The following is a 72,089-nucleotide window of genomic DNA, read 5'->3' as shown; positions in this document are numbered from 1 at the left end:
GCAGGAATGCACAGGAATGCAGTTCTGGCTGGCTTGGTGTCAGGGGGTGTGGCCTAATATACAAATGAGTTCGTACTGAGCTTTTTTCCTACAAAAAAAAAAAAGCCCTGAGTATTTTCATTTAAAAAGTCAATTCAAAATGCTTGCTTTGGTGTTAAAATGTCTTCAACATGGCAGGACTCTAGCACCTCTGGACGCTGTTAACTCCCTGTACTTGCTCTAACTACAAACTCCTTGTTCATTTAAGGTAAAACAAGGATACTACTTTTCCTCTCCCAAGTACTGAATATTATACTGATCCTGGCCTCCCAGGCCAAATGACTAACATTTGCCTTTAACTTCCTGTTTCAGCTTTTAGTGCATAATGTCTAGATGCAATTTACACCCACTCCATCCGGCCACAGACATCCTTGGCAGGAGAGAGACTGGCAGACAGCCCAACAGTTTCTGTTCCCCTACTGAAGACGTTAGCAGAAGCCACTGGCTTGGTAGCAGGATTCAGCAGCTGTTGCTGGTCTTTTCTGTGCTTCGTTAACTCCTCTTCCCTAGTTACACAATCAAATGGAACGATGTTGGCGAATTTTTTGCAGCATTAAAACTTTCCCTCACTGCTTTCAGTGCATACATGGATGCTGGTGACAAGTGCCTGTGCAGGACCTCACAAAAGAACATGAAGTCCTGGAAGTGCTCATTTGTAAGGATGTGTACCCCAAAATTCTTGAATCAAAAATATACACAAAAAGTCTTTCTGGTCACTACCATGATTTCCAAAGCAGTAAACATAAATCTGGAATGCTTAGACATTACAAAAATACACCCCAAAACACCTGTGTTGTTTTTCATGACTGGGTGCTTGCTATCTTCATCATCATTATATATGTATGGTTTTTCTTTGATTCTCCTGATTTCCCAGGCAATAATATCCCTCTTGGATCCTTGCAAAACATCAGGAGCCCTCCCAGCCAATCACCATGGGAAACAAACTGTCATGAGCCCTGACGAGGAAGAGCTGGAAGGGTTAACAGACCTGGAAGAGTTGTCAGTCAGTTCCTCAGCTGAACAAACAGCAGCTGGCCTATCAATCACTCTCCAGGTACCAGTGTCAGCTGTTGACAATCAATCTCCTCCAAGCTCTCCTCCTCCCATCTCAAGAGTTCAAACCAGGCTCCTGAAAGAACTTTCAGAGTGAAGACATGAGGCACGCTGATGCATCAGAGCTCTCAGCCCTGAGTTCTAGCAGAGTCACTGCCACTCAGGAAGCAGGCAGATTGAAACTGCCAAATAGCTCCCAACCAGAACCTGGTAACCTTGTGGAAGCAACAAGTCTATTCTCTGGCTTACATCCATGCTCCTTCCTGATCCTGACCTGCTTGATTTTCTTGACACCCTGACCTTTTGGCTTTTGGACATTGACTTCTGATTCTGGTTTGTGATTCTGTATTGGTGACTTGGCTCCTGCTTGACTTCCTGGACTCTGACCTTTGACTGGCTTTGGATTCCTGCCTGCCTGCACCCTGAGAATGTGACACAAACTCCAGTGAAGAAGTTTTAAGAACAGCAGCTGCTGTTCTGAGCTGACATTTACAGAGGAATGAGAGACCTCTCCCACCTGTAATTCCTTAGAAAGTAGCAATTAAGGTACCCATACAGTGGACAGATAGCTTGAAGACATGTGTTTCATAGCAACTGGATGACTGATTCATCACATGCAATTGACATACATGTAGTCTTTTTTTTTGCAGGGGACGGGGGTGGGGATAAAACTATTTCCAAAGATTGCAGCGGCAGGGTAGATGTGTTTATTTTCTGTAAAGGAAACCTTCCTTGCTTTGTAAAGAAACTGGGTGCATCCAAGAATATGTAAAGAAACTGGGTGCATCCAGGAATTTTGTTTTACATGCTAGCAGCTGGCGCTTTCCTGTCCAGCCACCACCACCTTCTCCTTGTAGGAAATAGTGGAGAGAAGAGTGCCAAGGAGTACTTTGACAGTATGTAAAATCAAACCCCTACACCCATTCTGCTTGAAATATAGGAGGTCATTCAAATTAGAGGGAGGACTATGTTATGAGCTAATTTTATGCAACCCTCTTCCCACTGTGGATATGAATCCAAACCAGTACTGTCCTATCAAGAAATCAGAATAAACAATAAAAGCTCCTGGAATCCAGGATTCAAAATTGTAATGAAAGGTCATGAGTTGTCTTAGGCAGTAGGGGCTATGAGTTTAAAATAGATGTGGATCAAAATGAAATCCAAACTGGATGCTACTTTCAGTGGAATGCACATTCAAAGGAGCATTTTGATGTACATTTTGATTGTTAACCCCAGGCTATCTTATGCAAGTATTTGTGGCTTCCTCTGAATCAGGAAAATTGTCCGCACCAGCAGAACTATAGCACGTAGTTCGGAAGTAAAATCTGTCAGATTACCACAGAATCACTAACCGGAACAGTCATCACCCCCACTATCTTTGGAGTTCAAATAAATTGGTCATGTTCAAATGGTTAGCAGTAATAACTTTGTAAAACAGAGGAGAGGTACAGATAGCCCCCTCTAATCCCTCCACCACACCCCAACATTCACATATTATGGGATAGCTCCATTGTGGAAGCTTGCACATGACTACCCCTTTGATAGGCTTGGCCTCTCTTTTTGAGAAGGAAAAGTTTCAGGAATGGCCTGCCATGCATACATATGTGCATCCACATGGAGCACCTGCATCTGAGACTGCTAATGGTGAAGAACCAGAAATTTCACCTAGGGGTGAGCTGTGACCAGAGGATCTATGTGTTTAGGCTTGAGGGGGCCTGGGACTGTTGTGGTGTCTGGCTGGGGTGCCTGCTAAGCTGCCATGGGGTTATTTTGGAAAGCTTCATTCAAAAGTCTGAGGATGTCTGCCTTCCTGTCTGACCTCCAAGTACTGGCTGTGTATTGTGGCCAGGGGTAGGGTGGAGCTGGAAGCGTTGTGGGTACTCTTCTTTCCTTGTGGTATCTGGTTGGGTTGTCTGCCAAGCTGCCATGGAGTTATTTTGGGGAGCCCCCGTTGAAACTCTGGGGATACCTGGTCTGCCATCACAACCTGTCTTTTAGACTTGAGGGATGCCCCTACCAGATTCACATATGTTTCCATTTATCCTTGGAGGAGAATAATTCACCCTGATAGGTATGCTTTGGACCCAGCTGCAGAGTAGAATAATACACCTTGGTGCTGTGCACTGGTGTGTTTAAGCCTTAGAGATTGGGCCCACATTTATTATACCCTTCTATTTGCCATGGAGGTACTTTGGGGACCCTCTATTGAACGCCTGGGGATGTCTGGAGGTGATGTTATACAACTATGAGGTCAGGCATCTTATAGTTGTATGTCCTATGCCCAGCCCAACAAAACATAGGGAAGAAAGGGGAGAAAGCTACTCAATCAATTAAGCAAAGAGTAAAAAAGCATAAATACAAAGTATTTATTTGCAAAATGTACATCCTGCTTTAATGTCCTGCTTTAGTGAGGTTTACTGAGGCAAAAAAACAGGATGTACATTCTGCAAATAAAATAAATAAAAACAAAACATGATAAGGTTTAAGGTTTATTGGATTTATATCCCACCTCCCCCCCACCCACCCCCACCCCCGAAGCAGGCTCAGGGCAGCCTGATAAATGTACATTTAGTTACAAGCAAAGTTAAAGCATATGTATATTTATAAAACACAAGGATGGCAATTAAAACATAAGGGGGATGGAAAAGTCATTGAGAGAAAGAATGCCAGATGAACTAATAGGGGGCACAGCAATGATGGAAGGGGACAAATGACAATCCTTAGAGAGAGTTCCATAGTTTTGGAGCCATGACCAAGAAAGCTGCTACTCATCTAAGCAGGACCTTAGAAGATCACCATAGCAGTCAGGTAGGTTAGTATGTGAGCAGGCAATCCTTAAAGTATGCTGGTCCCCAGTTTTATAGCAGTTTAAAAGTCAACACCAGCACTTTGTGCCATTATTCCCATTGTTTCTTCCTTCTCCCCACTTTCCACCATTGCCTGTATTACCCTCATAACGTAAGCATCCATTCATTCTTACTGCTTTAAAAAAACATCTGGAGTCATAATTCTCTCTCTCACACACACACAAACACACACACCATAATCATGGGCAGTTGTTTTGCTACCGATGAGGATTATCCATTTCCTTAAAACATTTCCCTTTTAAGGAGTTATAGAGTAAAGCTGTTGTAAAACCCTCCCTGAGACTGTAGGTTACAAATAGCAGGATATAATTCATGTATTTATCAGGACTATGCAGTGAGTCTTCCTATTGATTTGATCCTATTAAATCCTGAAAATAAAAGCATTTGCCCAGTATGTGGATGGCTAATGATGATGGCAAGGAATACAGGCCTACTGTTCTGGGGGAGCTAGAATGCAACACAAATCATCAAAAAGGAAAAATGTCAGGATTACTTTGTTTGGACAGTGCCAGAGTAACTGGTGATGCTACATATACTCTGATGGACATAGGAGAGACTTTGTGTCATTTCAGACACAAGCTTTTTAGCAACCAGCTGTTAACAGATTATATTTAGCTTTTCATAAAAAGTTGCTTGTGTCCAGTTAGCAAAATGTGCTTAAGCTGTTCTTGAGGTAAACTGCTTTCTTCCATTTTCACCTCTTCTTTGCGCTTTTGAATCATTGCAGTGTGCTGTTTAAAATGTTTGCAGTGCTTCCTATACCACCACACTTCCCCCCCACACACACACACCCTTTTTCACTGTACAATCTTCTTCAAACGTTGAGATGCATCACAAAGTGCAATATTGGTCTAGCACTATAGCACTCAACAGAACATTAAAAAAAGTTTAAGGAAGATCACATGGTGAAAAAGGGGAGGGGGGGATGCAGCAGTTCTTGAAATGGCCAGATCCCTTCAGAGATGGCTTATTAATGGAATCAAATTCACTGTATAAAACCCTCATCCCTGTATCAGTTTATTTGGAATTGGGCCAACAATGGGCAACTTCCAGTTTCGAATGGTAATGTGAAAGGGCCATATTCCAGAGTCTCAAAAATCCCTGGACCCAGTCCCCATGGTGCAGCAGAGGGTTGCTTTCCTTCATGAAGGTGATTTATCAGGGCACAATGTTTCACTGAGTCTTGGAAGCTTTTCTGTTTTCAGATTCCTACTTATGGCCTCAAACAGAATCCATGGTCAACATTTCACAAGTCTCCCTCTGAAAATGTATTGGTTTATTGATTGATTTGTAACACTTGTTAGCTGTGTTCTCTAAAAAGGATGCTTAAAATGCCTTACCATGATCACTTTGGAATATTTACTCAACACACTCTTCACAAAGAATGCTCAAAAGGCTTACACTGCAAATCAATAGTCAACAAATGGTCACTAAAGCCAGTGCAAAGTTGGGAAAGAATAAAACATGCTTTTTTAAGCAACTTCATTTGAAGACCTCGTTGTTTGAAGACTTTACCCAAACATATTGAAATTAGCCCTAAAAATAACAGTGTCTAAGTATGAAATCTCAGTCTACATCCCAATTCTGAAAAAAGGGAACATCAATTTCTCATATGAGTAAAGTCACACAGGACTGTTACCATATATGGAATTAGAAATGCCAGATGTTATGGGTTCAGAAAAGATAGACACACTAGAGATTATACTGTGTAAGGAACAAATTATGCTGGAAAAGGTAACAGAAAGAAACTTGATTAATTTGATATGTGGTGTTGGAGAAAAGTTTTAGGGATACCATGGAGCACCAAAAAGACAAATAAATGGATTTTAGAACAAGTCAAGTCTGAACTCTCACTAGAAGCTAAAATGATCAAACTTGTCTGTTGGATTTTGGTCATGTTATAAGAAGACAAGGCTCAATGGAAAAGACAATAATGCTAGGAAAATTGGAAGGCAGTAAGAAAAGAGGAATAACCAACATGAGATGAACTGACTCAATCAAGGAAGCCACAGCCCTCAGTTTGCGAGCCCTGACCAAAGCTGTTAATGATAGGATGTTTTAAATATCATTAATTCATAGGTCAGAATTTACTTCACACACACACACATGCACACACACAAAATAGCTTCTAAACATTGCTTACCAAGAGACCAAGGTAGATGCTAGTTAATTAGGAAATTACGCAACAAAAAATGCAAGCTAGTGACCAATTTACTAAGAAGTATATAGAAATCAGTCCAAATGTCCAAAACATGTATATTCAAGTTCCAAAGTAGTGTGGTGACAAGCCAATCGATTAAGTACTTGTTTCTTTCCAGTCTTCATCAGACCTGGGACCAATATTGATTCAATTATATAGATTTTTTTATACAATTTTCAAAAAAGAGGGACGCAGAACATGTCCGGCAGCAATTTCACATCAGCTACAGCTCGGTATGTGGTGCAAGAAGCCACATACTGAGCTGTAGCCGATGTGAAATTGCTGCTGGAGACGCTCTGCATCCCTCTTTTTTAAAAATTGTGTAAAGAATCTATATAATTGAATCAATACTGGTCTCAGGTCTGATGAAGACTGGAAAGAAACAAGTACTTAATCGATTGGCTTGTCACCACACTACTTTGGGACTTGAATATACATGTTTTGGACATTTGGAGTGATTCCTATATACTTCTTAGTAAATTGGTCATTAGCTTGCATTTTTTATTGTGTAATCCATTATTGTGACCTCTCTGAGATTGTATTCTATTCCAGTTAATTAAGAAAAGCATGTGCTCCTTATTTCTAATACTACTTACCCATTCTCATGAAAGGCATTGCATTGCTGAAATACAGATCTGCAAATTCACTGAAATCTGTGCAGATTACCTATATATCAAAATAAAATATTAATTACTTGTTGCAGCCTTCTGTACCTAATTTAAAGTACTATAACTCCATTTGCCTTTATAATTGTTTCCTTTCCCATGTCCCACCATGATCATCAACAGCAACCAGGTGTTTACAGTACAGCATGGTCAAAGGTGAAAAAAGTGACCTTTCAGGCACTGACATGTTTCTAATTACCACAATGCATGATCCATGGCCAAGTCATAAGAGAATTCATTTTCCAATGTAGTAAGCACTATCACCTCCCATCAGTGTCCTTCTGTTGTCTACATTAACCAAACAAATCTATGCTCAAGTATGAATGGACACAAATCTGATATGAAAATATCAACATTTTCAAAAAGCCAAGGTGAGTACATTTCAGTCCTAGATACCTCAAATTCGACATTCTTTAGCAAAGGAGCATCAGAGGGAAATTCAAGCATAAAATCAAGAAACTAATGTATTAGTACATTTGATTATATTTATTTAGGGTTCCATAAAGGTCAAGGGTTTTCCATTTGACACAAGTGAGAACTTGGCAGAGCTGGAAAGATTATGTTATCAACAATTGCTGCTGTAAGCCACGGTCAGTGTGCTTATCTTATATCCACTTGAACATTGCATAAAATGTCACCAACCATCTCTCCTGCAATCATAAGCTTTTGGCCCCAGCATTTACAATGATTTCCTCTCCCCCCCCCCCCCACTGTATAGCAACTTCAGCAACTACTCAGAAACACTAATGAATTGACTGACCCCTCCCACCTTTTCAGAGGCTCTGTGAGAAATTCATTTCATTCCCCTGTTCCCTATTGACTGACAGAGGCTAAAATCCCTTGTTCCAAGCTTCAGCCTGCAAAAGAAAGAACATGCAAACATAACTGAAAACATATTACTCATGCACTGATTATCACTGGTTAAGAGAGAAAGTCAATGTGATCCAGAGATCCCTTTGCTCTCACTTCCTTGTGCAAGAATCTGTATTCATTTCAAGGGGAGGAAGCTGATTCACAGGTGCAACACATTGCATGCACAAAACACACACAGGTTCCAATGGAGATTAGTCAAGATGAGTAGCCCTGTTAGTCTGTCTGTAGCAGTGGACAAGAGCAAGAGTCCAGTAGCACCTTAAAAGACTAGCAATCTTTGTGGCAGGGAATGAGTTTTGTGAGTTACTGCTCACTTCTTCAGATACAGCTAGGCTGGGTCCAGACTGGCACTTTAAGACAACACAGGGACGGCTCACAGATGAATCGAAAAATCAAATCCAAACATGCACATCTGCCTCCAATCCTGCTCCTGTACTCACGCCTTCCTTAGGCATCTCTGCCATGACTCAAAAAGCTACCACTTCCAAAGTGGTAGCAAATTTCTGCACCACATGGCATCTGCCTCCCCAGGAGTCTGAATGCTGGTGCACACATGTGAGGTGCATTGGTAGTGTGAAACTGCCAGGCCACCCCAAGCAGCGTCCAGCTTTTTTTTTTTTTAAACCAAAACATTGCTTCCAAGTGCATAGGTGCATTGGTGCACATGCGCATGACCAATAAATGAATGGGGAGGGGGGGGGGAAGGAACTCAAACCAAACTATGGGGATGGTGCAGGACAGCCACTCTGAAGCATGTTCTGTGCAGGATACAGGTGCTTTACAGGGGAGCATGTGGATGGGCTTCTGTCGCTCAATTTTGAGCCGGCCTGATTTGGGACGCCTCCCATGTGCCCCAGGCTGCCAGTCTGGACCCTAGACTTTTCTGAATTCACATTCTAGCTGTATCTGAAAAAGTGAGCAGAAACTCACATCCTGCCACAAATTTTGTTAGACTTTAAGATGCTACAGGTTCCAATGTGTAAGAAACTTCCAAGTGGGTGAACAATTTGTGTGTGTGTGTGGAAGAGGGGCATAACTTCACTCTATTTTCACATTCTTTTCTGCTCACCCTTTGTGCAATTAACTGCAGCAGGCTTATTTATGGTGCAAACAGAAGATGTGGGAGGCTTTTCATAATTCTGAGTCACAGGGAGGACAAGAAAGGGGATGGAGGCATTTAGGAAAACAAACAAATCTACTGAAATTTGCCCCCCTGTCATTTGTGTAGCTGCTAGAGGATATTCTTTGCTACTCAAAAATGGTGGGTAATTGTCCATGCAATTCCATCCTCCAGAACAGAGATTGATAATAAACAACTAAACCACTGGTTGTGGAGAGCTATATGTAGTTAGGAAATAGTGTCTCTTTAACATCCTGCTGTGTACTCTTGTTTGGCACGAAAACAAACAATCATACAGTCCAAGAGATTGTCGTGGCGGAGGAACCCTGAAGCAGCAGTTTAGCACAAAGCAACAATGTGATTTATTTAATTTCCACATATCGGTCCTTGCTGTTTGCATTCAGCTCAATCCAGCAGTAGGGTGAGAATTAATTACACTGGATACTTGTCCCTTGACCCAGAAAAGAAGACATATTTGTTTTCTTGCCTCAAACTCTTTCTATTTTTCATTACAGGTCTTTCCCCCCCATCGCTTACAACGCAAACAAGTCAATGTAAGCATGGCTTGCAGGCTCAGATGATTATGGGATAATTTGTGCTTGCAGGACTAAACAAAATCAATCACTATTGTTTTGGGAACAAGCAACATTAAGTGGCTGCAAAAGGGTATTTCCTTGGACTTCTACAAAATAGACTTCTCAGCATGCTTAGGGAGACAGCAGACTGATCCCTTGAGCTGATGGCTGTAATTTTCAAATGTCTGTATTATGAACAATCAAAGAAGCATGGTATGTCTTTGTCTTTGTATTTTATGTTGGCTAAAAATGAGGTTGTGTGTGGGTGTCTGTCAGAGTGTGCTGTTTGCATGCTCCTTTAATGGTATTGGGAATGCAAACCACTCCTATTAAAATGGTTGCTGTACCAGCTGCCATTTTGAAAATTAAACTATGTATCAATAGAGATTTGCTCAAGTCTGTGATATATCATGCAGACTCTGGGAAGCTTTCTGTTATCGACTTCCCCCCTTTTTCATGACCAATTCATATCTCAGCAGTATCCCCATCTAAGCATCTGAACTTCTCTTGCTTTTTGAGGCACTCTCCATAGACTTTTGCATATTTCCCCCCCTTGCATAATGTACTGCTCCATTCACATAGGTTTTATGATGTTTGTGTTTAATAACAGGATTCAGTTTTCAGTCTGACTTTATGCTATGCTATAGAACAAAGATGTCACCAGTGGCTTTAGTTGATGATCTTCACGTAAATGTAGAGAAAGGCTATGCCTCTTGTTGCTCTTATTGGACATCAACAGCCTTTGATGCTGTGGACCTTGTAGAGGCATTTAGAGACAGTTGTAGGTATTAAGGGATTTGTTTTGGATTGATTTAATCATGGACCAGACTAAGAGGGTGGTGTTTGACACCAGCTGTCATGGGTGTGGAATTTTTCCTATGGGGTTTTACAAGACTCCATCTTATCCCCAATGTTATTGAACCTCTGTGTGAATCTCTTAGGAGAAGTCATTCATGGTTTTGCAGCTGACTGTCATCAGTGTGCTGATGACACCCACTTCTATTTCCTTATCCAAATTGCCTGGCAATGTCATGGAGGTCCTTGAGTCAGTGCCTAGCTTCTGTAGTTAAATGGCTAAGGGGGGAACCAGTTGAAACTGAATCCTGGGAAGAATGAGATGATACTGATTGGGACAGTTTAAGTTTTGAATGACACTGTACTCCTGTTATTTGATGGTGTTCAGATGACCTATGATGACTTTTGAGATCCAAGATGATAATATTCCTAGATAATAATCACATAACGTTATTGCTGGAGAGGTAGGTAGTTTAATGCAGCTGGGATAATATTTCCTTCCACTTTGATTTGGCTCAAAAGATCAAGCCAATCTGGCCACATGACCACATTGATCCATACTATGGTAACACCAAGACTATACTACTATAATACAGCCTACAAAAACAAAAAAGTCAGCTTGGAAACTCCAACTGGTACAGAATGCTGCAGCTCGATTCTTATCAGGAGTTAGGTAGAGCATGTATATTGTACCTGTTCTTCAGTCACTCCATTGGTTACTTCATCCAGTTCAAGATACAAGTTATCACATACAAAGCACTTTGTGGCCTTGGATCTACATCTCTTCAGGCCCATCTCTCATATGGAGACTTCTAGAAAGGTGAATGAAAATTGACCATGTAATGTGTGGGCAAGTCAAATCAATCAGATGCTAATCTCCTGTGCAGATGCCTGAAGATCAGCAGATGCAATAGGTGTGAGGGATGCGCTGATATGCCCTTGATCCCCACCATGTATAACTGAATGTGAGGTAAGGATATTGTCCTGTCTGGCTGTCTATTTTTGTGGCTTGTTAACTGCAAGCAACACTGCTTCTAGTATTGATATACTAAGATCCACCAGTCTCAGTTACTAGATAAGAAGTAGATTCAGATTGCCATTTGACCATATATATTATCACAAATTGTATTACTTTTAATACAGTGTGCTTTTTGGCAGGATTACATAGTTAGTCAAGTTATCCCAAGACCAGGATAGCTTGGCTATCTGTATGGACTCAGCATTAAAGCTCCTTATGGTGACCTTGTACTGTAATCTTTAGCATAAGGCCTTTGCATGGTGCCTAAGTCTACCATGGCATCAGCCAATGGGCTTCCTTCCCAATGTAATTTTGTCATAAAGTAAACAGCTTGTCCTGGCTTTTCTTCACTTCAGTGGGGCAAGAAGTGCTTCAGAAGAATCTGAGAGGTTTTGCCAGGAGCAGCCATTCAGAAACAGCTGCCTCCACTGTAGAAGACTGCATTGTAGGCTTGCAGCCTTCAAAAATTGTATTACGGACCCCAGCTCTCCTGGCAAGCATTCTGTTGTAGTATTCTCTGCAAAAATACACAGAGGCTTAACAGGATTGGGGCACCTTTTGTTGTGCCTTCTCCCATACAGATTAAAATAAAGGTTCCAATATGTCTGAGCCTACCCAAAAATTCAGCCTAAAACAGGGTTGCCAACCTCCAGAATTACAACTGCTCTCCAGATTACAGATATAAATTCCCATGAAGGAAATGGCAACTTTGGGCGAGGTAGACTGCATGGCATATACCTTGCTAAACTCTCTTTTCTCCCCAGATTCCCCCCTCCCAAATCTCTAAGAATTTCCCAACCCAGAGCTGGCAACCCTAGTCTAAAAAGCCCCAAATTATTCCATAAAATGAACCCTTCATCTCCCATAAATAACAGTAACTAAAGGAACTTCACACAAATTGATTCTCAGGGCCACCTAATATTTTCTTCCTCCACCCCCATTTCTTGAATATTGGCCCTTAATTTTCTGTAGCATAGTCACACCAGCAGGTTGATTGGTAATTTTGTCCAGGCAAGAACTGTGAAAGAAACACATTATGATCTTAGCTGAAAACCTTACTGTTGCCTTTTTAAAAAAAGTTTCCTTAGAAATATGCAAATTGTATGGCTAGCTTTTGTTTATGGAAAAGCATAAGTCCGCCATCTAGCCAAGCATAAAAGTATGGGAAATGGTCTGAAAAAGCAATGGGACAATATATATTATTAGTCTTGGTTGGGAACCAGAAGACAAAAACTGCTGGGTGCAGTCTAGCTTTGTTAATATCAATGGGAGTTTTATCATTGACTTTTAAAAGGATGTGTATCATGGCTATCATATCTGGTAAAGGTCTGCCTCTAAAATGGGAAGAGTTCTCTTCTACCCCCCTCGTTTTGATTTCTCATTCCTTGAACTACTTTCAGTATCATTAACCTCAATCCCTTTTTAAAAAACAATCCAAGCACATGGTGAACTTATTCATGTTCTTGATTAACATCCACCAGTCAAGAGCACTGTCGATTTGGAATGCTGATGAAATTAAGGATCAGACCCTTAGTAACGTGCACAGTTTAATTATTTATGGTAATATTTGATACTCTCATTTACTGGGTCATGTGTGACCTCTGGGGTAGCGGCTTCATCCTTCTACAGTAATAAGCTATTGTGACACAGATAATTTTGGCAATTATTCATTGCTCAGTGCCATTGAGAATATGCATTTTTTTTCCTGAGCATATAGGTTGCTTATAACACACATAAATGCTCTCTAAAGAGAATAATCTCTATACTCAAGAGCCCAATTATTGTTTCATTACTAATTTTGAATCCTACTTCCTCCATTATGGGGTCTCAGACACTGAATTAAGTGCAATAATCTCTCTCATTGACCAACAAGTTCAAAGGTGTTGTGTGCCTTCAGCTTCTTAATTAGGCCAAACATCACACAGACTTTGATGACTGAGCTGTTTGTATGTTACTTCCTCTGTAATGGCTGATGGTGATTTGTTGGCTGGGCACACTCAGTACCTAACCAGCAAGTCACCAGCAGGAAACTTAACTCTTTTTGTTCCAGTCAACACCTAAGAACAATGTGGAGGTTCAGAAAGCTTGAAATGCTTCTCCCTTAGTTTATTCAGAAAGTAATCCCATGGACCTCAATAGGATTTACAGGGAAGATGCAGGCACCAAACTGAAGACATAGCATTGATGGTTTAAAACATTATCTATTCAGTTATCATGTGAGAGCAATCCTAGTCTGGTCTACACAGTATTTTACACAGCATTATCCAATTACTCCCAAGAAAATATTCTTAGGATGGTGCTCTCTCATTTGAGGGAGCAGCTGTAGATAAAGTCAGCTAAATAGGATTTTCATATTTAGAATCAGCATAACTGATTTCCAGATTCTTTAAGCCAACCAGCTGGGAACAGCCATTCCGTTTATGCAATGCTTGTAAGCTTCAAAAGTTTCTGCCTTTGGAAAACAAAATACTGGACTGGGTGGGCCCTTGCTTTGATGGTTCCTTGTGTTTTTTAGAGTTAGTGGAATATGTAGAATGGTTTAGGAGAAAGTAGGCTCTAAATCTCACCCTCCTGTATAAAGGGTGATTTAAAGAGGTTATGCATGTTCAATGGAAGAGGCAAGTAAAATATCTCCGAATTTTCATACACCTTTGGGCTTGGTGTGGTGCTAATAGTGGCCTTGCTTGTGTAAACAGTGGTTCCAGCATTACTTCTTCCGAAATAGGGATTCTGAGAATTTTACAGCAAATGTGTACCACAGCTGAGCTTACTTTTATGACTGTCATAGTCAAAACTGTGAACTTTTTAACTATCAGGCACTCTGGGAGCTATATTTTCAAAATACATCAGACACCACCTCTTCAATTCCCATTGAAGTGTATTCAGAGAACTGTAATTCCTAGAATGCCTGTTAATGTCAGGTGTTCTAAGAACTACAATTTCCAAAATACAGAGGGAGGGCAGAAGTGGAGAAATAAAGATAGAACTGAGCTGGGAGAAGCTCACCTGTCTCTAACAACATAAAGCCTGTGAGGAAAAACCCCTTACAGAACATCGTAATCACCAACTTGGTTGCCAGAGCACCTGGAGAAGTGACTCACACTCGTCTGGCCAGAGAGTGTGAGTAAACCTATGCAGGGGCAAAAGGGACTTATGCAGTACTAGCAGCCATAATGCTACAAAGGCACTCAAGACCGGTACAAGAGTGCCTACCAGGAGAACGGACGGAGTCCCGTCGTTCTGTAGGACATCCATCCCAGCCATAAAGCGGAAGAGACTGCACCACCAGGAGCTATCCAGGCGAACGGTTTTGAAGCGCTGACCATAGAATCCACTGTGGATTACTAACACCACACGCAGCCATCTTCCTACCAGGCCTGACTCCATTCCAGCGAAGCGGACGGCTCACGTACTCGCCAGATGTCACCTGTGCCTGCAAGCAATCTACCCACCCCAGGAGTGGCTAATCATCCAACCGCCACTGTCTTTGTTTAACGGAACTCAAGACAAAGACTAGTCCCTCGTACGTCCCATCCCCTAAGGGCTCTAGAGAGTCCTTATAACCTGTGGACTAGCTACCCACAGGTGTGCTTCTAGCAGTATCCCAACTTCCGCTGCCTAGATCCATCCCCGATTCTAAGGCCAAGGTTCGGGTCCCCTCTCCCACTTCCTCGGTCGTTGCCATTGGAGCCTTCCTTGAAGACTATGATTGGTAAATATCACCCTGTTCGTCTACCCATGTGTTCCCCTATCTATCTATTTTTCCTAGAACTGTGTGTATGATTTTATGAGTATTTTGTCTTGTATGGAAGCCTATATTTTTCTTAATAAATTTTAATTGTTTTACTTAGAGTCCCTAATATTTTTAAGCATTAATTTCTGGATGTGGAATCCTGTATACACAAGTAAAAGATCCTGATTAAGCCAGGTGCCCACCTGACAATCCCCTATCCTCGTTTCGAGGGCATTTTGGCTTACAAACCAGGCAGCTGGGAGCTCCCATTATTCTCCCAAAGTCTGGCCCTGATAGCACCAATAAACTGGCACAGAACACACTGGGCTAAATTGGCACAATATCATTAACACAATTCTAAATCTATTTACCTGGGTTTTGAAACACCTTTCCATTCATCTTCATCGAGATTAACAAATATTCCTTAGAAAAAACAACAATACTGTTTTCCCTGTTACTGGGTTTGTTGAGGGTTAGAACTGAACCAAATATCTAATAAACAGTGAGATAAAGAAATATTTTCAAATAAGGGTTATCTGGAGTAATGACAGGGATTTCAGTCATTTTAGAATCTTGCCAATGTTTTAGGTGACCCATGAAAGCAAGGCAAGGAGGTTAATAAATAATCCTGCTTGAATTCCACCTGCATCCCCTGAGTTGTCTATAGTCTCTTTGACTAAAAAGCTAAGGATTAGGGTCTGTGAAATTTGGGAGAAGACACTGCCTAATTGTTGTTAATCTGTAAGGTTTATTGTTGTAGGGTAGAATTAAATAGGATTAGAAACCCTCAATGCTCTTCAAATGCTTCAGGGGTTGGGCATGGAATGGAACCAGCAAGGGAGTGTTGGTAGTTGCCTAGCAATTGCCATGACTATTCTCCCCCCTGCCCCTGCAATAAGCTTCAGGGAGGCCAGGGGGATGTAACAGAAGTGCCGGATTCTTTTGTGGGGCAGGAGAAAAAAGAGGGGGCTTGATCCTGGTGGGAGATGTGTGCAAATGGTTAGCTCACAACTGTTTACAAGACTTTTCTATTTTTAGAATTAGTTTCCTGACAAGGAGAATTCAGTGTCTGCCAAATAGTTGTATTTCCCCGATGGAAATCTGGACCGAGAATGGTGAAGATCTTCTTCCCCTTGCTATTCCCCCCAAGTGTTGCTTTGCCAGCTCAGGTTCTCATTGATATATCTCAGAAGGAAAGTTCTGGAGAAAAAATGTGAGGAATAGTTTATCTTCTCTTTTTCCTCCTGTGTGGGAATAATTGTGGCCCTGAATTTCACAGCAAGAGACCAGTTAAGAACATTTATCTTCTTTTGCTATCTGTTGGATGCGTTTATATTTAGAAGAAAAGCAGAGAAACACCTTCAGAAGTCATCACTGTCACATAAGGATGCAGATGAAATTTGCAATGCTCACATATATTACAGGTTGAGCATCAGCACCCTGAATAGTTCTATATTAGCTTACTGTGCAAAACAAGCTTCTGTAACATGAGTTGAACATGATGTTAACTCATACCTATCTGTAATCTGAATCATGGTCTCTGGCAGATCTATACAATATTTTCAAAGGTGGATGTTCAAGTCTCCATGGTACTGTGGACAAATCCATGAGTCCACTGTGGCCATATGAAACAACAAGACATTGGAATTGGTTCTGGCAGGGCATTGCTTCATTCCATCCCTCTTCACTGGTTTGCAGCTGCTCACAACTGGTTGTGCAAGTTCTGAACTTTTTTTCCAGTTAGGTGTAGTGGTTAAGTGTGTGGACTCTTATCTGGGAGAACTGGGTTTGATTCCCCACTCTTCCACTTGCTGCTGCTGGAATGGCCTTGGGTTAGCCATAGCTCTCGCAAGAGTTGTCCTTGAAAGGGCAGCCGCTGTAAGACCTCTCTCAGCCCCACCTACCTCACAGGGTGTCTGTTGTGGGGGGAGAAGATATAGGAGATTGTAAGCCACTCTGAGACTCTGATTCAGAGAGAAGGTCAGGGTATAAATCTATGGTCTTCTTCTTCCTAGCATATTCTGTCTCTTCTCCTGACTGTTGCAAACTACATCCTGGGGAATTCCTGGAGATTTGATGGTGGTACCTGTGGACTGAAGAGAGCTCAGTGATTTCACAGAATCCACTGTCGGAAGCTGCTGTTTCTTCCAGGGGAAGTGATCTCTGTAGTCTGGAGTATTCCACGCTGCACCTTGAGATTGGTAACCATACCTGTTGGTTCTTTAGAATGTGCAAGCTGTAAACTTCCTCCTTCTGGGACTTCTGAAAGGATAGGTCCAGGGTGACAAAAATTCCAGAGGCCCTGGTCACACTGAGGGCCCATGCAATTAGGAAATCATGCCATTTGTTTTCATCAGATGAGTCAGTTCAGATGATGGAAGGATGAGGAACAAAAAGAATCTTTGTATCAGAACCTGTTTTGGCCCACAGAAGTCCTCCTGACACCTTCTGGGCCCTAATCTTAGCAATCCTATTCTTCTTCTGTTGATCCGAGTATAGACCTGATTCAAGCTAGTAATTCTTTTTGTAGAATACAGCTATCAATCTTCTCTTTCCTGATAAGTGCAACAAGTAAGGTTTCTGGAAACTCTATGGTAAAACTGTTGTAATTCCAAGAGCTACCCATTGCCATTTCCAGTAAGTATACAAGGCTGTGTGTTTTGGGTTTTTTAAAAAAATTCTCTTGCTGCTGCTCCTGCTGAAATAGAGGGCAACAGACCTGGGGGAAGGGGACCCCCAAAACCCATCATCTAGACTTTTTCAGTGCCGTGGAAGGGTTCTCAATCCTCTGAGGACTGTAGCATCCTGACATAATTAAACAATCTCTTTTCTGAAAGCTTTTAGCTGACTGGGCAGAATCACTCCCGAAAAGTCTGTTTGAGTCAATTAATTAAACACACACACATTCACCAGTAATACTTAAGGCCTAATAAAGAGACACCATGACCTTATTTACCTAGGTGATGAAGAGACCCACAAGACTGCAAAGTGCAATATGTATTGTGTGTGTTAAAAGCCAATAAACCAAATCTGGCTTTAATAATAGTTAAACGGACAGACTGGAATGGCTCCCATGGTCCTGCTTTGGTCTATCTTCAACACAGGATATGTGCTGAAGTATAAATTGCTTGAGAGACTGGCTGTTAAAACTAAGTCATTAAATGGTATGTGGGGGACTATTTACCCAACATATTGCAAGCACATGCCTCCAGCAGCTGGGGAATTGAGATAAACTAGGGAAGAAGACAAAACAACAACTGTAAATTCATCGAGGATAAAGCATTTTATTATGAGGCAGCTTGTCCAATAATGCATAGTAGCTTCAAATACCAGTGCTTGGAGTTGCATTTAAAAAAAACCTGAGAGGTCTTCAGTGACCTTAGAGCAGTACTGAGGAAATAGTTATGATGCTGAGAAACTCTATGACTTTGGGCATGGATGGGTAGAAACAAATCATAGTCTACCAATAGGTCAGTGAAAGCAGGGCTTTTTTTTTTAGCAGGAACACACAGGAATGCAGTTCCAGCTGGCTTGTTGTCAGGGGGTGTGTCCTCATATGCAAATAAGTTCCTGCTGAGCTCTTTCTACAAAAAAGCCCTGTGTGAAACAATGGTGATAGCAGGGGGTGTGGCCTCATATGTAAATGAGTTCCTGCTGAGCTTTTTCTACAAAAACCGTCCTAAGTGGAAGGGTTGCTGGCACAGCACTGGCAACTGACAGGAGCTTTGGTGTGTGTGTGTGTGAGGACATGTTAATTGATGCCACACCGATGCTGTAATGTCAGTTCCAGTACCAATCCAGAAGTGACATTAATGTGTTCCACATGCAAACTTTGTTTTATGCAATAATTTACAGGCAAAAAAAATATTTTACAACATAAAAATTGCCTTGCTAGATAGGATAAAAGGTCCAACTCATTGAGCTAAAGTCCGGTTTATCATAGAATTATAGAGCTGAAAGGTACCTCCAGGGTAATCTGGTCCAACCCCCTGCACAGTGCATGAAATTCACCAGGACCTCCACCCACACACACACACTCAGTGACCCTTTGTTCTTTGCCAAGACAATGGCAAAAAATCTCTAGAATCCCTGGCCAAACTGGCCTGGAGAAAAATTGCTTCCTGACCACAACATGGCGATCAGCATTTTCCTGGGTGTGTAAAAAAGGGCCTCAAGAATTAAGCACTGATGCAACCCTTCCTGCCCTCCCTCTCATGATCTGCCTAAGTTCACAGAATCAGGTGCTTCTGGATATCAGAGATATTCTGCCTTTGAAAATAGAGGTTTCGCCTTTATTAGATATTGGAATAAATATTTTCAGAGTAGGGACTGAAGAGCATTTATTTTTAGCCCTGTGGATGATTAAAGTCAGTGATTAATGCAACCAATTAGTAGTTAATTTAAGCTTTCTTTTGTTATTGTTGCTGTTGCTATGTGCTAATATAGGTTTATGTTTATGTTATACTTCCCTGTGCTTTAATTGTACCTCTAGTCTTTTTTTGTTATGTTTTGTATATTATATGTTCTTGACATTAATATGAAAAAGGAAAACAAAGATTCGATTTTGGTCTGTTTTGAATAATGTCTATTTATAGACCAGCCCAATATTGCCTAATCTAAAATAATACAATGTTTTTGTTTGTATTTGTATCTGAATGCCATTTTTCTATCATAAATAACCTCTCCAAAGTAGCTTGCAACAAAAAAAAAAAATCTAATTGTCATTTGATTAAGTTAAAGTGAAATCCTAAGAAGAGTTACCATACCAAACCTTTAATGGCATAACAGTTGCAGATAAAAATACACAGAATATAAAAATTTAAACATTGGAGATAAAATCAAATGAAACTGAGCTTACAGATGCATTCATACGTGGTCAGATTTAAATTTAAGGATATCAGCCAAAAATTTTGCCGCAGCCTTGCTAACCTCCCCCTCAGTATCGTTCAAGAAATAATGACAGGGTGGCAGAATAGACAAATCTGGGGAGAAAGCTTGCAAAATAAATTTTTACGGAGATTATTGTAAAAGGAACAATCAAGCAATATATGCTGAATTGAGTTGGGAATATTCACTCCACAGGAACAGAGTCTGTCACCTAAAGGGACTTAATGATATCTCCCTTGTAAAACTTTGGAGGGAAACACATTTAGTCTAGCCAACATAAATGCCCTGCGATGACTTGGAATGGTTAAGTCTGACAGATAATGGGGTATTTTGCCGCAGAAAGCATAAAAACCTAAGGAAGCTGGGGAGCAAATATAAGGGTCTGTTGGCTGTAGTTTCATTTCCTCCAACTCCCACAGTCTTAATTTAATAATCTGAAGATATATGACTCATCAGAAGTAAAAAAAAATCATCAACCTCTATCCCCAACTGGTTAAGTTTGGACATAAACACTGCTGTCCAGGATTAAATATATGGGTCTCTTTTCATACAATCAAGAAGGCTGTTAGGATCTGTTCTAAAGTGAATTTTGAGCCAGAATTTAAACACTGCAATCCAGGCTATTGTCTCCACCAAAGACTGACCCACTTCAGAGCAGAGAGCAAAGTAGGACACACATTTTGGCATACCAAGAATTTGTCTAAAGAATGAGGCTTGAATGCCCTCCACTTTCCTGGTAAATGCTGAGATCCATATAGGGATACCATAGAGAATCTGGACTAGTGTTTTAGCTTTGAACACCTTAATTGATGCTGGAACTAATTGGTTGCCCCTTCAAAAAAAAAACTGCTTAATTTGAGCAACTGAACATTTAGCCAAGTTGACGGCGTTGTTACAATGTGAAACCCATCTTAATTTGTGATTAAAAGTAATCCCCAAGTATTTTTTAAAAAAATTGTTTGCTCGATTGTTGAGTTGCCAATAAACCATCTCTGTGGGTGCCAGCAATTTAAAAAGACAACTACTTTAGATTTGGCATAATTGATAGAGAGTGAATTACAATTTTAGAATTTGCAAATTTAGGGTCCAACGACCGTTTTTTAAAGGGTTTTGTATAATCACTTGCACAGGATTGTGATCTGCAAATATTTTCGGCAGGGTATTGGCTTGATTAATTGACAAGTTTAAATCCGTCGACATCCAACACATGTCAATTCTGGACCAACATCTATGTGCTTGAGAATAGTGTGTAAAATCTTCTGTCTGTGGATTTTTCACTCTCCAAATGTCAATCAGATTAAATTCTTCTGCCATTCTAAAAAAGATCTTAGGTAGAACGCTACGTGATATGCTTTTTTTTGATCTCTCAATTTTTTTTATCTTTTTTTAACATCAAATACCGCATTGTAGTCCCCAATGATACAACAATTTTCTACAGCCAAATCCAATAACTTCCCGTGTAGCACTTTATAAAATCTTTCTTGTTTATCGTTTGGAGCATATATATTTGCAAGAATCACTTTTTTATCATTAATTATCGCTTCTATTATTAAGATTCTTCCCTCTTCATCATTGTATAACAGCTTGGAATTTATAAATTTTTGCACATATATGGCCACTCCCCTTTTTTCCCCAGAGTCACATGAGTAGTATAACTGTCCCAACTTTTTATTCTGTAGAAATTTTATATAATTTGTTTTGACATGTGTTTCTTGTAAACAAATTATCTGAGCCTTTGTCTTTTGAAGTTGTAAAAAGGTCTTTCTTCTTTTTCTTGGTTCGTTTAATCCATTTACATTTACAGATATAATCTGTAATCCTGCTTTGTTAGTCATCCCACCACCGTTTTACTATCCAATATATTTGTTTGGTCTCTTTTTGTTTGCTGTCTTGTTTTAATTCTTTCTGTTTTCAATTTCTGGGTATCTACTTTGTCTTTTCTGCTTAAATAAGTTTCATCGTCTTGACCCGTCTCCTGTCTCTGACCCCTGGCTACTTGGGATAGCAAATTTGTCCCAGAAGTCTTCCATTTTTTCCAGTGATGTGATATTATATCTCTTGGATTGGTAAACAAAGAAGATTCTTTCTGGAATCAACCACCTGAATTGTACTGAATGTTTCAACAGCCAATTTGTTAATTTCCTATATCCAATTCATCTCTGTCGCACCGACCAAGAAACATCTTTCAGAACCTTTATATTGATGTCTTTCCATTTCAGGCCTTTCTCTCTTACTTCTTTCTGAATCCTCTCACAAGTTACAACTTGTGCAAACTTTACCTGGACCTCTCTTGGAAGATTGAGTCTCTTCGTATAAGACGAGGCAGTTCTTCTGGCCCAATCGATCTCCCTCCTTCCTTCCTCCAATAACTCCTCTTCTTCTGTGTTTAATATTTCAAGAATTTTACTTTCTAGGTTCTCCCCCTTTTCTTTTGGAATATTTTGAAATCGTAACACATATGCCGCCTTCTCCATTTCTAGTCTTGCTAATCTGTCTTCAAGTTCTACCAAACCTGATTTATTTTCCCATGTATTCACTACAGCAGTCCTGCTTTGGTCTTCCAGTTTTTCTACCTTTGCAGCTAAACTATGTATTTGTTGTGTGTTTGCTAACAACTGCTTTTGAAAATCCTCAACCTTCTCATTAGTTTTTTTTTAATTTCTCCCATAAGATTAGTTTTCATTTCTTCCAAAGCCTCTTGGTTCTGCTTGAAGCCTGCCATCATTATATTCTGCAATTTTTCCAAAGCATCCTGATTTACAATTGGTGGCATTGGCTTTCCTCCTCCTGGTGAGGTACCCTGACCCAAGGAGCAGCAAAAATGTTAGAGAAGTAATCAACTCATGTTTGCGCAGAAATATTTGGGTCAGTAACAGAATTGTTTTTTAGATTACCCGAAATGATTCTCCAGAAAGCCTTATTATCATTAGATGTTATCGAGTGGTAAAGTTGGTCCCATTTATTCTGAAAGAAAACTTTCTTTTTGGATATAATAAGCTCCAGATAGGCTGTCTTACAAGCAATATAGGCCTTAATTTTTGTTGGGTCTTTGGAGTGACAGGCCTCTTTAAATTGTGCTCTCGCTTCTTGTTTCCAAGCTAAACAATGTGTATTGAACCAGCTAGAGAAACTAGACCTAGTCAAGATCACAGGTTTAGCTTTAGCACTACAGTAATCAATTAATAATGAGAATCCTGAAAGGATTGTATCATCTGAATTGGAATTTATGATTGAATCCCTTAATCTGCACAGTGCTTCAGAGCCAAAAAGGGAAGAAAACTCCCTTTCTAGGGCCGGGGATCACTTGATTTTTTTTAGAACATTCTCAGAGGCCTTCACAGATTGGTAAAATTATACCATATTAACCTCCAGATCCAATCTTAAAGATAGAATTAGGGGCAAGTGGTCACTTTCCGTGTGCGAATCAATGTAAAAGTCATCGATAGATGACAGAAGGTTGGGTGAATCTGAACAAAAATCTATCACACTACAACCCCGTGTGGAAAAAAAAGTAAAATCAGTTGCAGCTGGAAAGAGAATGAAATATTATAGCATTGTGTGCTATGCAGAATTCAATTAAACTAAGAGCCGCCTTATTGGTTAAAGTATCTTTAGAACAACGGGGCAAACATAATTGTAGAGGAAGGGATTCAGCTGCTTCAAAGCCAAAATGAGAGATCCATTTCTGATTATTACTGCCTATCTGAGCATTAAAATCACCAAAAATCATGAGCTGAGCAGTATGGAATTTCCTAGACAAAGACATCACATAATCAGAACATTTCTCCCAGACAGCATCAAACTCTAGCTCTCCATTAGAAGGGGCTAAATAAACATTAATCATTATTAGAGTCAGTGCTGGAGAGGACAGCAATAAAGCCTGGGCAAATGGCGGGCAAGGATCCAAGAGGGCCACCTTAAATGGTAAGTTGGATTTCACCAAAGCAGCCAAGCTTGCTTTACTGCGACCTTTAGAATGAGTTCTATAAGCAGGGAGATTAAAAACTTTAAAATCCATCAGTCCAAAACTGTCTTCCGCCCATGTTTTCTGAAGGAAGACACAATCAAAGGATTTCAAAAAGTCCAAAAAATCTGAGTCATTCACTTTACTCTTCCACCCAGCTATGTTCCAGGAGACAATGTGGATATTCCTTGTGGCTTCCCTAGCTGGTAGTCAATTGATAATGGATATCCTTTCTAGCATCCTGGCGTCATCAGTGAAAATATAGCTGTTATGTTGGGGTGCCCTTGAGCCAGTTAGAGAAAGTTCCATAGTCAGATCAATTACTTTTTTCGGACTATTAGACGCACCGGACGATAAGACGCATCTAGTTTTTAGAGTAGGAAAACAGGGAAAAATTTTTTGAAGCTGTGCACCCAGATCTGGGCACCTTCCCCCTCTCAATCCTGCCTCCGATCCCAGCCCTTGCTAGAAGCAGCAGCTGAAGCCTGGCAGACAGGCACAGAGGAAGCCCCCCCCCTTCCGTAAACCCAGCGCTTCGCCAAGCGCTGCGTTTGCGGAAGCGGGGGGCTTCCTCTTTACCTGGCTTCAGCTTCTGCTGATAGCAAGGGCTGGGATCCGAGGCTTGGCTGCCTCCGAACTCAGCCCTTGCTATCAGCACAAGCTGAAGCCACACAGACAGGGACAGAGGAAGCCCCCCCCCCAAAAAAAGCAGCGCTTGGCGAAGTGCTGCCTTTGCGGAGGGGGGGGGTGATTCCTCTCTGCCTGGCTACAGTTTGTAGCAGGGCTTCCCCCTCCCTTCCTCGGAGGGAGCGATCTCGCTGCTTGTCTCCCAGCCAGGCAGGCAAGCGCAGGGAAAGCATGCCTGGCTGGGAGAGAAGGGGCAGGATCGCTCCCTTCAGCGTGCTGGGGTGGGGGTGGGGGTGGAGGGAGTGATCTCACCACTTCTCTCCCAGCCAAGCACCCAAGCACGGGGAAAGAATGCTGGGAGAGAAGGGGCAGGATCGCTCCCTTCAGAGTGCTGGGGTGGGGGTGGGGGTGGAGGGAGTGATCTCACCACTTCTCTCCCAGCCAAGCACCCAAGCACAGGGAAAGAATGCCTGGCTGGGAGAGAAGGGGCAGGATCGCTCCCTTCAGAGTGCTGGGGTGGGGGTGGAGGGAGCGATCTCGCTGCTTCTCTCCCAGCCAAGCACCCAAGCACGGGGAAAGAATGCCTGGCTGGGAGAGAAGGGAGAAGCTCCCTCCACCCCCACCCCAGCACTCTGAAGGGAGCGATCCTGCCCCTTCTCTCCCAGCCAGGCATTCTTTCCCCGTGCTTGGGTGCTTGGCTGGAAGAGAAGCAGCGAGATCGCTCCCCCCACCCCCACCCCAGCACTCTGAAGGGAGCGATCCTGCCCCTTCTCTCCCAGCCAGGCATTCTTTCCCCGTGCTTGGGTGCTTGGCTGGGAGAGAAGCAGCAAGATTGCTCCCTCCACCCCCACCCCCACCCCAGCACGTTGAAGGGAGCGATCCTGCCCCTTCTCTCCCAGCCAGGCATTCTTTCCCCGTGCTTGTGTGCTTGGCTGGGAGAGAAGCGGCGAGATCGCTCCCTCCACCCCCCCCCCAGCACTCTGAAGGGAGCGACCCTGCCCCTTCTCTCCCAGCCAGGCATTCTTTCCCCGTGCTTGGGTGCTTGGCTGGGAGAGAAGCGGCGAGATCGCTCCCCCCACCCCCACCCCAGCACTCTGAAGGGAGCGATCCTGCCCCTTCTCTCCCAGCCAGGCATTCTTTCCCCGTGCTTGGGTGCTTGGCTGGGAGAGAAGCGGCGAGATCGCTCCCTCCACCCCCCCCAGCACTCTGAAGGGAGCGACCCTGCCCCTTCTCTTCCAGCCAGGCATTCTTTCCCCGTGCTTGGGTGCTTGGCTGGGAGAGAAGTGGCGAGATCGCTCCCTCCACCCCCACCCCAGCACGCTGAAGGGAGCGATCCTGCCCCTTCTCTCCCAGCCAGGCATTCTTTCCCCGTGCTTGGGTGCTTGGCTGGGAGAGAAGCGGCGAGATCGCTCCCTCCACCCCCACCCCAGCACTCTGAAGGGAGCGATCCTGCCCCTTCTCTCCCAGCCAGGCATTCTTTCCCCGTGCTTGGGTGCTTGGCTGGGAGAGAAGCGGCGAGATCGCTCCCTGCACCCCCACCCCAGCACTCTGAAGGGAGCTGCCCCTTCTCTCCCAGCCAGACATGCAAGCACGGGGAAAGCATGCCTGGCTGGGAGAGTAGCAGCGAGATCGCTCCCTGCGAAGTGCTGGGTTGGTGATGGGGGCGGAGGGAGCGATCTCGCCGCTTGTCTCCCGGGGGCTGCAGGCCCCTCCCCCCTCATCTTTTAGTATTCGGACCATAAGACGCACGCACTTTCCCCCCCACTTTTTTTGGGGGGGGAGTGCGTCTTATGGTCCGAAAAATACGGTAAGTCAGCCAATAGGGGACAAGGGGACAGGGGATTGCCTGTAGGATCCAGGTTGATTGAAGGAACTGATTTCCCCAGCTCTAAAGACCTTTGCAGCTGCCGCTTAGTACATTCAAGTCTTACGAGGATTGCCTGTTGTTCTTTTGCTGGAAGGCTCCCAAATGACTGCAGAAGGTCATCTCGGGAGCAGGCCTTCTCGGTGATAGCCCCTCGTTGGTGGAACGATCTACCAGAGATGGTGCGAGCCCTGCGGGACCTGAACCAATTCCGCAGGGCTTGCAAAACATTTCTCTTTCAGTTGGCATTTGAGACAACATGTGGTAATTGAATTGATATAGAACCGGATCAACGAATGAACAGATATTTAGCCATCCTAAATACATCTGGATTACATCATTCTAGCACCTACCTTAATATATCTTATTATATTTTATTTGTTTTTATGTATTTTAAATAACTATTTGTAATTAATGTCAAATTATTATGTTTTATGAATCATGGGACTCCCATGTCTGTTATACTGTCCAATAAGAATCATGGGATTCCCGTGCCTGTTAGCCGCCCTGAGCCCGCCTGGCGGGGAGGGCGGGATATAAAAATAAAATATTATTATTATTATTATTATTATTATTATCTTCTATTGAAATATTAAGGGGACTATGCATCACATCCATAGAGGGCTGCACTGGTGACTCATTATCCAACTCGGGGTTTGATTGGGACTGACCAGAGCATGCTCTGGATACCTTAAAACTCATTGAAGCCTTATATTTTGCTGCTGCAGATTCCTTCTTCAAAAGATGAGGATTACTTCATGTACTGTCCCTTGCGGACAGGTTAGGCAGCAGATAGGGAAATGGCTGAGAAGCTGAATGCATTTTTTGCCTCCGTCTTCACTGTGGAAGATGAGAACTTTTTGCCCACCCTTGAACCACTAATGTTGGAAGGGGTGTTGAAAGACCTGAGTCAGATTGAGGTGACAAAAGAGGAGGTCCTACAACTAATAGACAAATTAAAAACTAATAAGTCACCGGGTCCGGATGGCATACATCCGAGAGTTCTGAAAGAATTCAAAGTTGAACTTGTGGATCTTCTAACAAAAATCTGTAATCTTTCATTGAAATCTGCCTCCGTTCCTGTGGACTGGAAGGTAGCAAATGTCACCCCCATCTTTAAAAAGGGTTCCAGAGGAGATCCGGGAAATTACAGGCCAGTCAGTCTGACTTCAATACCGGGGAAGTTGGTAGAAACCATTATCAAGGACAGAATAAGTAGGCACATTGATGAACACGAGTTATTGAGGAAGACTCAGCATGGGTTCAGTAGGGGAAGATCATGCCTCACTAACCTGCTACATTTCTTTAAGGGGGTGAACAAACATGTGGACAAAGGAGACCCGATAGATGTTGTTTACCTTGACTTCCAGAAAGCTTTTGATAAAGTTCCTCATCAAAGGCTCCTTAGAAAGCTTGAGAGTCATGGAGTAAAAGGACAGGTCCTCTTGTGGATCCAAAACTGGCTAAGTAATAGGAAGCAGAGAGTGAGTATAAATGGGCAGTCTTCGCAGTGGAGGACGGTAAGCAGTGGGGTGCCGCAGGGCTCAGTACTGGGTCCCATGCTCTTTAACTTGTTTATAAATGATTTAGAGTTGAGAGTGAGCAGTGAAGTGGCCAAGTTTGAGGATGACACAAAATTGTTCAGGGTGGTGAGAACCAGAGAGGATTGTGAGGAACTCCAAAGGGATCTGTTGAGGCTGGGTGAGTGGGCGTCAACGTGGCAGATGCGGTTCAATGTGGCCAAGTGCAAAGTAATGCACATTGGGGCCAAGAATCCCAGCTACAAATACAAGTTGATGGGGTGTGAACTGGCAGAGACTGACCATGAGAAAGATCTTGGGGTCGTGGTAGATAATTCACTGAAAATGTCAAGACAGTGTGCGTTTGCAATAAAAAAGGCCAACGCCATGCTGGGAATTATTAGGAAGGGAATTGAAAACAAATCAGCCAGTATCATAATGCCCCTGTATAAATCGATGGTGCGGTCTCATTTGGAGTACTGTGCGCAGTTCTGGTCGCCGCACCTCAAAAAGGATATTATAGCATTGGAGAAAGTCCAGAAAAGGGCAACTAGAATGATTAAAGGGCTGGAACACTTTCCCTATGAAGAAAGGTTGAAACGCTTGGGACTCTTTCGCTTGGAGAAACGTCAACTGCGGGGTGACATGATAGAGGTTTACAAGATAATGCATGGGATGGAGAAAGTAGAGAAAGAAATACTTTTCTCCCTTTCTCACAATACAAGAACTTGTGGGCATTCCATGAAATTGCTGAGCAGAAAGGTTAAAACGGATAAAAGGAAGTACTTCTTCACCCAAAGGGTGATTAACATGTGGAATTCACTGCCACAGGAGGTGGTGGTGGCCACAAGCATAGCCACCTTCAAGAGGAGGTTAGATAAAAATATGGAGCAGAGGTCCATCAGTGGCTATTAGCCACAGTGTGTGTGTGTATATGTGTGTGTGTATATATATTTGGCCGCTGTGTGACACAGAAAGTTGGACTGGATGGGCCATTGGCCTGATCTAACATGGCTTCTCTTATGTTCTTAGAGCATTAGTTTGAGAGTTAATAAAGGATCGCATAGGGAAAACCCCCTTTGTCCATAAGTAATTCTTTCGCCTCAAAATTAGTGAAGGAATGTTGGGGGATTGAAAGGTAAGCAGAATCCTCTGCATTTGAGACTGATCATTAAGAGATTTGATCATTAAGCTCCAATAGAGGTATCATCCAGCTGGGCTAAGTGAACTTTATCCATTGACACTGATAGTCTCTTTATTTCCAAAGAAAGGTCAAGAATTTGGTTTTCTAATCCCTTTAACTTCTAATCCTGTTAACATTTTACTGTGTTTGCAATCAGGGTAATTGGGGCGAGCTCGTCAGAAGACATGGATTTTTCTTCATTATCATAGCATATTTGTAACTCATGCTGTCTCTGCTGCACCTTTAAAGCCCCCACCCCAGACTGGGGTTGAGAGTCTATGACATCTTCATGATCAGACTCATTAGTCAGTTCCTCCTTTTCTGCTGGCTTTAGCTCGTCTTCTAGAGAGGAGAAACGATTTGATGTTTTAATAGCAAATGACGGCAGAGCAGATTTGGATTTGTTGTTTAAGGCAAACAAATACCAAACAACTAATTTCTTAAAACTTACAGATAAAAGCCACAACATCTACTAAGAATATCATGAAATGTCTTTAAAAGCCAAATTTGTCAGAGCCAACGCTATAGCCAACTGCACTCTGCCATGTTGCTTTGCAGGAGTTGACTTAATTTCAACCTTCAGTTAGATTCACAGTTCAAATTAAGAGAATCTAAAGAAATCTGTCTTTGAGGGACAACATAAGACTTTGTAAAACTTTATAAAACACCAGCTGTAGTTCGTTCGCTGCAGCAGCTTCTGAGTCAGAAAGCAAAAGTAGAAGCTTATTAACTGATTAAACAGCCAGAGCTTGAGAAAGATGAAACAGCTGCACCAAAAATTAAAAGTGAGGTGATAAGATAAGACTATTTAAAAACAATTCCTTTTATCAAGGCAAGATAAAAGTTAGAAGATTGAAAACAACTTAGCATTTTTAGGAGCGAAGAAACAAGCGTCTGCCTCCTCCAAGTCTGTGCAGTCGGCCGTCTTAGCCTTTTAAGCCTGTAGGAAGACCAAACAACCCCTAAGAAGAGTTATACCTTTCTAAGTCCATTGACTTCAGTAAACTCAGAATGGAATAACTCTGTTTTGGATTGTACCATTAATATTGAAAAAATAACACATTTAGATACTTAGCAGCAATTGTTGAAAAAATCTTTTTTAAAATATTTCAATAAACAGATAACTCCTAGAAGAAGAGAAGTCTTTGGCAGACTTATTTAATGCAATAGAATTGATGGCTCTCTCTTAGGAGGAAGATACAAGAAGAAGGTACAAGGAAGGTACAAGATTTGGAACTATCTCTGAAAAAGCTGGTTTTAACAAATGACAACTTCACTGCTGATTGTTGTAGCACCTGGAGCAGTAATTCTCCAGGATGCCTGAATTCACAGGAGAAGGGGATACATATGAGAAATGGCCCTCCTCTAAGCCAGTATCTTTGAACTCAGGCTATCCAATGCTTTATAGGTCAAGAGCAAAAATTTGAATGTGGAATGGAAACAGGCAAATGTGAGCAGATCTTTTATGATAATCACAGTGGGATACTGAACCACCATTAAATAAATCAAGGAAATAAGCACAAAATAGGGCCATAATCCTGTCATCACTTACTGTATGCATGTTACTGATGTCACTGGAAATTAGACTTATATGAATGGGTGCAGGATCACAGCTAAGATTAGTTTGCTATTTGCAAGACAGATCTGCAACACCCTGAATGCTTTTACATTGGCTTCGTTTTCAGGTCTGTCCAGGGAACTATTGTAAAAGAAATATTCATTTTTAGCAATGCTGCAAACAGGGCTTAGTAAGATCCAATGTGTCATCCCAGTTGCTTCATCTTTCTTTCCTGATGGAACTTTGATTGTATAAATCATTGGCAGCCCTCTTTCAGAACAGTCTCATTATGACCACCAAATTCCCAACAGGTTCTCTTTGAAAAGTTTATCTGATAATAGGTACCTCCTGTCAGCAAACAGAGCAAAGCATCTGTCCCATAAGTCCTTTTGGATTTTGCCATCTGGGAAGATTACTTCAAATAAAGGAGTGAAAAGCTGTGGAGAGTAAATCCTATACAGTTATTTACTTCCTAGCATGATAACCCTCTATGATCTAAATCTGGTTAAGTTGCTATTTTCATCCCACTTTTACTGAATGATAATGGTATTTGAAGTTTCGATTATAAGAATGTTAAGAAGAGGAAAGGAAAACATTTCAGATTTTTATGCTTGATGTCCATATCAGATGTGCCCAGCTGAACAGGTACATTGGATTCAATTTTCTATTTGGATTTGCAATGACAGGAACCAAAGAAACATTTCTCCCCTATTCTGGCTTTAAAAAACTTATTAATTTAATGTTGTTCTTACAACTTTGAGGAGGGGGAATTCTACTTTTCCACCCCTAGCAAATTTGAGGAAACAGAAAGAAATAATCAAAGAATGAAGAGACTGTGGAATAAAAGGAGTAGGCCTGCCAAGTCTCCGGTCTGAGTGGGGGTTCCCCCATCCAGGAGGCTTCCAACCTGCCAGCCCACATTGTGCCGGAGGGGGAACCTCCCCTGATGTCGCCGGCATGATAACATCACCCAGAAGTGACATCATTGCGCCGGCAATGTCATGCAGCGTCCACTCTAGGCATTTCCAGGAAAACTATGGTTTTCCCAGATGCTCTAGCCATTTGGGAGTAAAAACAATAGGTACCATAGAGTTTCCCCCTCCCAAATGGCTAGAGTGTCCAGAAAAACAATAGAGTTTCCCCAGAAACACCTAGAGTGGACGCTGTGCGATGGTGCTGGCATGATGACATCACTTCCAGGCGACGTCATTGCATCTCATGTGCATTGTGCACACAAAGATAGTCCCCCACCAGAGGCACAGAGGTACTTGGCAACCCTAAAAAGGAGGGAACTGTAGATGCCAGACAAACATCTGGAATAGATGTGTTCAGGAATTAGGTAATTACACAAGAAGGGGACATTCTGTTGACACTATAGTATGACAGAACTTGGGACAGGAAATCAGATTACAAACATAAAGGTGGGTTAACGCATGACCCTCTTATCTGCATTCTTGACAGACAATGGGCAGCATCTTATCTATAGTTTTTGAGATCTTGCAGCCTTGTCCAGCTGTTATTTCATGGAGAAGGGGGAGAGGGTGGCTGTATGGAAGAATTTGTCAGCAGTGTTAGCCATTATTGAGCTTATATTTCTCTCTTGCAGTCTCAATTCCCATGAAGTACTGGTATATTGGGTTATGGGCTGAGGTCTCTAGGAGCTTCATGGTGCTCCTGATGATATCTTTATACCATCTTTGTGTTCCCCCTCCCCAAATGCTTACAATCAGATTCAGGGAAACCCTCTGCCTGGTTATAAGGAAAGCCTGAGGGGAAACAGCTGTCACTAGTCTAATTTTTCTGTGAGGATTTATATAATGCTATGGTACCCTCTAGCTTTTCCTCCTAAAACTCTCTCAAGGGCATTCAGTAATGCAGTTCTTTCCTGTCTTTGTTGAAGATCCACCTCTGATTTTTAACTGAATCCATCCTCTGTCATTTTGTTCTGGGTTGTCCACATTGCTAAAGTAGCATCATATCTAAATTGCAGATGCACATTAAACCAAATACGACCTCCAGTTAGGAAGACTGGAAAATGTCTCAGTCCTGAATTGTTAGAAGCTCTGTTAGATGAACCACTTATATGAAAAAGTACACAGAACTGCTGACATTGTTGCACTGTGACTAATGTATTATTTGTGAAGATCTGGCTCTCCATTTGGAATAATAGAATGGAGAATGCACAGCCACAGGGGCATGTTCAATTTATTCTATGGAACAAATAGCCTATGGGACAGGTCCACCTGGGGAAGGGTGGTGGAATGCACATGGAAGAATACATATTTTCAGGGCAAAAGAGCTGGAGAAGTACTTCTTTTCCAAGCAAAAGCATGGCAGCTATTCGAATGCCTATGCTAACCGCAGTTTGGTGTAGTGGATAAGTGTGTGGACTCTTATCTGGGAGAACCGGGTTTCCCCACTCCTTCACTTGCACCTGCTGGAATGGCCGGGGGTTAGCCATAGCTCTGGCAGAGGTTGTCCTTGAGAGGACAGCTGCTGTGAGAGCCCTCTCAGCCCCACTCACCTCACAGGGTATCTGTTGTGGGGGGAGAAGATATAGGAGATTGTAAGACGCTCTGAGTCTCTGATTCAGAGAGAAGGGTGGGGTATAAATCTGCAATTCTTCTTCTGTTTTCAGAGAGTCAAGAAACTTGGGTCATAGTAAATGTTCCTGTCTTCTACTCTAGTTGCCTGCTTTATAAAAAGGAACATAAGACGAGCACTACTGGATCAGAGCACTGGTTCATTTTTGTACCGCATCCTGTTTAGCACAGTGGCCAACCAGTTGCCCTGGAGGGTGCACAAACAGGATGTAGACATCTTCCCTGATGTTGCCTCCTAGCACTGTATTTCAGAGGGTTACTGCTTCTTAGTATAGAGATTCTCTTTGGTCACCATGGTTAGTATCTACTGAAGGGGCCTACCCACTATGAAACTGTCTAATTCGCTTTTTAAGCCATTGTTCCTCATGGCTATGAGAACTATTGTGAATTCCACCATTTAAGTTCATTGAGTAAAAGAAGAAGTTCATTTTGTTCATCCTGAATCCATTGCCCATCAACTTTATTGGATGTCCCTGAGTTCTGCAGAGTCCTTAAAAGAAAGTAAGTTAAGAAGAGAATCAGGTATTTTAAAAATTGAAAAGTGTTTCCTAGGTACATTGTCATTTCATCTAAGACTGTGGTGTGGAATGGTGTCCTATATGAACTGAGTATACACCCCACAATACGCATCATGTTCTGTGGTAAACATATGGGAATTCTTTGGCAGAGAAATCAATGTGAAGAGTTAATTCCCAGAAGGTGGATTATTTGAAAACCACTGTCAAATACCTTTGCACAGTTGCTGTCAGTGCTAAATATCTTTATAAAGCATCTATCAAATACTGCCAGATATCAACTGTCAGATATAAAATACTGAAATCAAATACCATAGGTGTCAAGGACAAATATCAAATATCTAAGAGTTACTAAAATAGCCAAATACTATCAGAAGTATATTCAACAGTGAGGTTGTTTGCTGAAAATAATTTTGGGAGCAAATTGTTCTTATTTGGAATGTGCTTCCTTTCCCAGTTTCTTTGGCGGTGGTGGTTTTTTTAATGTAACTTCAGTCTCTGAAATGGTTCCCAAAACAACTTACAGCAAATTTAAACTAAAGCAAATATTAAATCAACATATCGTTTTAATGAGAACTTTGTCCAGATATGTCCCATCTGACAATTGCCTCTTTCTTCTTCTGGCTTGCTGATGGCAGTTGGTAGCTGAGTTGAAGGCTACAGATGGGTCCAGACAAGATGGAAAGGTGCCTAGGTGTTCTCTCATGTGTGGCTGGAAAGAAACTATTTATGACCACAGTCTTTTGGATGGTGTTGGATTCTTGCAGGGTTGAATGGTAGATAATCAACTTTGCATACAGAAGGTCCCAGGTTTGATCCCCAGCATCTCCAGTTTTTTAAAAAAAAGTATTGAGAAGCTGGTAATGTGTAAGACTTACATCTGAGATTCCACAGAGTTTCTGCCAGTCTGACTAGATCATACTAACAGTTCTAAAAGGAAAAAGGAAAGGTCCCCTGTGCAAGCACCAGTTGTTTCCGACTCTGAAGTGACGTTGCTTTCACAACGTTTTCACGGCAGACTTTTTACGGGGTGGTTTGCCATTGCCTTCCCCAGTCTTTTAAACTTTCCCCCAGCAAGCTGGGTACTCATTTTACCAACCTCGGAAGGATGGAAGGCTGAGTCAACCTTGGGCCGGCTACCTGAATCCAGCTTTCGCCGGAATCGAACTCAGGTCATGAGCAGAGAGTACAGACCCACAGTACTGCAGTACTGCTGCTTTACCACTCTGTGCCACAGTTCTAAACCAATGGTCTTATTCAGTTAAGGGCAGATTCATATTTTCAAATATTTATGACTGACTGGAGATGTTGCCTAATATTGCAAGTGAGCAGAAGTGGCTAATTGTTCCTTTAGAATGCTATCCTGGGGTTCTGCTTTTGTTTCACTATCCTGCTTGGGATAGCATTGAGAACTCATACCAATTCATTCATAGAATCATAGAGTTGGAAGGGACCTCTAGGGTCATCTAGTCCAACCCCCTGCACAATGCAGGAAACTCACAAACACCTCCCCCTAAAATCACAGGATCTTCATTGCTGTCAGATGGCCATCTAGCTTCTGTTTAAAAACCTCCAAGGAAGGAGAGCCCACCACCTCCCAAGGAAGCCTGTTCATCTGTGGTGCAAGCTAAAATACAGGCACCATACTAGGAATCTGCAACACACTTGCATTTGGTTACATACCACTAGAGCTGGATTGTTGATTTTTTAAAAAAAATCTGCAATCCATGATACACCATAAAAATCTCTGACTCCCATCTGTCACTGAGCTCCTTTTCCACATCCATCTACTCTGTATTCTTTTCTTCTCTGCAACCTATTTCCCTTCCAAACCTGTCTAACTTAATCAGTTCTGCTGGGAACTCAAAGGCTAAAGGGAAGGTCACGTGACTTTTAGCAAATACAGCATTTCTTTCCATAATCCTATTTTGAAAGGACTCTCAAGCTTGGTTTTGGAACAAGGAATCTCTTGAATCATAGGCATACACTGGGTGAAGTGAAAGTAGTACAGAACTGCTCAGTTGATACAGCAGATTTCCAAATAGTATTTGTTTTCTGGGCCCTTCAAAGCAGAATCCATTTCCTACCCCCATTATCCTCCACTTTGCTGGATAGTCCTGGTTCTCAGGCTGTCTTGTATGTGAGTAGGGTAGGATAGTAGCTACAAGCAATGGCCACGGGGTCTTTGCCTGCATAAATCCTATTGAAATGAATGAAACTTGAGCAAGGGTTTCTGCGAAATACAATTTCATTTCATTATGATGGAATTTATATCACCATTGGTGATAGCGCTGCTTGCTAGTTGGGACTGTGAGACTTCCAAATGGACAGCTGGCATGTGCATTTTAGGGTTAAGGTAACCATGATGGATATCAAGGATCTTCATTATAGCCTTTTAAGTCAAATTATCTGGGTCCATTTCCGGTTCAAATTGGGGATATGTGTCTGGAGAACTTTTTGCTCTTTCAGCCTGCATCAAAACCATCTCTAGTGGCTCTTAAAGTATAACTCTTCAGAAGCTTGAGTTTCAATCTGGGGTGGCGGGGAGTGGGGGGAGGAATCATACAAAGGTAAAAAGTGTTACACTCCTTCTCTTAGCCCCATGTAGCCCCAATTCAAATCCAGGCTGTAAATGTCTGCAATTTGATTTCAAAAAGACACTGAAAAGATCTTGGGTTTCTCAAGGTAGCATCTCTTTCATGCTTGCATGTCTGTGAATATTTAGCATCAAAAGCACATACATTTCCTAGGTTGATGACAGGGCCAGCCCTAGACTGTCTGCCACTCTAGACAAGGCTAACTTCTGGCACCCCCCCCCCCTGCATTGATATCACCAAGTTACCTGAAGACTGGCGCCCTAGGCAATTGCCTAGTTTGCCTAGTGGCAGGGCTGGCCCTGATGGTAGGGGCTGGGCATGTCATTTTTCTTATTGAAAAATTTCTATTCTAAAAACAAACTTGAAACAGAAACTTTGTTGCCACAAATGCAATGATCTGTTTCAATAACAACCACCACCATCATTTTATGTAGTACAGATTAGAGTTCTTTTGGCTGCATAGTGCTATTACTGCCACAGGAAAAGCTCCTGATCAAATGTGTACTTAAGTGACAATCAGTTTTCATAATGAGGGATGTAACATAGTGTATCCAGGTCTTTCTTTAATTTATAAACTAATCCAGCTCTTGTTAATAGGATTAGCTTTTCAGAATGGATGCAAAGCTCTTCATAGTACATTTTCCTCCCAATGGCAACATACCTGTAGTTACAAAATAAAATATGGAAATTAATCCTTTTATTTCCCAAACACAACTGAGACCTTTTTGTTTTCCTGAGGTAGCAGTCAGCAAATGCTGATGAGACTGTGTAATGTGCTGGAAGGAATAGGGAAAGACAACAGCCAGTAAAGTGGTAGCTGATGGGAGACAGTTATATGGGTGATAGAAGGACAGTTAGCATTTTAGTCTGAAACTTGAGTTCAGTCCTGAGTTCAATTGCACACCCAGAGTATGTTACAATTTTATAAAAAACCATAACAAAGCAGAAGTTGAAAAAAATCATACCCATAACAAAATTTCCCCTAACACTTACCTTTTTCCACCCACCCTTGCACCCCCAATTTACCTTGCTTTGTTAAAAGACCAAAGGTGGATGAAAAGGAAGAAGGAAGAATAGCCCCCGCACACACAAACACACACTTCTCCTTCAGATGCTTTCAATATTATTCACCAACATCTAAGGTTCAAAAATTTGGCCCCCACCCAGCCAAAGCAGCCTATTGGCTACTAAGGCCAGGGGCTGTCTTTTGCCACCTTGGAAGGAGAGGAGGCAGGCTCTCCTTCCTGGGCATATGGGGAACTTGGCATGGGTGGAGCAAATGTCTCTTAAAAGTCAACTTCGCCTCCAGCAGCACAGTCCATTTGCCACTCTCGGCCCACCCTGTAAGCAGTGCAAGTTTAGGCTGGCCGCTGTATTTTGGGGGGCTGGGTAGGAATTTTTCACCCCCAACTGATTGGCCAGCGTTGGGGGTGTTTTTGCCTACCCTACACTGATGAAGCAGAGGATGTGGCAATTGGCATGGTGGTGCTGTTAAATAGGTTGGTCACTGGCAGGAGAGAGTTTAGGGGTCCCAACTCCCCCGCCCTGGCAGGGGCCCCCCGATATAGAAGCCTCCTCCCCCGCCCTCCCAAAATTCGGAACCGGGGGGGAAATGGCGCCATTTTGGTGCCACTCGCTCTTGGGGCATTTGGAGGCAGGGCGGCCTTTTGCAAATCGCAATGGCAAAAAAAAAAGTGCCAGGGAGGCCTTGCGAAGAACAACCCACCCCCGCCTGGCGCCCCTTTTGGAACAGCCTTGAGCCTTTCCGCTTCCTTACCTTCCCTTCCCTTCCCCGCTCTGCGATTCCTCTCCTCACCTTTAGAAAGAACTACAACTCCCAGCATGCCTAGCACGGAAGCTTTCCAGGCTTGTAGTTCTCTGGGCCGCTCGCCTCCCATTGGCTTGTGGGGCTGAGCTCCGGACGGGGAGCTATGCTTCCCGCCATGCCCCGCAGCAGGACCCGGGCTTCTGTGAGTCGTCTTCGTTCCCACATGGGGAACAGCTGAGGGAGAAGCGGAAAATGGCTGCAGGCGGCGGGGCGGCTGATGCGGAGCGGGGGCGAAGGCGAGCGAGCTGGGAGGAGACGGCAGGTAAGAGAGACCCCCCCCCGTCCAGTAGGGAAGGGGCAGTGGGGCTGGATCTCGCCCCCCAGTTGCAAAAGGGGAGAGAGAGAGGGAGGCGTGGGAATGCCAGAGGGTGAACGGGGATTGTGCATGTTGCTGCGCTTCTCCCGTGCCCTTGAGGGCGACGCGTGAAAAAAGCACGTAGGAAGAGTTCAGGGTCCCCAACGGCCCGCCCCAAGCCGGTACACCTGAGCGTGGAGGTGCTACTGCTGATTGGGTTGCCAATCCCCAGGTGTTTAATTATGCTTGTCACAGCCTTGATCTTGGCTCCACCCCCAAAGTCTCCTGGCTCCACCCCCAAAGTCCCCAGATATTTCTTGAATTGGACTTGGCAACCCTAAGAGAGTTGGACACAAGTTAGAAATGGGATTTGTTGAGCACCATGGGCACAGCACCATTGGTGGTATAGTGGTCTGTCTGTATCAGCAATTAGGCTTTATGACTCAGGGCTCTGAATCCAGACAGCTGGGGATCCCACCCCCAATGGGGAGGCATCCATCTCCCAAGCTATATGGTGTAGGGAGGGTGAAGCTTCTGAAGGCGGGGATTGTTATTGCCTAGCCATCCAGGTTGGAGCCATTTAGGATGGCTTGCACCGGGGCAGGGTGCTCGCCCAAAATAGGACAAGGAGAGGTCTAAGGATTGACCCGTGACTTGACCTGTTCCATCAGTTTTCCCTTGCAGTTTCTCTGAGTTTAAATAAAGTGGCCCTTTAGTTCCAAACATGGTGTCTGTCTCATTATGCCGACTGGGGTGGGGGGCAAATACAGTTCTCAAGTTGCCTGACATTCTACATGCATTAAAATAAGGTGGGAATGAGGCAATGGAGTCCCACATGGTAGCATGATTTGTGAAAGAGTGGGAAATCACATTAAAAAAATATTCTCCTGATTATTTAAATAGATAATCTCCCCGTTGGTGAAAACCTGGCATAGTAGAGATATACAACCTTCCTCTCTAAAGTTCTAGGGTTGTTGTTGTTGTTTTGGGGTATGTGTGTGTGTTGTGTACATGGCAGAGTATTAAAATGGTCACCATCCCCTCCTGGAAATGGTATTGTCCATTTGGTTTCTGCATGTTGCATGTGTAAACCAACATGTATAGATTAACTTTGGGTATCTGTAGATCTACAGTGTCAGCTTTTCATATGCATGCAATTTTAACCTTGGCTGATGGAATTTTACCAGGTTCATTGTTCAAACTCAATCAGGATATTTCCTCCAGAGTGGGTAATACAACAGGGTGCTTTTTTTTTGTTTTTGTTTTTTTAAAACTATCCTTTCTCCACAATTTGATAATGGGATAATTGGCCTTTGCTATCAATTGCCTTCATAATGATAAGAAAATACTGAGAAATTATTATAATCCTCTGTTCATTGCTTGTAATTGTGTAAAATAATTTCCACTCATGCTAATTACACTAAAGGGAGTTTTTTTGGAGGCCACAGGAAAATGTGAAATTATTCCAGAGAATAGTAAATGCAGCAATTAACAACGTTTCAAAATACAGGCATTATGCAAACCATGGTAACATTTCCCCCCAGCCTTTTTAGATGCAAATTTTGTCTTGTATGTAAGTCAGTTCTTAAATGGTAAGGATATCATCTTACACCAACAGGTGGAGGGCCCGAATTAAATGACTCATGTGACATACGATTGATTTAATTGCAATTCAATTATTTTCACGCTGGGAGGATAGCTGTGCCATTTTACCTGTGACAAAATGAAATAATCTATTCTGTTGTGAAACCTGTCAAGCATTGAAGTATGAATCAGTTTTATATTCCAGCTTGAGAGCCACAGGGAGCTTTCTTTCTAATTCATTGGGGGGTAGTCTTTGAGAAAGTTCTGACGCAACTCAAAAGCAATGATAAATGCTTGAACCACTTAGATATCTAGATCCACATTACCAGTAGGATATTATTTGGTTATTTTCTGTATCTTCCTCTGTAACTCTTAAAAAATAGATATGTACCGGTACTTATTTTCCATTGAGTGAAGGTTGGCTGTAATGCCTAAGCAGATGATATGTAGTAAGGTCCACATTCATACACTCAAGTCCCAGCCCCCCAGTTTGATCCAGATCAGGACCATAGTCAGAGGGTGTTTTCGCACTTACGTTTTACTGGCGCGACGACCCTCCTCACGCCGGCGGATCTGCAGTGATTTCGCACTAGAAGTGCCGGCGCAGCCCATTGCGCCGGCTACTTCCGTCGCTAAGCCAGCGCAAACGGAAACCGCCAAGAAGCAGGAAAACGTTTGCGCTGGCTTAGCGACGGAAGTACCCGGCGCAATGGGCTGCGCCGGCGCTTCTAGTGCGAAATCACTGCAGATCCGCCGGCGTGAGGAGGGTCGTCGCGCCAGTAAAACGTAAGTGCGAAAACACCCAGAGTGTATATGTGAGGGTAACTCTCCTTGTATTGTTTTCCTGACTTCAAAGGGTCCTCTCAGAGCTGTTGTTTCTCTTGTTGGAATAAGCAGGCATGTGCAATATAAGCAATTCATATGTTTTCCTTAGTGGGGAAATGACCTCAGAACAGGCAACAAATATACAAAAGTTTCTACTTTTCTGACTTATATTTCAAGGGATTACTCAGAATCAGGGAGTCCCTTTCAGGGGCCAGCTAGAAAATGGGACATCCATTCAAACTTTCTGGCAAAGGGGAATTTAACCAATGATCTTTTCTCTCAAGATCCTTGGGTATTTTTGCATGCATCATCTTGTTATGAAGAATTTAAAAGGAGGGAAGTACACAGGGAATGTAGTGGATGTCAGAGAATGTTGCCAGCCTAGTTCTGGCAACCAGCAGTTGCCTTGGGGAGGGCGATGTTGTACCATCACTGTACATGGAAGCGGCATCACAAAGTTCTAGGAATTCACTCATCTCTATGGGATTGGACAACTGTCGCTATGATTTATTGACTGATGATGAGTGTGACTTCTATATGCTGATATCTGCATGCTGATTTCATACCCACACCTGAATGTGGGATGCTTCCATGCTTTCTTCGTCTCCATGTAATCAGGTTTTGTTTCCACTGTGAACTGAAAACAGGGCAGACCTGTTGCTTCCAAAAACACAGAGATCTTTTATAATGGGTGTAACATGCTGGGGAACTCTGTATTCAAATGCTGTGGCTCTATTGTTCTGTACTTTTTCAAATGCCAGTCAGCTGCCAGTCAACTGAGCCAAAAAACTATGGATGTCAATAATACATGCCTTCTTTCTTGCATTATACATATATAAACACATATTTATGCTTATGATCATACTAATGACACAGTATCCTTGTTCCACGGAGCTTCTGCAAAAGGGCCTGTAACAACATATGCATGCTAATGAAGTCCATGGTGAGAAGTACTAAACTCAATGCATGAGGTATTGCCTGTGGTTTCAGCTACTTCCTCCCACCCTGCAAAATGCCTTCCCTGTTTTAGTAATCCAGGTACAGTGTACAGAAGGAATCAAAGCGATTGCTTCTTTAATTTAATCTCCCATTTCACACCAGAGTGCCTAAGGAGGCCAAAGGCAGGCAGACACACAGTCAATAAATGGAAATTGAGGTCACATTTATTTCTCGAGGAATTCCAATTTATGCACAAATCCTGTAAATTGGAACCATGATCTGAAAATAGCAGCTATCATTTGGCTCCATAAATTCATAACAATAACAAATACTTTGTATTTCTCTCACACCTCTTACTCAAGAATCACAATAAGGTGCCTTCGCATAATTAGGCCTTCAGCTCCTGTTCTGTTATTCGTCTTATGACTACAAATAGGTTGGTTATTATTAACTTATTTCACAGGTCCCTGCTGAGGTAGAAATAGCACTCACCTAAATCCCAGGCATCCACAGAAGATAGGTGCTCCCTTTAGCAAAAGATGCTGTGGGACTGGGTCAACATGAGGTTTAACTCCTACAGTGGTAACAAATTAGGCACACATATATTATACTTCCCAGTCCCTCCATATCTTTTCCTTCCCCCTTAAGAATACATCAGATTTTTTTAATATATGTATTGAGGAGCTATAGTCTCTTTTCATTATGTTGTGCAATAATAGCATAAAATGGAGAAGGACACATGAAAAACCACCATTGTGTGCAATAGCAATCTGGCAGGCTGTTTGGATGGGAAAAAAATGGTGAGGGACAACCTAACAAGGGCAAATCCATCAACCATTTGAGTAACAGGGCAGTGGAGAGAGAAGGGAGAAAAGAGACAAAATTTCATGGGGCCCTAGCCATGCCGTCCTAGCAATCTGTCAGGCTATTGTGTGTTAGCTAGGTCCCACTCTAACATGTGACTGAACATTTGAAAAACTGCACCCCCCTGAGAATGACATATTTGTTTTGTCCCAAACTCACAATGTAACCTTGGATTGTGTTGAAAATATCCATTCAAATTGCTGGAGAAGTTTTTCTTTTATGCACAGATCTGCAGAACTCAAATCATATGAGAGTACAGTACGCATATGGGAAACTATATGGCTGTTTATGAATTCCAGAATACGCAGGTTGGACCCAGGGTTCCGAACTCATAAAAATAATCCAGGAGAGAAACCTCTTTCCCATATATGTCACAGTTGTGATCTGAATCGGGCACCATGCACATAGAAATTGAGAACCCAAAACTCCCAATCTAACTGGAGACCCCCAAACCCAACTTGTGTACTTTTACAAGTTGTACTCCACAAGTTGTATAAAGAGGCATTGCAATTTTTTTGTTTTAATTCCAGGGCAGTAGCTGTGTAAGTCTGTTACAACACATTAAACAGAAGACACCTATTTATGTATGTTCTGAGGGAACGATGGCTAACCTTCCATCTAACCTACCCCCAGCACTTTACTATCCATGTGCTTGAGCTGGGTCAAGGGTCTGAGTCACAACCTAAAGTGGTGTCAATGACTGAAGCTGTACTAAATTGTACCAACTGCTGAATTATGGCCTCAGGCTGTACCATTGTTGGAGTTATGGTCTTCTTATTTTAATCTGTATGTATTATATTTATGAGATTTTAAATTTGTTGTGTTTAATCTGATATATTTTACATATTGTTAATGTAATGTTTTAATGTTGTAAGCTGCCCTGAGCCCGCTTTTTGGAATAGGGCAGGGTATAAATTGCAAATTAAAAAAAAAAATCTTTCCACTTTGAAATTAGGGATGATAACAATGTTAAGGAGCTGTTATATTAAAAATTATGATCTTTCTCTTTCATTTGCATTTGTTCCAAAGATGCTCTTTCAAAATTCCCAGAACCAACAGAATCCTTGGACTAGAAAAGGAAGCGGGGGGGGGGGGATGCCTTCCCTTTCACCTCTGCTCTTGCTTTCCGTAGCCTTTTCGGTCTCCTGTTATTTGATTTTTTGGTATGTTTTTCTTCCTAAAGGAAGAAATTTCCAGTACTGGAGTCAACTGTGTGTAATGTAGATGATATTTTAAATAAATTTAAGCTATATCATACCACAAAGTATCATGCATACCAAAGGTCCCAGGTTCAATTCCTGATAGCATCTCCAGTTTAAAGGACCAGACAGTAGATGATGTGAAAGATCTCCGCCTGTGACCCTGGCAAACTGCTGCCAGTCTGAGTAAACAATACTGACTTTGATAGACTGATTCAGTATAAGGCAGCTTCATGTTTGTTCATGTGTGCCCATGGGATAAAATTTGTCTAGAGAGCCCATAAAATGGTAATCTGTATAAGAAGAATTCTGTACTCTGTCACAGTTTTCATTCATTTGGACAGGAATGATGCAGGAGATTTTCCATGTGACCAGAGCCCAATGCCACTTTTGAGAACTGTCCTTCAAAGGTTTGTATATTTCATTCAAAATTACTCCCTCCCCTCTTCTATTCATTTTGTATAAAGGTGACCTTTTCGGAAATTGACTTTGTACTTCTCTCCTGCATAGAGATACTTTGATTCAAATATATATTTTAATCCCTGGGGGGGAATTCTTCATGTGTTTGTTTTCAGTTATTAAGTTTTGCTAACAGTTCAATCTCCAGAAGAGCAAAGTCAGTTGCTCTATTTAGGTTAGCTACTTTATTTATTTATTTATTTATTTATGACCTGGAATGAACCAAGTAAAAGCATATACATAGTGTTAATCCAACAAGAAAGAAAAAAGAATACAATATTTGCATGTATTACTTAGTACAAAAAGAAATTCAGATTTGGGTTTTTTTTAAAGAACAGTGGAAATTTTCTAATGCATTGATCCTGCTTTGAACATGAGATCAGATAACTTGGATCTTCAAAATCCAGAGAGAAATTACAATGAGGAGAATTTGTGACACGTCTCTAAATGAAAGCAATGTTCTTAAACATTATGACGTCTCTGTGCTCAAACCAAGGTCTCCCTATCTGTAACTTCTTCTCTACTGAACATCATCAAATACTCTTTCTTTGGCTAATAACCATTTACTGTCCAATAGTTTTGCATTTCACTAGCACTACAGTGCTATTATTTCATGAAATAATGAAGCAGAACTGTTTTCTTTATATAGGATAGAACGTATAGCCTCATAATAGAATTAATAGTATTTACTACAGTAGCAACTCAGAATTATTCAGCAACATTTATTATCCAGAAGGAAATGCACAGGGGAGACAGATTGCATGATTTAAAAGCATAGGGGGTAATGTTATTTTAGTTGAAGATAAACTGGAAATACACAGTTCAATTGTCATCCTTTACAGTTCAAAGGTAATCTTTGCACAAGCATCTTAATTCTTTAGTTGTTTCATTACTTCATGCATGAAAGCATTCATATCTTACTTTTTCATTTTACTGGTTCCACAAAGCATAACTCTGGCTGTGATCACACATGATAAATAATACAGTTTCAACCCACTTTTAGTGCACTTTCCAACTGGATTTTACTGTGTGGATTGGCAAAATCCAGTTTGAAAGAGCACTGAAAGTAGATTGAACCTGGATTATTTAGCATGTGTGATTGAAGCCTCTAACAACCAAAACTAAAGTATCTAAACAACAAAACAGAATGGTTTGAATAGAAGAAGAAGAAGGTGGTTCTAATCCAATATCCAGAGCTCTCCATAGTACCAATTTCCCCAATAGTTCTCAGCCTTTCAACATTTATCTGGCATTGAAATACCCCTTACATACAGAAACATTTCAAATAGTTTATAAAAGGTTAATGAGGGTTAATTATTATTTATATCCTGCCTTTCTTTTGTGGAAAAAAAGTTCAAAGCTAAATATGCATTACCAAAATGATGGATGTCGCCTAGATATTGAAACCCAAATAGTAAGAAGCTTTATAGAGGTTGATTTGGAAGAACTCTATAATGATCTAATTAATTAATCATTCCTTCAAACATCTAATAATCATTTATTACCTTTCTCAAGGCTTTGAAAGAGATTCTGGCCCCCAGGGAAGTCATTATTCATTGGCCATTCCTCCTACCCAATAACACCATGCAAAGTAAGAACTAGCAAAAATTGGAGGTGCTGTGCAATTGGTGATGTACATTCCTTCTGGGTCGAGAGGCCTGAGTCTGTTCAGCTGCTTTCACTTGGTCTGCATTCACACATCACTCCTGCATGGTGCTGAGCTGTAAAGCAAGCCATTCTCTTTTCTTTCCCCCTTTTTGAACACATGAAGATACCTTACGCTAGCCCTGTTCATATGTTACAGTCAACACACAGACATCTTGTATGTCAGTGCAGCACCCATTTGTAAGACAGAAGCAATGTGTGGCCATTTTATGAATGAAACCAGGGACTAGATAAATGTGGGGTTTGATCATACATTCAGCTGCACAGGTTTTGAATGTAACATGAAAATTACTTGACGCATGTATAAATAATAATCAAGTGTAGAGTATACACAGAGTGGGCATGTGTTGACTATAGCAAGGCTATCAAATCAGACCACTGATCCATCACAGGATGTAGTATATAAAACTGGTGGCAGCTCTCCTTGGTCTCAGGTAGAGGTCTTTCACATCACTTTTTGCTGATCCTTTCAGCTGAAAATGGAAGGGACTGGGCCTAGAATCTTCAGCATCCCAAGAATATACTCTACCATTGAACAAGTCCTGCCCTTGCATGGACTTCTGTAAATTTTCTGGTTTACAATAATCCCAGTTACCCATGATATATGAATGTAGGTGTCCAGGTTAACCTGAGTTAATGTCCCCACCAAAGGACTCCAAACCTGGATTAAATAGCGGATTAGAATCACAGTGTATGCATATGAAGGGACTAATCCTGATTAAGCTGTGTACTTACATTCTGTAAATGGAGATTTTTGGGGTCCCCCCCCCAAATAAGATTGAATCATTACTTCTTGTTCAAGAGGTTGGAGGATTGGGTGGAAGAAGCAAGATGCACACTCAGGCATGGCAACAAGATGTCTTTCTGCACATGCCTTGTTAACGTGACATCTGAATACTCCCTGAGTGTTGAAGAAATAGTGATGAACAGGAAAATGCTCTCAGAAAATAACCCAAAAGGATTCTTTCCCCCACCCTTAGAAAAAGCCCTGAACCCATTAGGGGAGGGCGGGATATAAATGCAATAAAATAAAGAAAGAAAAGTATAAAGAAGGCGGGCCCTTAGAAAAGCTGGGCCCCAACTGGTTTCTCCACTCTGCATCTTGGATTCTTCATAAATAAAACTGTGCAAAGGGATCATTCATTAAAAAAAATTACAATATAATTAGATTCTACATACATAATGAGTGGGATGCTATAGATAATAAAACAATGTTTCAATCCCTGTCCCCCAAATTCAGACACATAAATCAATCCATATTTGTAATTCACAGGTGTATTGCTCTGGAATATACCTTTATTTTGCTATCACATCACCTGACAATGGTATTACATTTGGAAGAATGCTTTTTAGAATTAATAAAATAAGAAATAAGAAACACCACATGAAATATCCCTGTAATTTCAAAGGCCTTAATAGATATTGTCCACTGATTAAGCCAATTTCTGCAACTAGAACTAGAAACTCTTTGTGAACTTATGGAATCTGACTCTGAATACTGAAATTGCTCTGATAAGATCCCAACTATTTTATTTTCCAACCCTCCTGCAAAGAGAGAACCAAATGAACATACAAAGCTGCCTTATCCTGAATCAGACCAATGGTCCATCAAAGTTAGTATTGTAACATCAATTCACACTGGCAGTGGCTCTCCAGAATCTTAGGCTGAGGTCTTTCACATCACCTGTGATCTCATCCTGTTAGCTTGACAAGCTGTAAAACGTGGGACCTTCTTCATGCCAAGCAGATGCTCTGCCACTGAGCCACAGCCCCTCTCCAGACCATGACACACACAGTTCACAGACTGACATTTGCTTATGAATCCATTTTCAAATGAGTCTAACATGGAATACACTGATAGCACTGATAGCAAACTTGACTTGCCCCCCCAGGCGGAATAACGAGACACACACCAGATTGGATTAAAGGGCCACTTTATTAAAACTTAATGGCAAGGGCAAAACATGGGGACAGATCAAGCCAGGGGTCAACCAGACCACCTCCTTGACCTGAAACTGGGCGAGCCCCCAAAGCCCCGGGTATGAGCCAGCAGAACGGCTCAGACCCGGCCGGCCCGGCAACATGATCACCGCACACCTGAGCTCCGCCATCCCCACAGCCGTGCAGCCTGGGATGCGGACACTCCCCACGTGCCGGGATCCACAGACTCCCTGGAGCCAACCTTGGGCTGTACAGCTTAACAGTCCCCCCAGGGAAGCCATGCGCCAAAATGGCGCGATGCAACGGGAGCTCACCAATCCCCAAAAAATAATCCCAACCACAAACTGCCACAGACAGCGCCAAGCCTCTGCTTAGGCCGCTGTACCCCAAACTATAAAACCCGAAGCAGCCCGTGCCGCAAGTCGGCTAAAAATAGCTCGTTGCCCTTCTCTGACAGTTGGACACTGTCCTCTCTGTACAATTCCGGCCTGCTAGATAGAATAAGAGGATGGCGCACATAACCCCCCAAGACCCCCATAGAGGGCTTTGCGCAGGGCCCTATTGGCCTTTATCCTCGCGCGCTCCAAACCAGCTGGGTCCCAAGCTGTCCGCCAAACCCGGCGCGGCAGCATGGCCAACCCCAGGATCAATACACCAGGCTACCTATTGCCGATCAAAGCCAGGTCTGACTGGGCCTGAATAGAAAGGGCCTTCCCTTTCTCCAGCCCCCAGTCATTCTCCCCCAAATGTATTACCAAAATCTCCGGGGGAGGGCCTCCCAAATCCCTGAACAACAGGGGCAGGAGCCCGGGCCACCTCATACCCCAATGGCCCTGCCATGTAATCACAGCTCTGTCTCTCAGGCCCAGCTGCGAACCAATCGACGTCCATCGGGCCTGGTGTGCCGCCCAAAAGACAATGCTGTGGCCGCATATAAGGATCCTTTTCCTCTCGCCACCAACCACAGCACCTAGAAGAAAAAACTATTAGAACTGCGGAACAGGAATGAATAACATAACACGCCTCAAACAATTCCACGAGGTTATAGGGGTAAAAAACTCCTCCTTAAGACCGCAAAGGCCGAATATAAGCTCTGTAAGCCCCCAGATTTCCAATGCCCCACTTGACGAATATCCTCACCCCCATAGCCCAGCGCTGCAGCTGTGGAATCTGCACCGATTCTGAAGGAATGGGTGCCAAATTTGCGACCCCAGAGGCCCAAATGTTGCAAGGCTCTACTCGTGATGGCCCAAAATTGGTACTTCGTCGAGGGGGCCTCATCGATATGGTGGAAAAAGGGGGGCCATCTGAAGATCCATGCCATTCGATGTAATGCTTGATTGCCGAGAGCAGAATTTCGCACTGCATGCGAAGGGGCGGGAACGGCCTCTTAAGGCTGCTCCTTGCCCCCTCCCCTATAGGAGTAACCCATTGCCTCGCATCCGTGCGGGGAGGCAATGGGCGGCACCCGGCCTCAGCGGTCGATGGACCGCTCGGCCGGGAAGGTGCCGAATTGTCTTGAATGCTATTTATACTGTATGGAATCATAGAATCACATAGTTGGAAGGGACCATACAGATCACCTAGTCGAACCTCCTGCTCAATGCAGGATCAGCCTAGAGCATCCCTGACAAATATTTGTCCAGCTGCTGCTTAAAAACTGACAGTGAGGGGGAGCTCAGCACCTCCCTAGGTAACTGATTCACTGTTGAACAACTCTGACTGTAAAAAAAGGTTTTTTTCCTAATATGTAGCCAGTACCTTCCCATTTTCACCCTTAAATTTAAACCCATTATTTCAAGTCCTACCCTCTGCTACCAACAGGAACAGCCCTTCAATCATGTCCCCCCTCAACCTCCTCTTCTCCAGAATGAACATTCCCAAATCCCTCAGCTTTTCCTCATGGGCTTAGCTTCCATGCCCTTGATCATCCTCATTGTTTTCCTCTGCACCTGCCCCATCTGTCCACATCATTTTTGAAGTGAGGCCTCCAGAACTGCACACAATACTCCAGGTGTAGTCTGACCAATGCAGCGTACAGTGGGACTATGATATCTTGTTATTTGGATGTTATGCCTCTGTTGATACACCTCAATAATGCATTAGCCTGTTTTGTCACTGCATCACACAGACTGCTTAACCCATACCCTCAAGATCTTGTTCACACACACTGCCACCCAGAAGTGTATCCCCCATCAAGTATGCATGTTCCTCATTTTTTTTACCCAGATATAGAACTTGGCATTTATCCTTGTTAAATTGCATCTCGTTCACATCCTTGTTAAATTGCATCTCGTTCACATCCTCCCACTTTTCCAATGTGTTCAGATCTTGTTGCATTCTGTCTTCTGGTGTGTTCACTGCTCCCTCCAATTCAGTGCATCTGCAAATTTAGTGAATAGCCCCTCCATACCCTCATCCAGATCATTGATTAAACTGTTGGAAAGTACCAGACCCAGAACCGAGCTTTGTGACACTCTACTGGACACCTCCCTCCATTCAGATGGGATGCCACTGACAACTACTCTGAGTGTGGTTCTCCAACCAGTTCCTTATACACCTAACTATCCTAAAGTCCAGTCCACTGTCCTCTAGTTTATCCACAAGAACACCATGGGGAACCCTTTCAAAAGTTTTACTGAAAAATTCAGGTAAACAACACAAAAACATTCTCTTGATCCAGTAAGCTTGTCACTCAATCAAAGAAGGAAATGAGGTTAGTCTGTCAGGGACAAATCCAGGCTGACTTCCTCAGATCACCAAGTTGTCCTTTAGGTGCTTGCAGATTGTTTCATTTAAAACATACTCTAGTATCTTCCCTGGGACAGAGGTCAGACTAACTGGCTAGTAGTTTTCTTGGTCATCCCTCCTCCCTTGTTTTAAAATTGGGATAGCATCTGCCTTCCTCTAGTCTTGTGGCACATCTCCTGTCCTCTAAGAGGTCTGGAAGATGATGGACAAAGGCTCCACAAGCTCTCTAGAAAGTTCTTTGAACACCCTTGAGTGCATATCATCTGCTCTATTTTTTTTATTTATTTATTTATTTATTTATTTATTTATTTATCTGGGATTTATATCCCGCCCTTCCCACCGAGTGGCTCAGGGCGGCTTACAACATATATAAACTAACATAAAAATATAAAATTACACTTTAAAATTAACATTTCATAATATATAATTAAAATCAAACATTTGTTATAACTATACATCATTAAAACAGACAGCGGTCGTGGAGCTACACTCTATTCAGCTTCAGATACAAATTCAGTATACAGTATACAGTATTCAGTAGTCAGTATACAGGGCCGTTAATTGTGGGCCAGCCGGAAGAGGACTGTCTTACAGGCCCTGCGGAATTGGGTGAGATCCCGCAGGGCCCTTACCTCCTCCGGCAGCTGGTTCCACCAAAATGGAGCCATTACAGAGAAGGCCCGGTCCCTTGTGATCTTCAAGCGGGCTTCCTTTGGCCCGGGGACAACCAAAAGATTTTGAGATCCCGATCTCAGTGCTCTCTGGGGAACATGCGGGGAGAGACAGTCTCTCAGGTAGGCAGGTCCTAGGCCATATAGGGCTTTAAAGGTAATAACCAGCACCTTGTACCGAGCTCGGTAAGATATTGGCAGCCAGTGCAGCGCCCGAAGTCCCGGCTGAATGTGCTCCCACCTTGGGAGCCCCAGTAACAACTGGGCGGTGGCGTTCTGCACCAGCTGCAATTTCCGGGTTCGACACAGGGGCAGCCCCATGTAGAGGGCATTGCAGTAGTCCAGCCTCGAGGTGACCGTAGCATGGATCACCGTTGCTAGATCGTCGCGTTCCAGGAAGGGAGCCAGCTGTCTAGCCCGCCTAAGATGGAAGAATGCGGACTTGGCAGTGGCTGCTATCTGGGCCTCCATAGTTAAGGAAGGCTCCAGAAGTACCCCCAGGCTCTTGACCCTGTGTGCCGCCATCAGCGGCGCACCATCAAAAACCGGAGGGGGTATTTCCCCCCCCGGGCCACGACAGCCCAAGCAAAGGACCTCTGTCTTCGCTGGGTTTAGCCTCAGCCTGCTCTGTTTGAGCCACCCAGCCACAGCCTGTAGCGCCCGGTCCAGATTTTGTGGGGCGGAGACTGGCCGGCCGTCCATAAGCAGATAAAGCTGGGTGTCATCAGCATACTGGTGACAACCCAGCCCGTACCTTCGGGCAATCTGGGCGAGGGGACGCATGTAGATGTTAAATAACATCGGGGAAAGAACCGCACCCTGAGGCACCCCGCAATCAAGCGAGTGCCTCCGGGACAGCTCATCCCCAATCGCGACCCTCTGTCCCCGACCTTCAAGGAAAGAGGAAAGCCATTGCAAGGCCAACCCCTGAATCCCCGCGTCGGCGAGGCGGCGGGCAAGTAACTGATGGTCGACCATATCGAACGCTGCCGATAGGTCCAACAACATCAGTACCGCCGAGCCGCCCCGATCCAGATGCCGTTGCAGGTCATCTACTAAGGCGACCAGCACCGTCTCCGTCCCATGGCCCGGGCGAAAGCCGGACTGAAGAGGATCAAGAACGGAAGCATCATCCAGGAAGGTCTGTAACTGCATCGCCACTGCCCTCTCAATAAGTTTGCCCAAATAGGGCAAATTCGGGGATTTGTACTCCTTCAATGCAGCCAGATGTTTCTCAACTACCTCCCTTTCCATGTCAACCAGCAGCCTGAATGCCTTGCCTTATTCTGCACCATCCTGAAGTCCCAAGACAAATAACCTCCACAGACCATCCACATAATCCTCCATCTGGCTGAAGATCTCACTAAAGAATGCTAAAATTGCTTGGGATTTAGCCCTGATGGAATTTTCTAAACCTCATCCACAGTTTGCCTAAAATATCAGGACACCCGTTTAATCGGCTGCTATAGGCTCTTTTAAAAAGCAGCACAACTGAATACTTGGCATTGCTGAGAAAGCAATTTAATAGATTATCAGAGTGCTAAATTGTACCTCCAGAAAAAAAACCCTGAGCATATGTAGACTTTCCAAAAATAATCTGACAGTTTATCAAAAGTGGCAGGTGCTGCCCTGGGTCGTCAGCAGAATGTCTAAGAAGATATAAACCATATATCATTGAAAGAAGTGGCTGGCCATACTGGTAAGGGAAGGCAGGGGGAAAGGTGGGGGGAGGAAAAGAATGAGTAGCAAGACTAATTAGCATGCCATACTGGTGGTACCCAAGTTGATTTGGTTGTTGAATACTAATGCATTTGGCATATGAGGAGACCAAACTTAAAGTGGCATGCTGCTGAAAGCATTGCCAACAAACAAACAAGGTTGCCGGTGCCATTGTAACCAAATGCTTCATTGCACTGTAAAAATATAGACACACATTTTGCTTTGGAAGTAAGATAATCATATGTTTCCCCCTTTCCAAGTTAATAGGAAGAGGTGCCCGCTTTCTTGCTCCTGTCTCATTTGCAAAACAATCGGCAGCATTTCCTCCACTCCCCGTTATTAGACTTGAAATGGTTTTTCCTCCATTAGAGCCAGGCAAATGATGGTCAGAAGTGGCTGTCAGTGTTTCTGGATGGGATGCTAGAAAGGTGGGAGGAAGGGCACTATTACCCTTAGCAAGAATTGTTATGGAGGTGCCATTCAGAAAGCTGTTTTGATTTGGAGCCTAAAACATGGATAAACTGTTTGATTTCAACCTTGCATAAATATATCATTGCCCAGCAGGCTTCATGTGGAGGTGTGGGGAATCAAACCCAGTTCTCCAGATGAGAGCCCACCACTCTTAACTTCTACATTGTGCTGGCTCCATTCGAAGTTGGCGAGGCATGATGATTTGGGCAAGCTACTTAGAAGTGTGCAATCCACCATGCCTAGGCTTGCCCCTTGTTCCTCATGGCTAACATTAACCTTCTGGGCTGAGTCCAGGAGGTAATAAATGTCTCTCTGCAGAAGGGTTTTTCTCCTACTGCTATGAAAGAAGCAGTTTGGAGATTCCTGCTAAAGAAAGCACCCCTGATCCCTACTGACCTAAACAACAACTGCCTGGGGCCAACAGTCCATTCTTAGGCAAGATGCCTGAACATGTGAAGATTATGCCATTTCAGGTGCTCTTGAAGGATATGGATGATTTAGATTTATTTCTATCTGGATTCAGGCCCATCAGCTTCCAGTTATTAAACAATGGAATCCAACCCAAGTGTTGTAATTCCTAATCAGGGTCTTTTGGGGGGAAAAAAAATCCCAGATAGACACAGAGAAATATATATTTTTTAAAAGAAAATTCAGAATAAGTTAATTTATTTTTCATTCCTCTTTCCCAACACATCTCTTTTCCATTCCCTCCTCCCTCTCTGTGTGGTCAGGTCTTAAAGTAAACAGCAGAGCAGCAGATCTCAATGTGCTTGTCAGAAGAATCCCCCTTCCTTCCCTCCTTCTCTGGATTTGTCTCTCTTTCTCTCTGAAAAAGTGTGTGTGCATATGAAAGTTTTTACCTTGAATAAAACTTTGTTGGTTCTAAAGTCCACTGGACTCAAACTTTGTTCTCCCCTCCCCTTTTCCTCCCCATCCTTCCTTCCCATCTCAATCAGTAGTAGCAAAGAATAAAGGAGAGGGGAGGCAGCCAATAAAGGGAAAGAGGCTTGGCTTTGTATCTCTTCCTGCACAATTGAGGGAGAGAGGCAAAAGCAGGCAGTGACACTGCTGCAGGAGCAAGTCCTGGGGAAGGAAGCAGTAGAGAGCAATTTGCTCATGGGCTGGATACAAGTCCTAGATGGGCCAGTTCCAGCCTGCAGGTTATATGTTTGACACCTCGGATCTAAGGGATTCACCTTGGACTCAAGTGTGAAGTTCTGGAAGGTGATGACAGGCATTAGCCTTGCCTGTTGCCTTCTTCCTCCATTAGTAACCACAGCACTACTGCCAGTGTCTCGTTTGCTTGGGTGCAGATCTGACCCTGGGTGCCAAGCAAAATGACTTAGCATGTTGCTGTCATCACACATAGTTTGGGTTACCTGCCCTGCAATAGGTCCTGAATATACTGTGGATGAAAGCTGAGGGAGAAAACAGAGGAGCAGAAAATAGTTAAGAGAGAATTTGCTAGTCCTTGACATCATCCCTGGAAATGAACTTTAGAATTCAGTTCATGCCTTACAATGAGACCTTTCAATAACTAGAACTGTTCCGCCTGAGCATCACACACAAGGATAAATGTTGATGACATCACTGATCTATGTAATACTCTAGTATGACTGATTGTGGAAGTTTGTCGCCATTCTTCATTTGTAATCTCAGTCATCCTCCCCACACTCTTTTTTTCATCCAGAGAAGGGAAGCTTGTGGCTCCATAGTTTTCTCTCCCCAGAGTGCTTCAAAAAGCAACTTTGGTTGTTATCATTGTGAGCTTAAATATGACTAGAGAGAAAAGTGTCCTCCCACCTTTATCCACACTTCTTTTCTCCACTCTTGATTCACAGCATCAGCATACTTGACGTTTAAAGAAAACATGGAAATATGGAGCTCCAATAATAGATAGTCTGGAAGATCTGATGCAAGAAAACAGGAAATAATGCAAAGTTAAAGCATCCCAGGTTTGATCTACACAGGGAAAATGATTTCAAAGTTGAAAAAATGAGGGATGAGACTTTCCAAATCGTGCCTACAGCATTCTTCCTTCTTTTACACAACTTTTGAGAATGCTGGAGCCTGTCTTTTTCAGCTGTTCACCCTAGCAGCAGACAGAGGAAAGTTTTCCTCAGTATTTGCCCTCTTTTTACCAATGGATTTGCTGACTTTAGACAATATCAGCCAATGTCCTGTGTACACCGTGTGTCCATTAAAATGCTGCAAGTCTGTGTATGTGTGGAAATAAGAAGATAATGCTATCCCTCCTCCCCAGCCAAATGTGTATTTCAGAGTTTTTTGTTCATTTCACAATAAAGCTCCATTATACTCTAGGGCCCTTTAAAATCCATTTAATTTACAAGTTTAATTCTTATCATTACTGGTGCCAATTACATCGACTCTTGAGACCCTCTGTTGTCTTTAAGCAAATGGTAAGAGATGAGCTTTGCCTTCTTTTTTTGTGATCCAAATAGAGACCAAGGGTGCAAGGAAAATAGAGCAACAGATTGCCTGGCTCAGATGTCCATCTGAATGATCAGGAACACAACCTAAAAAAAGTTAGGAAACCATTTTGGCCTTTTATGCATTAGATCAATAATGGGCAACTTCTGCAGTATGTGGTACGGACCCCTCCTCCCAGCCCAGCCTGTGAACTAGTGGGATAGTACATCTGCTGTTTTGTAAGAGGGTCTCTTTACCTTTTACTAATTCTATTTTTATAATTAAGGAAGATATCAGACAGCCAACGCTTCTTCTGCATGGAGTTTCAAGTTTCAAGTTTATTTAAATTTATATCCCGCCCTTCCCACCGAGGTGGCTCAGGGCGGCTCACAACACATAAAAATCTAACATAATTTTTGAATTTAAAACATCTTACACAGTTAAAACAGTAAAATAATAAAACTTATAACGGCAGTCTATCAAAACTACACTCAGCTCCAGTGCCAGTTAATTATAAGCCAGCCGGAAGAGGGCTGTCTTACAGGCCCTGCGGAACTGGCCAAGGTCTCTCAGGGCCCTCACCTCTTCCGGCAGTTGGTTCCACCAGAAAGGAGCCGTTACAGAGAAGACCCTGTCCCTGGTGGATTGCAGGCAGGCCTCCTTTGGCCTGGGGATAACAAGCAGATTTTGAGATGCCGATCTCAGTACTCTCTGGGGAACATGTGGGGAGAGATGGTCCCTAAGGTAGGCAGGTCCTAGGCCATATAGGGCTTTAAAGGTAATAACCAGCACCTTGTACCGAACTCGGTATATTATTGGCAGCCAGTGCAGAGTTCGGAGCCCTGGCCAAATGTGCTCCCATCTTGGGAGCCCCAATAACAACCGGGCCACGGCATTCTGCACTAACTGCAACTTCCGGGTTTGGCACAAGGGCAGCCCCATGTAGAGGGCATTACAGTAGTCCAACCTCGAGGTGACAGTTGCATGGATCACCATTTCTAGGTCGTCTTGCTCCAGGAAAGAAGCCAACTGTCTCGCCCGCCTAAGGTGAAAAAATGTGGATGGAGGATTAGGTCTTCCCCTAATATTGCCTCATGGCTCTGAGATTTAGAGCATTAGTGCCTCTGAATATGGGCATTCCCTTCAGTCACCAATGGCTAGTATCCATTAACAATCTATTCTCATGAAGCCATCTAATCGCCCTTTAAAACTGTTTATTCCTTTGGCCATCACTACATCCTCTGGCAGCAAATTCCACATTTTAATCACTCTCCTTGTAAAGTAGCATTTCCTTTTGTCTGCCCTGAACCTACTGCCCATTGGCTTCATTGAATACTTTTGTGTTCTAGTATTTTGGGAGAGGGAGAAAAAATGTATAGAACAGGTATTCTTAACCTGGAGTCCACAGACCCTTAGAGGATTTATGGATAGGCTTTAGGGGATCTGTCAACCAGGCACAATTCCCCCCACCCTGATTTCCTTCCTGTCGCTATGAATATTGTCTTATGGGGGAAAACATTCTTTATTATGTTATTATAGTAATGTTTCACTAAATAAAAAAAAAAAGTAGGAGGCCATGAGACATGTCCAGTAACATATAATTGTAAGCCAAAATGCTTTCAAAATGAGGTTGGAGAATTGTCAGGTGGGCACCTGGCTCACTCAGGATCTTTTTACCTGTACATACAGGATTCCACGTCCAGAAAAGTAATGCTTAAAATATTAGGGACTCTAATTAAGTAAAACAATTATAATTTATTAAGAAAAATATAGGCTTCCATACAAGATAAAATACTCATAACAACACACATTCAGTCCTAGGAATCATAGATAGAGAGATAGGGGAACACATGGGTAGACAAACAGGGCAATATTTACCTATCGTAGTCTTCAAGGAAGGCTTCAATGGTGATGAACAAGGAAGTGGGAGAAGGGACCTGAAACTTGGCCTTAGAATCGGGGTTGAATCTATGCAGCGGAAATTGGGATACTGCTAGAAGCACACCTGTGGGTAGCTAGTCCACAGATTATAAGGACTCTCTTGAGCCCTTAGGAGATGGGAGGTATGAGGGAGGAGGAAGGTGGTCAGCTGGTGCATGACCTCATGAAAAGGGGAGGTTTTGCAGTGACCAAAAGGGCTGGACTACTGCGACAACCAATAGAAAGTTCATTGGTGTCACCTAATTGGGTGCTTGCTCTTGACCAATGGACTTGCTTGGATCCTGGATACCTGAGTGAACTTTCAGGTTGAAATGGACAAAGGGCAGGCTCCAAAATGATAGTTGAGAAGAAGAATAGAGAGATTACTTGGGTGGGGAGACACTTAGGACTATTAGACTTATCTAAAAGGGTGACAATAGAGAGTCAAATCATGGCCTAGGTAACACCCAGTCTATACAAAGGAAGCTGGCTCTGGCTGAAAATGGCCTTCCTCTTCTTCTGTTTTCTTCTGGGCACCAGTCTTTGTGTAGAGTTCCGTTAAACAAAGAAAGTTGCGATTGGACGATTAACCACTCCTGGGGTGGGTAGGTTTCTTGCAGGCATAGGTGACATCTGGTGTGTACTTGAGCCGTCCGCTTCGCTGGAATGGAGTCAAGCCTGGTAGGAAGATGGCTGCATGTGGTGTTAGCCCTCCATGGTGGATTCCATGGTCAGAACTTCATAACCGTTCACCTGGATAACTCCTGGCGGCGCAGTTTCCTCCGTTTCATGGCTGGGATGGACGTCATACAGAAAGACGGGAAACCATCCGTTCTCCTGGTGGGCACTCTTGTACCGGTTTAGAGTGCCTTTGTAGCATTGTGGCTGCTTGTACTGCCTAAGTCCCTTTTGCCCCTGGATAGGTTTACCCACACTCTCTGGCCAGATGTGTGCGAGTCACTTCTCCAGGTGCTCTGACAACCAAGCTGGTAATCACGATGTTCTGTAAGGGGGCTTTTCCTCACATAATACCTCACAATGACTTTTCCCCCTTGAGTCAGGGTCCATTGCTTTCATCAGATGCTCAAAGGAGTCTGTGACCCCAAAATGGTTAAGAATAACCAGTATAGAACATTTTACTAAAAGCATTTTTAATGAATAAAAGCAAAGTAATGAGAAAAATGCACTTCCAGTTTAACCTCATTCAATTTTTTTTTTTTTAAATCTTCATATGTGAGATCAAGGAAGGACAAATATGGAGTCTCCACAGCTCGGGAGCCACAGCTGAAAACACTGTGTTCTTTAGCACTCTTGGCTCCTGGAAAGACAACACTTGGCACAGCAGATGATAACTCTAGAAGCCACATGAAGTATTTGTTTCCTAAGGAAAAGCCAGGGCTTAAGTCATGTAGGTCAAAGAGGTCGTTGCTTAATAGAGGACTCTAGCAACAGACAGTGCTTTCTGAGGCTCAAATTTATTTGTAAGATGAGGTATTTGATCTAAAAGCAATTTATGCGACCATGATTCTTCAATTCTGAGGTAACTGCAGTCTCCACATGCTTAGAGATACTTTTTAATGCACTTATTTTTCATGATGTTCCAGCTCTTTGTTGAGCTCGGGTCAGCCTTGGCTCAAATCAAGCCTTATCAATATGGAATGATCCGTTTGTGAATGATGGCGTTTACAGATATTGTCTGTTTTAAATTCACCCAATTTTGAAATCCTCAGCAAACTTCCAGTGATTTCAATAACTCAACTGATTGTTCTAAACTGGCAGCATTCTACACTTGTAATTTTTGGTAATGCTCAGCCTGAACTCTCCCTAGACACTAAACTAACCAAACTAAGGCTGCTGTACTTTGATTGCATTATGAGAAGACAAGAGTCACTGGAAAAGACAATAATGCTAGGATAAATCCAAGGCAACAGGAAAAGAGGAGGACCCACCATGAGATAGATTGACTCAATCCGGGAAGCCATGGCCTCTAATTTACAAGACCTGAATAAGGCTGTTAATGATGGAATGTTTGAGATATCATTAATCCATAGGGTTGCCACAAGTCAGAAGTGACTTGATGGCACTTAACACACACACGCACACACAATTTGAAATATAAAGATTTTTATTGATTTGATTTATATCCCGCCCTCTCCACCGAGGCGTTTAGTCCAAACGTAGCCTAGGCTTTATGGCTCTAGAGATGCTGCTTCCATCAAAGGAAAAAAATAATTTAGCAATCATTCATTTGCCTACTGCAATTCCTTTCGATAGTCTGGAACTCTTTATAAAGCCCTGTTGGGAATGCATAATTTTTTTTCAAGCAATTGCGACTGAGTTAGTCTTATGATCAGTGACTGGGAAGCCTTGGTAGCCTATGACATTAAATATGCATTTATACCTTTCAGAAGTAATTCCTACTCTCCTGCTCCTTGAAAAACTCTAGCAGGGATTTTAACCTAAGTCTACAAACAACTGATGAGGGTTGCAATCTTTCTGCCTTGGGGCTGCCACTTCTAATCCACTCCATCAATTGCCTTAAGGCTCATATTGTATATTCTCTAATCTTTACATTTGGATGAAGTTGCTCTTTGGGAGTACAGATACACCTCCCCTCATATCCAAAAGAACATGAAAGGACCTTGGATCACATCAGTGGCCCAACTAGTGGAGCATACTGTTTCAGACAGCAGCTGACCAATTGCTCTGGAAGCTCAACAGACAGGACATAAGGCCAAGGTCCTCCAACTGTTGCTGCCTTCCAGCATTGGTGTCTGCTGCCTCTATATATTAACTTTACCTTCAATCACCATGGGTAGCAACCAATGATGGACCTTTCCCAGCAAGGAATGGGGGTGGGGACACAGGCATGCTAGAGTCATGCCAGCACACATCACCATAGAGTTTTGGTGAAATCCTAGAGCATTAACTCCAACATGCTGATGCAATGCTAGCATCTTCCCATTTCTATGCTATTTTTCTTCTACCAGTCTTAAAAGCTCCACTGAGAAACAGAATAGGGGAACAGCTGAGAAACAGAATAGCAGGTATGTCCCCCAAAGAGCCTTGCACTTGGAAGATCAAAACCTGCTGGTGATCTCTGGCCCAAAAGACATCCTATTGTCCTTAACTAGGGCACCGGATGGGTGGAATTTAAAGGGACTGCATCCTATTTAAATGGATTGCAAATATAAGCCTGGGGGAGGGGAATGTGTTCATATCTCTCAGCTGTTTTCTTGGGCTTTATAAATTTTACTGAATATATCCAGGACTTTTTCAGGATTTTTTTCTTTTTTTCCCCCAAAAAATCCTGGATAACTTTGGTATTTTTTGTGTATATTTTTGGCTCAGGTAGATCCGAAAGCACATCCTTATTGGACAACCAGGGATCACATAGTGAGTGTTGACATTAGTGAGGGCAGTGTTTCCTGAAAAGGAAAACTCATGCTTTGCTTCTCACAGCTATTCTTTCAACAATCATCAAAAAGGAAGGGGCATCTTCTGAATTAGAATATTTCTAGAAATCATTCATTGGCTCAGTTCCTATTTCTTTGTCTGACCATATGAGAAAAGAGTTTGTCCTTGTGATCAAACATCCATTTAAGACCTCTCTCATGTCATATTTCATTGTATAAAACATGAGGCTGAATGAAATAGGTTTTTGTGTACCATTATTTCTCACCTTCTTGGAAAATTGGACCAAGATAAATTAGTATTCCTATTGTCAGATAGAAATAAATATATTAGTTTCCAAGTGGCAAGATTTGTGGCTGACATTACAGATTTTAAAAAAAAGACTAATGAGATATATTGACTACTGTCCTTTTTTACCACTTTTGGGTTGTTTCATTTGGGTGTTATTGGATATATTTTATATTTTTATAATTTATTATTGTTACTTAAGTTTAAATTTTATTGTGATTTATATAATGTTATTGTTGTATTGAATGTTTTATTGAGATTCCCCCCCCCCCTACTGTTAAGTCTATTTGTTAGTTGCTATGACATTTTGTTTATAATGCAATAAATGATTGATTGATTGATTCTTTGTCTGAAAACATAATATTTTGCTATGATCACTTAGATTATCAAGAATTTCAGCCCAAGTCAACTGCTTGCTTATGCTTTACATTAAAAGAGAAGGTGTCACTACAGCTCTCTACAGCCTATGAGCTTTCACCAGTAAGGTTTGTTACAACTTTAGAAAACCCAAACTTGGCACAGGGGCAGAATACCAGCAACACAGCCAAATTGCACACAAGCTCCTTTTCATTTAGTTTGATGCTCAGTGGGGGAAGGAGAACTACCGTGGCCAAAACAGCATATGACATAAACACAAAGGAAGTGTCTGAATTTTAAGTAGATTTTTTTTCCCGTACTCCAAAGGAATCAAACTTTGCCATCACATCTCCAGTGTTGCTGTACTACTAAAGGCTCCTCACGGCTTGTTTCTTTCATTCTCACTCTTGGAGGTAATGTTGTATAACATCAAAAATAGTTACTGGTCAATTAAATCTCAAAATGCCTGTCAATAACAATGTTGGTTAATTGTGTAGCGGTCAATTCACAAGCACAACAAGAGGCCAAGCTTGTGTGAGCCTATATGGAGAATGGAATGCTGGCATTTGTGTGCTTTAAAAGAATGGAAGGCATGGAGAGGGTGGTGGATTTTAAGCAGAAAGCATCTGCATTTTAACAGGAAAGTTCAGCTCTCACACTCAAAAGTTCTTACTGAAGGAAGAAGGAAATAGAATGACATTCCTCCCTATGGAATATCGAGTCAAATTCAAGGTTTTGGTCTTGACCTATAAGGTCTTGAGTGGTCAGAAACCAGTGTACCTGTAGGACCATCTCCTCTTTGGACAGCAACTTGCTGGTGGTCCCCGGCCCTAAAGCTATCCAGCTGTCCTCAACTAGGGCTAGGACCTTTTGAGTCCTGGCCCCAACCTGGTGGAACTCTCCATCAAATTCCATCAGGGCCCCATTGGAACATATGCAATTCTGCAGGGCCTGTAAGACAGAGATGTTCCATCTGGCTTTGGGTTGAGGACAGCGACAGTTTCCAACTTGGCTGGAACCCTCCATTGTTCCTCATGTCTGCTTCTCCTTCTCCCCCTGTCTGTGGAGTGGCTGGCAGTCTGTAATTTAGATACTTTAATAAGCTATCTTGCAAGCCTTGCAGAACTGAACAAGGTCCCACAAGGCTCTTGTTTCTTTTGGCAGTTAGTTCCACCAATAGGGGGTTGCTATAGAGAAGGCTCTCTCCCAAGCGATCTTCAGTCTTGCCTCCCTCGGCCCAGGGATCGATAACAGGTTCTGGGTCCCTGATGTGAGTATCCTCTGTGGAACATTTGGGAAGAGATGGTACCTAAGGTAGACAGGTCCTTGGCCATATAGGGCTTTAAAGGTAATAACCAGCACCTTGTAGTGAATCCGGTACACGATCGACAGCCAATGCAGTTCCCGTAGCTCAGGCTGCATGTGTTCCTGCATGGGAAGCCCCAATAACAGCCTAGCCACTGCATTCTGCACCAACTGCGGTCTCTGGATTTGAGACAAGGGCAGCCCCATGTAGAGGGCGTTACAGTAGTCCAATCTCGAGGTGACCGTAGCATGAATTACAGTTGTCAGGTCGTCATGGTCAAGGAAAAGGACCAATTGCCTTGCCTGCCTAAGGTGGAAAAAGGGGGATTTGGCAGTGGCTGCTATCTGGGCCTCCATTGTCAATGAAGGTTCTAGTAGCATGCCCAAGCTTCTGACCTTGGGTGCCACTACAAGTGGTGCACCATCAAAAGCTGGTAGGGGGATTCCCCTTCCCAGGCTGCTGCAGCTCAGGCAAAGGACCTCTGTCTTTGTCGGATTCACCTTCAGTCGACTCAGCTTAAGTCACCCTGCCATGACCTTCAGCGCCAAGTCCAGATTTTCTGGGGTACAGGTAGACCGGCCGTCCATCAGTAGATAGAGCTGGGTGTCATCAGAGTACTGATGGCAACCCAACCCATACCTCCTGGCAATCTGGGCAAGGGGGCGCATATAGATGTTAAACAGCATCGGGGAGAGCACCGCCCCCTGAGGCACACCACAGTTAAGTGGGTGTCTCTGGGATGTCTGTCCCCCGATCACCACCCTTTGTTCCCAACCGTAGAGAAATTAGGAGAGCCATTGTACAACCAACCCCTGAATCTCTGTGTCGGCAAGGCAGTGAATCAGCAACTGATGGTCGACCGTGTGGAACGCAGTCGACAGGTCCAACAACATCAGTATCGCTGAGCCGCCTCGGTCCAGATGCCACTGGAGATCATCCATCAGGGCGACCAGTACTGTCTCCACCCCATGACCTGAGTGAAAGCCAGACTGATGGGGGTCCAGGACAGAAGCGTCCTCCAGAAAACTCTGTAACTGTAGCGCTACAGCCCTCTCAATAATTTTGCCCAGAAAGGGCAAATTCGAGACAGGCCAATAGTATGCCAATTCGGCCGGATCTAGTGATGTTTTTTTCAGGAGAGGGTGAATCCCTGGAAAGAGCCCCTCAGAGAGGGATCTATTTATGACATCCCATATAGGATATCGTAGCTCCAACCGGCAAGCTTTAATCAGCCAGGATGGGCAAGGGTCCAGATCACATGTTGGGTGCACAGTAGAGAGAATTCTGTCGACTTCCTCCAGGCTGAGTGTTGTAAAATGATCCAAAGCTGATCCGGAAAAGAGGTGTGGAGCCTCAAGTTCACTTACTGTTTCAACAGTGGCAGGGAAATTGTTGTGGAGCGACGAGATCTTATCTGCAAAAAAAGTCGCAAAAACCTCTCAGCCAATATCCAATTCCCTACAGTTTGGTCTGCCTTGTGGCAGAGTTGTGAGATTCTGAATAATACTAAATAATTGTGCCGGGCGCGAATTCGCAGATGCAATCTTAGCCACGAAGTAAACTTTCTTTGTGGCTTTGACTGCCATCTCATAAACTCTCTATAAGATGTTCTGGTCACTTTGTCTTGAGTACGCCGCCACCGCCTCTCTAGCCATCTGAGCCTTCGTTTCATCAGCCACAGCTCTGGGTTATACCATGGGGCCAGCATAGAACGATGGTGCAGAGGGCGCCATGGAGCAATCTCATTGATGGCCATGATGAAACGGTCTTGCCAGGTCTCAACCAGGTCATCTAGAGGCCAGGGGTCCCGCAGGGCCATCTAGAACTGTTCTGGGTCCATCAGGTTCCGCGGGCAAGCTAAATATGCTCACAACCTAAACAGGTTTGGGGTGGCACATCCATATGAGCCTTCAGGGCGTTGTGGTCTGACCATGGCACTGCTTCTGCAGTGATCCGGTCCACTAAGGCTCCCATCGCAAAGATCAAATCCAGCATGTGTCTGGCCTGATGCGTGGGTGCTGTAACAAATTGGGAGAGTCCTAGTGTCGCCATGGATGACACCAGGTCCATTGCCTGACTAGAGTTCACGTCATTGGCATGGACATTGAAATCACCCAGGACCAAAAGCCTTGGGTGTTCCAATGTCCAGCCTGTTACGGTCTCCATCAGGGATGGTAAGGCGCTGACCAGGGCGTTAGGCATTCAGTACACCAACCAGATCACCAGCCCCTCCCCAACATCCCACGCCAGACCGGCACATTCAATACTATCAATCTTTAGAAACGGGAGGGCCCGGAAGGAGTAAGCCTCCCATATGAATAGGGCCACTCCTCCCCACTGCCCGCTAGACCATGATTGGTGAAAGACTGAGTATCCTGGGGGAGCCACCTGGAAGAGAGCTACTGTCTCCCCATCTCTCACCCAGGTCTCAGTCACTCAAGCCAGGTCCGTTTTCTGTTCACACAGAAAGTCCCGAAGGATTGAGGTCTTATTATTAATGATGATGATGATTTCACTATCAAAGTAAGAGTGATGCAATTAAAAGATTGTTATCTTATAATTGTGATTTGTGATGCAGTTGGATGAAAGCAAGCATGCCACAAGCATCTGGCTAAGGGATTCTGCCAAATTTCAGAGCTACACTGTACTGATATAAAAATTCCAGTTTTGTATATGGGTATTTCTTGCTTGGAATGGAAGAAGAAGAGGAGGAGGAGGAGTTGGATTTATGCCACACCCTTCACATGGAGTCTCAGAGCAGTTTACAATCTCCTTCCCTTCCTCTCCCCTCAATAGACACCCTGTGAGTTAGGTGGGACTGAGAGAGAGAATTGTGACTGACCCAAGACCACCCAGCTGGCTGCATGTGGAGAAGTGGGAAGTCCACCGCTTTTAACCACTGCACCAAACTGGCAAACCACTACACCAAACAAAACTTGACAGAAATATTGCTGCTAAAAGTGATACTCTTTTTTGGCATCTACTCCACACAGGTGTTGTAGAATAAACATTTTGGGCATTCCAGGAGCAAATATGGGTATAACAAAAAGGCTCACAAGGTCAACATTCAAAACCAAAAAGGGCATACTCCTATAATCCAAGAAATTAATTATTGTATGGTATAGTGTGTGTAATAGCCAGGAGATTTCTGGCAGTTAGAAGTTCTAGCTCTTTCAGCATTATGTGCCATTAGGTGGTAAGTCACTTTTTTTTAAGGTGAGAAGCTTTTCAGAGGTGGTTTGCCATTGCTGCTTCTGCATCATGTCCCTGGTATTCCTTGGGGGTCACCATTTCAAATACTAGCCAAGGTCGACCCTACTTAGCTTCTGAGACCAGATGAGATAGAGCTAGCCTGGTATATCCAGGTAACTTAGGGCAATAGCTGTCTAGTACATATTAATCCTATTTTTCCTTCAAGTACATAGCGATACCTTCAGCATTTTGTCTTCACAGCAACTCAGTGAGGTACATGAGCCTGAGACAGAGCATCTGCCCCAAAATTAGTCAGTGAGAGTCAAAGAAAAACAATACATGTTCAGGTGAGTCTGGTACAGGGACCAGCTTGCTTTCCCTGCAACCACATAGCAACAGCGGAGAACATAATTTTAGAAATCAGCAGGAGCCTGATTTGTATCAGAACTGCAGCATGGGTGGGGGGAGGTGGGAGAGGCTCCTGCCTTCCCCTCTTACTGTTTTCCTAAACCAAAACAGCCCTGAGTGATAGAATTTGTTTCTCTTGCCATGCAGCTGCATATGCACAGAAGACAGCACAATTTCTTGCCCCCAGCTTGTCAAACAAGAAAAAAAGGGGGCAGAATAGGCATTTGAATCTGACCGTGCAATCTTAAAAGGAATCACTACTTTTTAAGTCTATTGACTTCAATGAACTTAGAAGGGTATAACTCTGCTTAGGTTTGCGCTGTAGGTCTCCCAGATCCCAGGCTGATACTCTTTAGCACTATATAAGATTGTCTTACTAATACAAGTAAAACACGTTCCATGGTCAAGGTAAGGGTAAAGTATATTATGCTGGTATTTGAAGTATGTCCTGCCTCAATAAAAAACAAACATGCAAGAGGCATTAAATGGTTCATGTTTAGTTGTTCTAGGGAAGCATAACTGAAAACCAATATTTGTATGGGGCTTTCAGATGTTAGGAATGTTTCACAGATAGTTTTATAATCTTTAGAACAACCTTGTTAGGTAAATGAGTGCTGTTATCTTGCAGAATGGGTAGAGAAAGTTGAGAAACTGGCTTGCCTAAGGCCATCTGGTGGGTACATGACAGCAAGGCTTTTTTTTTTGTAGCAGGAACTCCTTTACATATTAGGTCACACACTCTTGATGTAGCCAATCCTCTAAGAGCTTACAGGGCTCTTATTAAAGGGCCTACTTTAAGCTCTTGGAGGATTGGCTACATCAGGGGTGTGTGGCCTAATATGCAAAGGAGTTCCTGCTACACAAACAAACAAACAACCCCCCCTCCCCCCCGCATGACAGAAGTGAAATCCAGACTGGGGACTCCTCACTTTTAATAGCACAGTATCTTGGATATCCTCCAACCATTCTCATTCTTGTCAGGGTTATTGACTGGTGGATATAATAATTAAATGCAGGACTGCATTAACTTGCTGTTTGCTAATGGTTTTGAATTCCAGAATTTCTTTGTTGTAGAGGAGTAATAGATTGTTTTGTATTCCCAGTGGAAGAAAGGCTATATTGGCCATGTCTTGAAAGTGTGGACTGTTTGTTTCCAGTAGAATGACTGTGAATCCTGGAAACAGTCTCAACGATGTTGGGGAATCCTGGAAATTGCCCCTGAAGTTCTGCCTGACCAAGACCATAAAACCATAGGGTACATTTGGACCAGTGCTCTCAGACAACTGCAGGTTATGCCAGCAGTAGCTTCTGCCATAAACTACTCCATTTCTGCAGTATCTACCATGCCAACTCAATTTACTTTTCACGGAACTGGCAGTGCAGACAGTAGAGAAGTGAAGTATTTTATTGCTGAAGTTACTGCTGCAATAAACTAGTGCCATTTCAGAGCAGGGTGCAAACATCACTAGACTGGGTTATATGTAGACAATTACAAGCTGAGAGGCCATGAGGAATTACAGGAGGGATGAACAATATAAAACCCCCAACCCAACTATCCACCCAATATCTTTCCACTGGGATTCTATCAGGCTAATGTTGTCTTCCTTCTTTAACTAACTTAACATTCTGTGCATCCTAGAGTGTATTTATTCCCCCTCAAGTAGGTTGGAGGGGGGTCATTAGGATCATATACAGAGTTATGTTTTTCTGCAAACCTAGGGAGATGCTCAAGCAGGGCTGTAGCCAGGATTTCATGTTTGGTGGGGCTCACAGCAGGATTTGTTCTTGGGGGGGGGGGGGCAGGAGGCACCCAGTTTGGTAACCTCAGCACTGTAAGTTGCTTTGAGTTCCACAAGCTAATCCCGCCCCCTTACCTGGACAGTCACAGCAGCTCTGCTCCCCCCACCCCTTTCTTATGTGCCCCTCTCCTCTCTGGGAGAGACAGAGACCTCTTGACTCCCCCCCTACTTTGCTCTGCAGTCTGTGTTAGGACAGGGGAGAGGAAAAAGCATCAATGCTACTACTTGTTCAGAGTGACGGTGAGCAAAGGGTACAGATTGGGGGTCTTGCAATGAAGGAACTATACAGTTGGAAGGGGTGGGGGTTAAAAGGATGGGCCTGGCCCCTCCTGGGCCCCACTGTAGCTATAGGCCTGTGCTCAAATATATTGAGACCTCTGCCTGGTTTGCAAACAGCTGGGCTTTGCTGCCATCATGACTGGTGCAGGGGTCAGACAAGTCACTTCTCTATTAAATGTAATGATTTCTCTAGAGACAGAGTGACTTCCATTTACCTGTAATGGGTGAAGTCTGTTCCTAAAACAGAATTTCTAAGCGACCCCCAAATATTTTATCATGATTTCTAAGTGGACTCAAAAGACACACTGAACTTCTGCACATGTGAAGAATGCAATATTAGGGTAGGTCTATATAATATAGTGGGTTCAATGCAATGAAGAGGCGAGGTGGTAGTGATCATCAGCTCTTTATTAGATACAGCATAGGATAGGACTGAAGAACTGGGCCAAAGAGGCCAACTATATACAACTCAAGGTTCCCGTGCAAGCACATTATTGGATCATTCAAACCAGCAGGGGGCCCATGATTGGAGCAGGGCAGCAGGGATTTGGATCCTGCTGCCCATTGTCCCCAAGCTCCATTCTAAGGGCTCCAATGAGCCAGGCAGGAACACCCATATAAATATTCACTTGAGTCCTCATACACTACAGTTTATTGGTACTCTAAGTTAGAGACAGACAGACATTTCAGCTCCAAAAGAATTATGCACATGATTCAAAGGCTTGGAGGTCCAGTGGGCAAACTCAGAGACATCTAGGAGGATTGATGGAAGGAAGCAGTGTAACCCCAAGCTTCTCTGGCCTAATTCTGGAACACTTCTCAAAGCCAAAAGCCAATAATTATATTTTATTATATGTATTATTTGTTGGTTTTCTCTCCTGTGTCTTTTACTTTCATGACCAATTGTAGTTGATAAAGAGGCCCCACCCATATAAATACCTCTCCCCACAGTGTCATCATGAAAAGAAAATAACAAAGCCTTTAAGAAATGAATGAAACCTTTAAGCCACTGGTGAAGAAGAAGAGGAGGAGTTGGTTTTATACCCCACCCTTCCTTACCTGAAGGATTGGCTCACAATCACCTTCCCCTCCCCTCCCTACATCAGACACCCTGTGAGTTCAGTGGGGCTGAGAGAGCTCTCAGAGAACTGTGACTGATCTAAGGTCACCCAGCTGGCTGCATGTGGAGAAGAGGGGGAATCAAACCCAGTTTTCCATATTAGAGTCTGCCACTCTTAACCCCTACACCAAACTGGCTCTCAGTTGGTGGCCCTAAGCACAGCAGAGAGGATGCCAGCAGCTTTGACAGGCTTTCTCAGAGGCACAGGGAGTCATAGTGTCATCTGAAGCAGAGCTGCACTTTCAAAGGCCATTGAAGCCAATGGACTTATGAGGCCATAACTCTGCTTAGCAGTACACGGCTAGTCCACCATGGCCCCTAGTTTGAAGTGGCTGATGCTTTCAATGCACAGCTATAGGGAGGGGATGCAGCATAGTATAACCTGATCTGGTCCAATCTCAGAAGCTAAGGAGGATTGGTGCTTGGAAGGGAGACCACCAAGGAAGACTCTGTAGAGGAAGGCAATGGCCTATCACCTCTGATTCTGTCCCTGAAAGCTCCTTGCTGGGGTTGCCCTGTAACTTGACAGCACTTTACATACCCAATGCACAGACATGCCATTTTTAGGCACTTTTTATTTTCTTATGTTGTCTTCAGGGGTCTTTTCATTCTGCCCATTTACCATGTTGATATTGCTCATTCATTTGTTTCTTCAACAGCTTTTTTTTTTAAAAAAAGTTATATGCCACAGCCATGTAACCAATGCAAAAATAACACAGGGGGAAATGTGTTCTTTTTAATGAGAAAAATTCAGCGTGAGGAAACAGATAATAGCGTGAAGACAAAGCCACCTTCGCACAAGGGAGAAACAAAATTGAAATGTGGATTTTCAGATTGAGCCAGCAGGGATGAGAAATTTAATAGCACCCCAATATAACTGGCTTAATTTCTTGTTAACATTGCTGTTTACTTCTAACCCTTTTTCAGGGTTAGTAGCCCTGCAGCAGACAATGCTGTGCAGATCAGAGGAACAGATGCTTAGCCATGTGCTGTTTCTCAGTTCTGCGTTCCTGCAGTTTCACAAGCCGCTAGGTATAGCTACATATCTGCATATGAAAACCTAGCCGATTATATATAGAAACCTTAACACTAGAACATATAAAGCCGCTGTATATTTAATCAGACCATCAGGGTCTACATCATCTAGTCACACTGGCAGCAGCCAGCAATGAAGATCCTGTGAATTTAGGGGGAGGTATTTATGAGTTTCCTGCATTGTGCAGGGGTTGGACTAGATGACCCTGGTGGTCCCTTCCAACTCTATGATGCTATGTGACAAGAGAAACCTCCGCCTGGTCCCTGATCAAAACTGGAGATACTGAGTGTTGGACCTGGGACCTTCTGCAGGTAACGTAGATGCTCTGCCACTGGGCCATGGCCCTTGAGAGAGGCAGAAAGGGAAGGGGAACCTAAGAAAAGATATAGTGTTCATATTCTCCTGTCCTGTTATAATAAGTAGTACCCAAAACAATGCATATGAATTGTTTAGGAAAGCAACCTTCTTTGGCTATTGGTGCACTTGACTATGGCTTCCTTTATTCACTGCAAGTGAGTTCTCCTTTACCAGAAAATTGGCTCACATTTTTCAGTGGACCTTTCAAATATTCAGGAGTCGGCCTAGAACCCATGTAACACTGTGGATGCTAGTGATGGAAGACTAGCTGTTTAAACTTATAGGGAAATTTTCCAGTGGGCCACTGCCTTGGGTGGCTGCTTGTGGCTAGGAGCAAGCAGAGCCAAGCCCCAGCAACTCTGCCTGAGCTAGGCTTGCTAGCCCCCAGATCCCGGCAGGGGATCCCTCAGTTTTGCAGGCTCCTTTCCACCATCAGCCAGCTGGCTGGCAGAGGAAGCCCTGCCCCAACAGCCATGATGTGCCTTTCCATCTCAGCAGGTTTAGAAACTTACAAACTGCTTGCATTTTGGGAGGGATGTGTGTGTGTGTGTGTGTGTGTGTGCCCGCACGCATTTAAAACTCAGTGAAACCAAAACTAGCGGGGGGAGCAGGCAGAGCCCGTGGCTCTTCCTGGTGAGTGTGTGAGAGAGGAAGAGAGAGAGCCCACTCCCTCTGTTTCTTTTGCATTCCTTTCAGAAGTAGTTTGCATAGTAAAA

This window comes from Heteronotia binoei, chromosome 12 (assembly GCF_032191835.1).
Source record: "Heteronotia binoei isolate CCM8104 ecotype False Entrance Well chromosome 12, APGP_CSIRO_Hbin_v1, whole genome shotgun sequence".
Lineage (NCBI taxonomy): Eukaryota > Metazoa > Chordata > Lepidosauria > Squamata > Gekkonidae > Heteronotia > Heteronotia binoei.
Note: the sequence above shows the minus strand (reverse complement) of the source record.